General features: G+C 36.8%; 1 pseudogene; it reads left to right on the top strand.

The window, feature by feature from the left end:
- Window positions 1–40,728: 40,728 nt before the first annotated feature.
- Window positions 40,729–44,436, top strand: LOC140498732 (kinetochore protein Nuf2-like; annotated as a pseudogene).
- Window positions 44,437–72,089: the final 27,653 nt, after the last annotated feature.

The following is a 72,089-nucleotide window of genomic DNA, read 5'->3' on the forward strand; positions in this document are numbered from 1 at the left end:
TTAATGTCCCAACTGATGAATACATCTGTTTATGTTGATGTGAAATGGGATTAAATATATTCCAGCAAAAACAGGGAAGATTAAACAATAGACCATGCATATACCCCATGGATCATTAGCATATAGTTAAAGACTTGCGTTTCTGAAAACTCCTTTTAAAAACTATTAAAGCTTCACACTTCTCTTGGGTTTCGATCAAAATTCATACCACATTTACAACATATGCTTTGCTTCAACAAATTCAGTTTACTTCTTTAAAGCTTTGACAATGCTTAGTTATCCAAAGGCTTCTTGTTTCATTTGCAGGTTTACCAGTCTCCTTTCCCTACTTCCTATCTCCCACAGACCAACTTTTAACCTTTTAATCTCCCCCAGAGAGCAAATTGGGGCCCTTTTCCTAAGGCTTGTTATCAGCTCTTGTGAAGACTGAGATGGAAAGAAAGCTGAAACCAGTGATTAGAGTGAAAATTTAAATTAACTATAGATTTTACTTATCTAAGGGATATCTGTCCACCATTCTACCAGTAAAGAGGAGATGAAAGGATTGGAAAGAACATTTGAGGCTGTGCTACAGTAAGAAGTATATTAACAGAGGTGGGGTTTGGGGAATTGCTAAATCTTGAATAATCAGAACTGGAAGAGATCTTGGTCTAGCCACTGAAGCCTGCAGAAAGCAGGAAACTTTCTAAACTACATAGGGCAAGTAGTTATACTTTCTCTTCTTAAAATTCCCAGGGTTTGTAACCTTCCTCAGTGGCCTGTTCCAATTTTTTCTCATATCCAAACAAAAAACTTTCCTGCTTTAAGTCTACTTAAAGTATTTGGTATATGTGTAAAACAACAGACCCATGTTCCCTTGGTAACAATCCTTCATAAACCTGAAGACAGCAATCAACTCAGTTCTTTAGCTCTTCTCTTGTTCTTGTCTCTTCTCTAACCCATCCCCAATTACTTTAGCTTTCCTGCCATACCTTCAATGATTTTTGTCCCTCTTCTCTGGAGCCTCATCAATTATTCTTGTTTCCTCTCTCTCTCTCTCTCTCTCTCTCTCTCTCTCTCTCTCTCTCTCTCTCTCTCTCTCCCCCTCCTTAAGGAAATCTGATGACAAAACATTTAAACAGGCCTACTTAATTCCTACTACTGTAGAAGGGCTGCTCAGCAGCTCTCCACCATCAGACATCTTTTACTATCCACCAATATTGCATTATGCTTTTCTTTTGTCACAGCACTGTGATTTAACCTTAATTGGCTTGTGGACAAGTATTTTGTTGATATTAAGCTTACACTTGGTCAGTTTTTTTCATTCTTGGACTTATATTTGATTTTGTTTCTTAAAATATGCTACATTGACCTTATTTTTCATCAGTTTTATCCTAAGTTGTCAGAAAATTTCCAAAGTTTTTCAAGTCACACTTTTATATTTCTGTTTTCCAGGGTGTTAATAATGCCTCCTACTTTGGAATAATCCACAAATTTGATGATTTTATCAGTTGTGCAGAGATGCTGTGATCTACATTCAACTCCCTAGACCAATGAAATCATAGGTTCAATAAAAATGATTTTTTTTTTTGGTGTCAAACCATATGAGTGTTGTTGTCAAACTATACTTTCTGAGGATTTCAAGGAGAATATAATATGTCAAAGATTCAGAAATCTGGCTAAAATCAAAATACATTATATTCCTATTACTATGGCTCTTGCTACAATATCTTATAAGAAAATCTAATCAATTTGACAGAATAAAACTAATCTGGAAATTTGGGTTCCTCAAGCAAAAGTATCAGAAGTATGCTAACCTTTTTTTTAGTCATCTAATCAATACATCACTTCCTACCCTCTCCACAAATGTAAAGGGATACTGTGGGCTAAGTAAAACTCATGTTTTATTTGTACAGAAAAAACAAACAAACAAACAGGGACCACAAGCTTTGTAGCTGGCAGTGGTGTGGATTGTCTTCCTTCCTCCAGCTATAGTTAACTTTCCATTGTCCTTTGAATTTTATCCACACAGACTTGTACTACCCATGAAAGCACTCCTAAATAAGCTGACTACTAGATCTTTGACCAACACACTTTGACTCTCCCAGTCTCATTTTCCTCAGCTGAAAAAGAAGGGAGATAGACTTGACCTGGTAGGGCCCCATCAGCTCCAAATCTATGATTCTATGATCCTGTGAACTGATTTTCATCATTTTCTAAAAATTATTTAGGTTCGGCCAAAGGTATCATAGATAAATGGAGGGTTTTCAAGAGCCAATGGAGACAGATGATGCTCTATAATCCTCTCTTTTGAATGAACGGCACCTTAAGTAACTCTAGCGCGTCTCTTGGGATCCTTTTCAATCTCTAACTTCCTGAACCTCACCCGGTGACTTGAGGAGTTCACATGCCCATCTAACATTAACATTTTTATTTCTTCACAAACTCATGCTGGTTGCTTTCTTGTATCTTAAGTTCCTCTAGCTGACTGCAAATTGATTATTTGATGATTTGTTCTAGTATCTCCCCAGGTATTGATTTTTAAATGACCAATCTTTAATTGTTATTGAAGTCATCCTTTTTAAGAGATGAGTATACCATTTGCCCTTTGCTAATCCTTGGAGATTTTTTATTATCCTCCATGATTTCTTAAAAGAATGGTTTTGATGTGGATAATGTCATCTGCTAATACCTAAAGTACCCTGGGGTATATGTTATTAAACCATGCTGATTATACAGTCACATTTTCTAAGATCTCCTTAATTATTTCTTTACCTATTTTAGTTTCATTTTCTATCCTTCCATTACAGTGGAACTTTTTAAGTTAATCATTACAGATGATCTATTTAATCAAGATAGTGAAAAAGATGTGATAGGTATTTTCACTTTCCTTTATCATAGGAGAGGGAAAATGTTGATTTTTCACTATTAATTTATTTCAATCGATTCAAGATCTTATGAATGTGGATATCTCCTTCATTTTATAGGTTGTAACTGATACACAACTTCAGATCTTATACTATTTTTTTCTCCGTCCTTCCATAACTTCCGTACGGTTGGCCTTCTTCTAGGTTTTAAAAAAATTCTATCAGCATATTCCAGAACATGGAATAACCATTGATTATCTCTCACTCTTGTTCCATGATCAATCTTTCCTTTTTCTTCTCTATGATTATATGATTATATTTATGATTATATTTAACATTGCTTTTTCACATGTGATTATTGGCAACATGCTACAGCTTTCTTATACTTATTATACATCTCTCCACTGCCCTTTGGTTCACCTGAAATTTTTATTCTTAAGAAATTTTTAAAAATTTATAGTCATAGAATATCAATAGAAGAATATTAAAAAGATAGGTTTTTATGTATCAGGAAACACCTTGGAAATCAAAGAAAATGCAAAACAACCACCTAGAATCAATCAAGTTTTCTCTCTTCCTCTCATTCAATTACAGATCCAGATCATTATCTCTTTTCATTATCTATATAAGATAAATGTGCTGATAAAATAACCCCGTTGGTTGTCCATTCTGTTTTATATTGCATTCTGTACAATGAGCATTTTTATCCATCTGTTTTTTCCTATATGGATTGTTAAGCTGATCATAGATCTCTCTGAAGAGGCTCTGTATTTGGAGGATTGATGAATATATAATCCACAAGCTAGAGGACCTCATCATATTCTAGAGGGAATCTCTCTTCCATTTGGAATTTATTGAGGACATCCTCTAATACGGTGGCAAAATAGCTTTGGTAAGCATACAATTCTTTGTTTATGTGTCCCTTGATGCTGATACTTAGAGATTATTAAATCAAGTTTTCTCTATGACTGAAACTATCAAGGAATCTTGAATGATCATCTTAACATATATATGGGAGATAGAAGGATTCATTTTCTTCTAGCAAATCAAATGCTTTTTAATAATAAAGAAAATACACTTGGTAGGTTTTTGAATTTTACAGTCAATTGTGTGACTAAAGATGTGAAAAGCAATGAGATGTGGCATATAAAGTGCTAGACTTGAAGTCAGGAGAACTGGATTTGAATACTGTCTCAAATAGTTGATATGTGATCATGGACGACTGACTGTCTTAACTTCTTAGATCCTCTGTCTCCTCCTCTGTAAAATGGATTAATATTATTTATCCTAACTATCTCATAGACTTTTTGTGAAGGAAAGTGACTTAAAGTCTTAAAACTGCTATATAAATAGCAATTATTATTATTAAATGAAATGTTAATGAAGACTACTTGTGAAAGCTTACCTGTTTCCTTCTTGTATTTTCATCAAAGATACATTTAATATGGGTGTAGCTCATGTTTTTCATAACACCAACCAATGGAAATTTTTTCTAGAGGGTTAATATCTTATTTTTTAATTCTCATTAAAGGATAAGGGACTAAGGCTGGTCCCTGATCCACTATATGGTATGGCCTATTTTTTTTTTTTTTTGAGAGATGGTCTAATTGTTACTTCTGAGAACTTTCTCCCAAGACTTCATGCAGATTTCTGAGTTTAGCCTCCTTGGTTTCTTGTCAACCTTTCTTGTGCTTTTATTAACTGCTACTATGTAAGATTGCTACAGATCCCATAAATCTGTATTTTTGAACAACTGTCATCCTTCAGTTCCTCCTCCTTCTAGCTTTTACTTTGATTGAGTCCTTACTTCTAATGTCCCAAATCTGACAAAAAGCAAGTATTACTTGCTTTTCTGTATGTTTTGTTTTTGAGTTTTTCTAACTGACTGAGTTTTTCCTCTTTCCCTCAAGCACCTTAAATGCAAACATCCTGTGATTCTGATAACTTCAAGTCACTTACCTTTAAACCTTTAACTAAATCTTCCGTGATGATACTGAAATCAGTGGGAGCAGGCATCTGTTGCATTTCATTTCTCCAGTAGTTTGAAAATGAAAATTGTTTCCAACAAACTCCCTAAACCTCTTGAGTAATTGTGTGGTATGCTGAATTGCTTTTCCAGGAGACACCTTGATAATTTAAGTCCTCATCACCACCAGATAGGATGAAAAGACTCGGTTAACTGATAGAATCAGAAGCATTTTAAGGTTAGGGATAGGAAGGAAACTCTCACAATGTGGTCCTCACTGTTATGTACTTTCACTGGAATACTAGGTGCTAACCTCTTCTTTCCCGAGTCTTTAAGTGTATTACCGTAAGAAGTTTTTGTTCAATGAATCTGGCTTTTCTCTCTTATGAAGCAGTGTGTTTCTGCAAGCAATGACATACAGGGATGAAGGGTAGAAATTTTCTGTCATTTTACAAATGATAAGAGCAACTGAATTACTCATTAATTGGAAGACATTTTTATGTCCAGTGAATTATTCAGAACTGTCTTGTCAGAAAGATTAAAAAAAGGCCAGGTCATTTCTCCATGACAAATAGAGTTTTCTACCCAGATAAAGCATGCAGTCCTTTAAGGGAAGTAAAGATGAGCTACTACAAAAGTAAAGAAAGGCACATCTGTCTGCAAACAGACAGCAATACAAACACATCACCCAGGCAGAAATTAGCAAGTATCACACTTTCAATAGTTATTACTGTGCCTTTTTTCTCACTATTCATATGCCATGGGGCTTAATTACAGTCCATAGCCTAATTTAAATATTTTCTCCTTTAATAAAGGCACTTCAGATAACAAAAACATCTATGCAAAAGTGATTTTCATTTCTGCTTTTAGCAGATTTCTTCCTAACCCTGCATAACGGAACTTTACCAGTTCATTTTTCAATGGGCCTATTGTGCTTCCTAACCTCATCACTTAAGGACTATTAAAAGATGACGGTAAAAGCAGAAGTGGAAATGATCTATACGTAGACAGCTCAGTGGTTGGAACAAAGTGTTTAAGATTCTCTGTTGATAGCACTAAATGACAGCTATTTTTCTCCTCAGGCAGAACATCAGGCAAATATTGAATAAGAAAATACAATGAGAGAGGATAGCACTTTTTGCTTTGTGACATGGAACACAAAATACTGCTTTTTTTGAATTTTGCCAATTTTGAGTTGATTGGAAAGCACTGCTATGTGTGCATCATCATTTAGTTGCCCCAATCTAAATCCCCAATGCATATTACATATATTTAACTTGCACTCTAATAAGCCATAAGCTCTTTGGAATATTGGTTTTATCATTTAAAGACACTACAGAAACAACAGTAACAAAAAGAATTGAATATTTTTCAACTGGACCAACAGGAAAAAATGGTACCCAGAGGAGCAATGGCCTACTGATATCAGCATTGTTATTTTCATCTTAGTGGACAATATTACTGATCTGCTATTAGCAAGGTACATGCTTCGAGTTGACTCTATGCCTCCTCTCCAGCAGCAGTGATAGACCTCTAATAATCCATAAAGTAAGCTGATTTCATCTTAGTTATTAGCATTTATTGAGTGCTTAACACTTCAGGGAAGCCAATCTAAGGCCAGTGTGCTTAGAGGGTTACATTTCAAGAGGAAGAGAAAAAGCAGTTCTAAAAATACCCACCACCACAACCAAAAAAAAGAGTCTTGTCCTTGTATAAATGCTTACAGTAGGAATGCATATTCACATTTCTCTTTAACACACTGGACTCTTATTATGCTACTATGGTAATCAGTTGCCTCGAAAAATAGGACATTGGTAAGCAGGTGAGGGAAAACAGTTTAGTATTCCCTGTGGAGTTTCAAGGAATCAATTACATTTAAAAGAAGAAACACAGCATAAATAAATAGCCTCTAGTATATGCTTGCTTCTTGTACTGCAGTAGTTGGAAGAATTCATGGATATCACCTCAAATTTTCCTCTGTATTTTCTCATATAACATAATTTAATTAAATAAATGCAGTGTCTTTTCAGTGCCAATTAAGGAATTTCTTCAAAGGCAATCTTTGAGGCAAAAGTATTTATTTCCTAATGAGAAAGGAAAACTGAACCTGAAACTTATTCCAAATTTTAAGAAAGGACACACAGATCGGCCAGCTGGATTTGTAGATTTATAGTTTCCTGTGTGCTTGTGGTCATGCTTCAGCCCAGGTCTTCCAAAGCCATGAGGGAAAAGTTTGAATTGCTTGGATCATGACATTGATTCAGTTGTCCATTTGGTAGAGACGTGATCTCCCAAAATTTCCTTCTATATATCTTGAATGTACATTCATAGATTACAAAGGTGATATTGAATATGTATCATTTAGAAGAATCTTTGAAATTCTGGTACATTATGTGATGCTGATGATAACATTTTTCTCCATAGCATTTTATACACATAATGATAAATATGTTTAAAGCTGTTCATTTATGGATAGGATATGGTTGTATCTTCCCATAAAGTCCTAGATAGTTACTGAAACCTATCACTATACCATCTGTCAAAACTGAAATATACTGCCTTTTATAGCATTTTGAGACACCAGATGAAAGGCATTAGAAGTTATAAAATAGTTTTAGTTCTGAGTGGATTCCAACATTTTCCCATTAATTTGGTGGTTTCAAATATCTAAGAGCCAAATCTCATTGCAGACTACAATGTGAAAGGGGTGAAGAGAAAAGAAATGAAGTCTAATAGGAATGTAACCAAAGGGCCACTCAACTCTTGTCCTCTCTCTAGGGAACATCCCATGGAAATAGTTCCCAGCCAGAATGAAGAAAGCCAGTTCTGCACTGACTTCCCTTTTGAGACCATCTAATTTCTTTCTTTTTAAAAACAAAAATAATCTTTTAAAAATGTTATTGATATTTTATTTTACATAGCCTAAATTTCCTCCTCTATCCCTTTTATTGGCCCTCAAAGAGAACCATCCATGTAACAAAGAATGCTTTCTTTGTTATATTGATGGTAGGAAGAAGATAAAAGAGTTAAGACAAAAACAAATAGCAAAACTGATCAATTCATCAAAAATCTGAAAATATATGCAATGTTCCACATTTACAGATATATAGCTGTAGAGTAGACTTCCCACTCTGCAAAAAAAAAAAAAAAATAGAAGAGTGCAAGTATCATTTAATACTTTTTTTAAATGTCTTAATAGTTTTATTTATTTATTTTTAGATTTCAACATTCATTTTCACAAAATTTTGAGTCCCAATTTTTCTCCCCATCTCTCCCCTCCCCCACCCCATAACACTTTGCATTCTGATTACCCCTTCCCTCAATGTACCCTCCTTTATATCACACCCCATCCTTCCCTTATCCCCATCTTCTCTCTTTTCTTGTAGGGCAAGATAAATTTCTATACCCTATTACCTGTATTTCTTATTTCCCAGTTATATGCAATAACAATTCTCAACATTCATTTCCAATACTATAAATTCCAACTTCTCTCCCTCCCTCCCCACCCATCCCCACTGAGAAGGCAAGCAATTCAATACAGGCTATATATGTGCTGTTTTGCAAAAGACTTCTATAATAGTTATGTTGTGTAAGACTAACTATATTGCCCTCCATCCTACCCTGTCCTCTCTTTTTTTTCTATTCTCTTATTTGACCTTGTCCCTTCCCAAAAGTGTTTACTTCTAGTTACTCCCTTCTCCCATTTACCCTTCCTTCTATCATCCCCCTCACCCCACTTGTCTTCTCCCCTACTTTCCTGTAGTGTAAGATAGATTTTCATACCAGATTTAGTGAGTGTGTTAATCCCTCCTTAAGCCAAATGTGAAGAGAGTAAGCTTCACTTTTCCCCTCTCACTTCTCCTTTTCCTCCTCCATGAAAAAGATTTCTCTTATCTCTTTTACGAGTGATAGTCTGCCTCAATCCATTTCTCCCTTTCTCCTCCCAATATTTTCCTTTCTCACCCCTTAATTTTATTTTATTTTTTATGGATATCATCTCTTCTGATTCAACTCAACCTGTACTCTGTGTGTGTGTGTGTGTGTGTTTGTGTGTGTGTGTATAATCCCTCCACCTACCCAAATACTGAGAAAAGTCTCAAGAGTTACAAATATTATATTTCCATGTAGGAATGTAAACAATTCAGTTTTAGAAAGTCCTTTGTGATTTCTCTTTCTTGTTTACCTTTTCATGCTTCTCTCGATTCTTGTGTTTGAAAGTCAAATTTTCTATTCAGTTCTGATCTTTTCATCATGAATGCTTGAAAGTCCTCTATATCATTGAATGGCCATTTTTTCCCTTGAAGTATTATACTCAGTTTTGCTGGGTAGGTGATTCTTGGTTTTAATCCTAGCTCCTTTGACTTCTGGAATATCCTATTCCAAGCCCTTCAATCCCTTAATGTAGAAGCTGCCAGATCCTGTGCCATCCTGATTGTATTTCCACAATACTCAAATTATTTCTTTCTAGCTGCTTACCATATTTCTCCTTGACCTGGAAACTCCGAAATTTAGCCACAATATTCCTAGGAGTTTCTCTTTTCAGGTCTCTTTCAGGATGTGATCGATGGGTTCTTGCAATATTTATTTTGGCCTTTGGTTCTAGAATATCAGGGCAGTTTTCCTTGATAATTTCATGAAAAATAATGTGTAGGCTCTTTTTTTTGATCATTTCAGGTAGTCCCATAATTTTTAAATTTTCTCTCCTGGATCTATTTTCCAGGTCAGTTGTTTTTCCAGTGAGATGCTTCACATTATCTTCTATTTTTTTCAATCTTTTGGTTTTGTTTTGTAACTTCTTGGTTTATTGTATAGTTATTAGCTTCCCTGAACTCCACTCTCATTTTTAAAGAACTATTTTGTTCAATGAACTTTTGAACCTTCTTTTCCATTTGACTAATTCTGCCTTTTAAAGCCGCCTTCTCCTCATTGGCTTTTTGGACCTCTTTTGCCAATTGAGTTAGCCTATTTTTAAGGGTGTTATTTTCCTCAGCATTTTTTTGGTTGTCCTTTAACAAGCTGCTGACTCACTTTTCAAGCTTTTCTTTGGCCTGAGCCCATTTCATATTCATTTTGGAGGTACTGGATGCAAAAGCCTTGACTTCCTCTGACAGTATGCCTTGTTCTTCCTCATCTGGAAGGATGGAAGGAGATGCCTGTTCACCAAGAAAGTAAACTTCTATGGTCTTATTTTTTTCCCCCTTTTTTGGGCATTTTCTCAGCCAGTTACTTGACTTCTGAATCCTTTGTCAAGAGGAGGGTCCTAGTGTTCCTCCTCCCCCCAGGACTGTGTTCAGGGCTGATATTCAGATCAGCTGCTCAATTCCCTCAGGGGCTCTGGGTGGGAGCAGGGCCACCACTCAGGGCTGAGGTTCAGATTCCCTGCTCAATTCCCCCAGAGGCTTTAAATGCTCAGACAATGGACTCAGGCTGCTTCCATGGCCATGGTAGCCACCCACTACCTGCTGCTGTTGCTACTGCTGTTATCACCTCTACTGCCACCTGAGACCAGTGCTGGGGGGAACCCGCTCCCTTCTCATCCAGCTGGGAAAGCCCTCCCACACTGACCTTTGAAGCTTTCTTTGTTGCTTGTGGATTGAGGGATCTGGGACACTCCCTTCTGGGGATTCTGTCCTGGAGGCCTGTTCTGGTCCTCTTCCTCCCCATGCTACATGGCCAGGGCTGGGCTCTGCTCCCCTCAGTGTCCTGTGGGATAGAACTTTCCTGTTGGCCTTCCAGGTTACCGTTGGCTGGAAATCTCTTTTACACTATCGTTCTGTGGCTTCTGCTGCTCTAGAATTTGTAGAGTCATTTTTTACAGGTATTTTGTGGGCTGTGGGGGAAGCGTTAGAGTGTATGCATCTTTCTACTCCACCACCTCCACCATCTTGGCTACACCCCCATCTAGTACTTCTTTAGGGCCGTGCTTGCTCTTTGTAATTTTGGTTTTCATTCTGTTTATATTGCTGTAGACTTTGAATCCATAGTGATGCCATTTTGGTCTTCTTTGAGAATGAACAACAACCAAACAACCAGTGAGCACATTGGATATAGTGTTTTATTTCTCCAAATGAAATCTGTTATTATTTTATCAAATTCTATGAAGTATACTTTAATAGCTTGACTGCTATAGCATTAAAACTATAAATTAGCTTTGCTAGTACAATCATTTTATTATTTTGATATGTTCCAGCAATAAATACTGAATATTCCTTCCACTATTAAAGTTGTTTTTTCATTTCTTTAAGGAATACTTTGCAAGTGAATCTAAACAAATATTTTATTGAGTTTTTCTAGATTCACCTCTAAATATTTTGTGTATTTTGTAGTCATTTTAAATAGAATTTTACTTTCTATTATTACTTCTTAAATTTAATTGTTGTTATTGTATGGAAGTGTTTTCAATTATGAGGGTTTTTTAAGGAAATTGTCACAACATGAGCAAATAGGGATAGTTTTATGTCCTTTTTGACTATCTTTACATCTTTAATTTCTTTCTCTTGTCTTACGGCTCTTGCTAGCATTTTAGAACTGTATTGAATAATAGCAGGGAGAGTGGACATTGTTGCTTTGCTTCTATATTTATTGGAACACCTTCCAGTGAATTTCTATTGCATATAAGACTGATTTATTCATTTGAGATAGATACTTGTTTTGATAAAAACCATCTATGCCTACATGTTGAATTGTTTAATCCATTTACATTTAAAGTTAAGAGAATTCGGTTTATATTTTCTTCCATTTATTTCTCTGATATAGGTTTATATTTTCCTCCATTTATTTCTCTGATATTGTTCTTCTTGAATTAGATTTTTTTTTGTTTCTTTACTCCTTTTCAAACAGTACTTGGTAATTTTTGCTTAATTTAAGGCAATCTCACAGACTTTCTTTCTCTGATTTTCAAAGCATCACCCCTCCCAACCAATTTATTACCCTTTCCTTAGTTTTGGAATTTTATTCAATTTATTGGTCTCTTTTCCTTTTTTCCTTTTTCCTAATTATTTAATCCTTCCTCTCCTTTTTCTCTCAATTAAGCACTTCATTAAAAGTTCTCCCTTTTTTTCACTTTCAATTTGTAGTTTCCAAAAACTCTTTGTCTTTTTTTACTTTCTTCTCTATTTTCTTCTTTCTTCTGTTTTCCTGTTTAGCTTCTCTTCTAATTTTAGCTGCATTGATTTTCTTTGTGTAAATTTTTTTTAATTTTATAAAATCAAATTTGAGCATTTTCTGTGATTCTCTCTAAATCTTCTTTGTGCATGAACTCTTCTCTTATTCATAGATGTGACAAGTAATGTCTTCCTTGCTCTACATTTATAATGTTACCCTCTATGAAATAGGCCAAGTATCCATTTGGAGATTATCTTAATATATGTTGTGAGACATTAATATAGACTTAATTTCTGTCATAATGCTTTTCTTTTTCCTTTTGCCCAACTGTTTTTTTTAATCACTGAGTTTTGCCTCAAAATATGTGATCTTTGGGTTTATAAACCACTAGACCACTGTAATATTGTGTACCTATTCTTTTCCACTAATCTCTCCTTTTTTCTAAAGTAAGATTTCTTTAGCTTCTTCTCTTCATAAATTCTCTTCCCTAAAATTTTTTAAAATATCAATTTTGAATTCTCTCCCTAATTTTTTTTACATTATTTCCTTGTAAATATTATCCCCGCCCACTCCCTTTTCTGTTATGTTTCACTATTGGAAGTATTAATTCCTATGGGAAGTAGTGAGGATAGAAAAATTGCTCCATGGTAGAATTTTACCTTTATCCCTGATTATGCATCCAATTCTATTCCAGGTTGTCTCCAAGGAATCTCCTTTCTATGTTTCCTTCCCTTTCTGGGAGGTTTTAATCCATTTCTCCTAAAGTAAGAAATTATCTATGGAAGTATAACACTCTATTAGAGATATTAGTCTCTGTGTACCAGTACCTTTTCATTATACCCACTGAAAGGTCCCTATCTTCCATTACAGAATATATTTTTCCCTCCATAGGAGTGTTCTTCACTGTAAATGCCTCTCATGATTGTATTGAGATTTCCCCCTTTTTTTCTCCCTGTTTTAGTCCTTCCTTTTTAATTTTCATCATTCTAAAAGTGATATTTTCAAAGTGCTTAGCACAGAGTACATGCTCCTTCCTTTCTTCCTTCCTTCCCCCATAACTCCTCTCCTTGCTGAGAAGCTATGAATGTTATATCTACTTCACTGCTTATAACTGACTTGATTAGGGTATATCAAACATTTCCCTCTATCTTCTAACTCCCCTGTCTCCTCCAATTCAAATAATCCCCAAATATACATTGATTTACCTATGTAGGGAGTTGTAAGGTTTAGTACATGATGTTTCAGGGCTGTTCCTTCATCATCATATCTTTCATTTTCTTAGGTTTCACTTTTATCTTATCCCCTTGTGTGCTTTTAGTAAAAAAAAAATCTATTTTTATTTTTTTAAATCCCTATAGGTGTGTTTTGCTTTCCAATTTGTTTTTCCTTTCAATGCTCCCCAGAGGTGGAATAATTTATTTCATTACTGTTTGTTTCTTTGGTAGTTGTATTTATTTATTTATTTACCTTACTTGAGTTTCTGATATTTGAGGTATTTGCAAATTGAACAACTTGCTTATATTTGCTTTTTGTTTGTAGGAATGCTTCAAATGCTTCTATTTATTGAAAGTACATCTTTTTAAAATTGATGGTTAACCTCCAGTTCAAAGAATATGTTATTTTGGGTTACATCTTGAGATACTTTGCTTTTTGAATATGTCAATCCACCCCCTTCTGTAGTTTCTTGTGGATGCAGAATAATCTTATGTTACTTGAATTTTCATTCCTTAATATATAAAAGTCTTTCTTCTGGTTGCTTGCAGAATTCATTGTGTGTCACTGGAATTGTTCAATTTAATCACATGCTTTGGAAATCTCAGCATTAGTTTTGTGTGTGTGTGTGTGTGTGTGTTTCTACAGACAATCTGTGGAGTCTTTCAAGTGCTGCTTTGTTTTATGCATTCAGAAGTTTGGGGTATTACAGTGTTCAGGATTTTTTTCCTTTAATTTCATGTTCTTTTAGAAGGCCTATCATTCTTAAATTGTTTCTAAACATCCTTGTCTTCAAGATCAATGTGTTTTGCTTGTTTAGAGAGCATGCATTCTTTTTTTTTTTAATTTTTAACATTTATTTTCACACAATTTTGGGTTACAAATTTTCTCCCCTTTTCTCCCCTCCCCCCCCCCAAACCCAAGCTTTCTAATTGCCCCTGTGACCTATCTGCTCTCTCCTCTATCCTCCCTCCCTGCCCTTGTCTCCATCTTCTCTTTTGTCCTGTAGGACCAGATAGCTTTCTTGACCCCTTAACCTGTATTTCTTGTTACCCAGTGGTAAGAACATTACATTTGGTCCTAACACTTTGAGTTCTAACCTCCTTAGCTCCCTCCCTCTCCCCTTCCCCTTGAAAGACAGGCAATTCAATATAGGCCATATCTGTTTAGTTTTGCAAATGATTTCCATACTAGTTGTGTTGTATAGGACTAATTATATTTCCCTCCATCCTATCCTGTCCCCCTTTACTTCTATTTTCTTATGGTCCTTTCCCTCCCCATGAGTGTCGACCTTGTATTGCATTCTCCTCCCCATGCCCTCCCCTCCATCCTCCCCCCCACCCTGCTTGTGCCCCTGTCCCCCACTCTCCTGTATTATGAGATAGGTTTTCCTATCAAAATGAGTGTGCATTATATTCTTTCCTTTAGTGGAATGTGATGAGAGTAGACCTCATGTTTTTCTCTTGCCTCCCCTCTTTATCCCACCACTAATAAGTCTTTTGCTTGCCTCTTTTATGAGAGATAATTTGCCCCATATAACTTCTCCCTTTCTCCTCCCAATATTTCTCTCTCACTGCTTGATTTCATATTTTTTTTAATATATGATCCCATCCTCTTCAATTCACTCTGTGCACTCTGTCTCTATGTATGTGTGCGTGTGTGCATGTGTGTGTGTGTGTGTACTCCCACCCAGTGCCCAGATACTGAAATGTTTCAAGAGTTATAAATATTGTCTTTCCATGTAGGAATGTAAACAGTTCAACTTTAGTAAGTCCCTTATGATTTCTCTTTGCTATTCGCCTTTTCATGGTTCTCTTCATTCTTGTGTTAGAAAGTCAAATTTTCTTTCCAGCTCTGGTCTTTTCATCAGGAAAATTTGAAAGTCTTCTATTTCATTGAAAGACCATTTTTTCTCCTGAAGTATTATACTCAGTTTTGCTGGATAGGTGATTCTTGGCTTCAGTCCTAGTTCCTTTGACTTCTGGAATATCCTATTCCATTCCCTTCTATCCCTCAATGTAGAGGGTGCCAGATCTTGTGCTATCCTGATTGTATTTCCACAATACTTGAATTGTTTCTTTCTAGCTGCTTGCAGTATTTTCTCTTTCACCTGGGAATTCTGGAATTTGGCCACAATGCTCCTAGGAGTTTCTCTTTTTGGATCTCTTTCATGCGGTGTTCTGCGGATTCCTTGAATATTTATTTTGCCTTCTGGTTCTAGAATCTCAGGGCAGTTTTCCTTGATAATTTCATGGAAGATGATGTCTAGGCTCTTCTTTTGATCATGGTTTTCAGGTAGTCCCAGAATTTTTACATTGTCTCTCCTGATTCTATTTTCCAGGTCAGTTGTTTTTCCAATAAGATATTTCACATTATCTTCCATTTTTCGAATCTGCACGGTATGTTCTGAGATATCTGTCTTTCTCGAAAAGTCCTTAGCGTCCATCCGTACCATTCCAGTTTTGAAAGATCTATTTTCTTCAGTGAGCTTTTGAATCTCCTTTTCCATTTGGTTAATTCTGCTTTTGAAAGCATTCTTCTCCTCATTGGCCCCTTGCACCTCCCTTGCCAGCTGAGTTAGGCTAGTTCTCAAGGTGCCAATTTCTTCAAGATTTTTTTGGTTCTCCTTTAGCAGGGAGCTGATCTGCTTTTCATGCTTCTCCCTCATCCCTCTCATTTCCCTTCCCAGTCTTTCCTCCACCTCTCTAACTTGATTTTCAAAATTCCTCTTGAGCTCTTCCATGGCCCGAGCCCATTGGGTGGGCTGGGACACAGAATCCTCGATTTCTGTGTCTTTGCCTGATGGCAAGCATTGTTCCTCCCCATCAGAAAGGAAGGGAGGAAGTGTCTTTTCTCCAGTAAAGTACCCTTCAATAGTTTTATTTCTTTTCCCTTTTCTTGGCATTTTCTCCAACCAGTGGCCTGACCTCTGAATGTTCTCCTCACACCCACCTCGCCTCCTGGTCCTCCCAGCCAGCGTTTGGGGACTGAGATTCAAATGCTGCTTCCCGCCTTAGGATTTTTGGTGGGGGCAGGGCTGCTATTCAGTGTGAGAATTAAGTTCAGGTGGTCAGGGGCAGGGCCACCTCTCAGGCATAGTTCCCTCTGGGGGTTTATGCACAGACCTTCCACAATGGATCCAGGCTCCTGCCCGTTTGGGGATCTGCCGTCCGCAGCCGCCTCTCAGCCCCCACCTCCCAGGGGGGCCCGAGCCTTGGGGGCACCCCACTCCCCTCTTAACTCGCCAAAGAGACTCTCTCACCCACCCCCATCAGTCACCTGTTGGTGGGGGGGCCTGTGCCACTGCTGAAGATCCCGCCTCCGGAGCCCTCTCAGATCTGTGCCTCTCGGAGCCGTGGCTGCTGCCACCGCCGCAGGTCCAGGCTGGGCTCCGCGTCTGCAGCGCGACGGACCTTTTGCAAGAGGTTTGCAGGTCCCTCTGTGGGTGGGGGGACCCGCATGGCCCCTGGAGATCCCATCCCCGTAGCCCTCTCGGATCTCCTCCCCTTGGTGTCGCGGCCACGGCAGGGCCGCATTCCGCTCCCCGTCCCAGAGCCCAGTCCGCGGTGCGAAGGACCCCCCGCGAGAGGTCTGCAGGTCTCTCCGGAGCAGGAATCTCCCTCGCTCCATTACTCCGTGGTCTCTGGGTGCAGAATTCGCCCTGGCTTGGTCCCCTCTAGCCGTTCTGTTGTTTGTGTGTTCGGAGCTATGTGTATGTGCGTCTTTCTACTTCGCCATCTTGGCTCCGGCCCCCGAGCTTGCATTCTTTTAACATTATTTGGGTTTTTTTCTTCTCTTCTTTCAGATTGTCCTTCACTTTAGTATATTAGGGGCTGCTAATAGTGGATAGTATGCCAAGTCTGGAGTCAGGAGACCTAAGTTCAAAACTGACTTCAGAAATTTACTAGCTATGTGACCCTGGGCAAATCACTTACCTTCTTTCTGCTCAATTTCCTCATCTGTAAAATGAGGAAGATAATAATAACATCTACCTCCCAGGAATGTTGTGAGGATCCCATAAGATAATAATTGTAAAGTGCTTAGCATAGTGTCAGGCACATAGTAAGCACCGTAGAAATGTTGTTGTTGTTATTACTATTATCCCCAATCAATTGGTCTCTCTTTTGTTTCTTTAGAGTAATCTACCACCAAAAATTCTCATTTTTTGACCATTTATCAGATGGGGAATGGATATTTTTATAAATTCCATTCAGTTCCCTGTATGTTTGAGAAATGAAATCTTTATCAGAGAAATTTGCTATAAAATTTTCCTCTAGTTTCTTGTGATATTTACTAGAATAATTACAATTTTTGTATGTCTCTGGTCATTTTCCTTTCTTTTTAAATGATATCTCTATTGATTTCTTGTACTCTAGGTTTTTATCTTAGTTGTCTTTCCTATGAGGTCTCTGATGGTTTTAGACTTTTCTGCTTTCTGACTTCTTTCCCTTTGATAGCAAGTCCGTAGGAGCTGTTGGACCTTAAAACGTTCTCAGCTTCCTGTTGTTGAGTGTTGGGTAATTCATTTTCAGTGACTGTAGTCCCTGTCCCAGGAGGTTTCTAGATCAACAGAATCAGTCTCAGCTGGCTATCAGTCCCCTTCACTTTAGACCTGCTGTAGCTCCACATTCGAGCTGGTACTTTGATTTTCCTCTAATCATTAATTCTCTAGATGAGCACTATAGCTTAAATAGAGTGAGTTGCTGCCTCAAAAAGAGCATTCTTGTGCTTTCCTATACATTTCCTTATTATGCAAGTGGGGGTGGGTACAGTTGGGGTCAGCTGGTTGTTGCTACAGAGTGGTGGTATAAGAGTAATAGCATGGTCATCTGACAGACTAAAGCAGTAGTAAAGAAGTTTCTAAGGAGATCTTGGAGAAGTCCAGTGGGTCAGGCTATGGACTCTGTTATATTGTGGTGGCTTTTAGGAGGAGTGCAGAGTGAATGAGTTAGAAATGAGTATTCTCTGCTATTAATTCATAAGGCTGTTATTGAGGGGGGCGGGCTGTTGAGATGGATGCAATTGCTTTTTCCTTTGATGATAATTCTTTTTTAGGGGTAATTTTTTAGAATTACTGAGGACTGATGAAAAGATATCTAGTCCTCCATTTTGCTGGCCTCGTGACATAGAAGCCAATTTGATCTATTTCTTATTTTCCTTTTAGTTGCAAGAAGGTCATGAGAATGCACAGAATAAGAAACTAAGTCCCTCAGACAACATCCAGCTTAACAATATATAATTAAGATGAGAAAAACAAATGTTCTACATTTCTAAGTGGTGAGGAGTGAGGAAACATTGTGTAAATCAGGTCAGTACTTGAGAGACCCTCACTTTCATTTGCCTGAATTTTCCATTTTCTTCAGACTTCTCCTCAACCTAGACGTTCTTAAACCTGTTAACAGTTGAGCTAAAAAGACACAGCTGCTAGCTTGCAGGTTATGATAATCTAAAACATATGACACTGATATGGACAAGATGTGCAGAAAATTCAACTGTAAACAAAAATATAAATTAAAGAAAACAATGCCACCCCATACAAGACAAATGCATTTTGTGTTGTTGATGAAAGATGAAACATGATCACTGGCTCCATGCACAAGCTGGACAGGGGAAATGCACATTTACTTTATCCATTTGTTATTCAAGGTGTCATTCAGGAAGGGGATTTTTAGAAACTAAGGAAAAAAGAAAGGCAGCATGGGGTGGTGGATAGCAAGCTGGCTTTAAAGCCAAGCAGAGGTTCACATTTTACCTGTGATGCATACTGCCTCTATTGCCCTGGTGTGTCACATCATATTTCAGTGCTTTAGGAAATTCCCTAAGATTATACATAACAGAAAACATGCCACTCTACACTGGTAGGAGTTTGCTCCCCTGAGAGTTCCCTATACTAATGAAATCTCAGGTCCCATCCCTAACCCCTACTTAAAAGATTTGTAAGACTATGGGAGGAGCATACTCCTTCGTTAGAAAAAGATCCCAACAATATGATATAGCTTGAAAAGTAAAGAAGGAATGAAGGATGATTGACAGAATTAGAGGACGAGTAATTTGTTTGGAATGTGCAGGGAAGACAAACTATATAGTCGGAGACAAAAGAAATGATTCAGATGCTCTGGGAAGCCAAGAGCGAAAATCTTGGCCCTAATCTGTAAAGCAATGGAAAGCAGAGCTCTGAAATGAGAGGTGCCACTGTCAAAATGATAAATAATGATGACTTTGGCAGTAGTTATTGGTTGATTTAGGAGGGAGTGGTGCTAGAAGGAGAGAACTGGCAAACATAAGATTCTATCTAAACCATAGGATCTTAGAGCTGAAAGGACCTTCGGAACTCATTAGTCCACTCCAGCACTTTTTACAGATGAGGAAACTGTGGATTTCACTAAGTGAAGTGATTTGTTCAAAGTTGCAAAAGTTCAAAAAATGCAGGTCCTTGCCTAAGCAGGTGATTTTAAGGATAAAAAGAATGGGAAAAGGAGAAAAAAGAAGGAAGGAAAGAAATAAGAAAGAAAAGGAAACCAAGAAACAATGGGAAAGTCTGGAACATGTAAATGAAAAATGAGGAGCGTATTCAGCTGTAGACTAGACATGCAGATTAAAGGAAAGTGAGAAGTTTAAAATCCTCCTTTGTTTGAGTTGCCCACTGTGATAGAAAGATAGATTTGAGAGTGCCATGGAGGAAAGCTCTTTCTTTATCATATATATTATTAATTAATCAACAATAAATTATTAATTAATTAATAATGGCACATTACATCCTTAATAGGCTCTGAAAGATAAATGTTATTGTCAGTTCAGCACAAAGTTGATCAGTTTGTGCACCAATAGTAGTTTGATGACTTTTTGACATGGCTTTATAATCATCTAATAAAAACCTCTTCTGATGTATTGTCATCAGGCTGTGGAGGCAGTTGTGAGCTCTTGAATGCTATACCCTTAAATGTAAACTCTGGCAGGTTTTACCAAGGCATACAGCTTTGAGTGTGGAGCCTGCAAAGGAACCGCATGTCTGTCACTGAACGATAGCCAAGCCAAGTTCAAAGAAGTACATTACTAAGAGGTAGGACATAAAGTGATAAGTTGTTTGGGCTACAGTTTCACAGTGATTCATGAAGACAGTCTACTAAGACATGGATGGGCTTTTTGACTAGAGGCAAGACCCACCTCTGACAAAATCTGAAGTAATGAAATATGGAAAAAATATTGTAAAAATATTATTTGTCTGAAGGAAAACTACTGGAGACAGAAAGGATCTGGTTTAGGATAGCATAGGATCCATTTCCAAGCCATTACTGAGCAAATTGCTGGCAACCTGCTTTGGTGACATTGGTGTCTTTTGGTGTGGGGAAGAGTGTTGGGTTTGGAGTCAGAAGAGTGGATTTAAATACTGACCCTTCCACTTAGTTATGGCCTCAGATTTAATTTCTGTGGGACCTAGTTTCCTTGTCTGAATGAAACTCTGGGTTGCTAAGATCCAGAATCTGAGACTCAAAGATTATAGAGACTATGATAGGGAATAACGGAGTTTGCTAATTGACCTTCCGAGGAGGAAGAATTCTGGGTTTATGGTATTTTATAATATTCTGCGGAAAATATCAGGAGAACTGGGTTTAATAATCCTGAGATATGGATTCCCCCTCCCAATTATTGCCTTTCTCCATAAGCAATACATGTGGACTAGAGAGTGAGAGGAGATCATTTCATTGAGGGGAGACTAGGATGACAGCAGTTGTCACAGAGCAAAATTCAGTCAACACTTCATTTTTTCTACAATGTGAGACAACCTTACCTGTGAACTAAGTTTGATAATACTGATGAATTACATGACCATTAATAGTGATTTAGGACTTCCAGTGCCAAGATGGCAGAGTGAGGAAGGAACCCTCTGAAACCCTCACAAATTCCCCTCCAAAAAACTAGAAAACCACTTCAGAATTGATCTAGGAGCAGGGAAGCAGCTTGCCAGCCTAGAAGGAAAGATCTGTCTCACAGGGGTGGGGATGGGGGCAAGGTCCAAGAGTAGCAGCTACAGCCAGCCTCACAGCAGGGAACATGCAGCAAGGTTCTAAACCTGGGCCAATATACCAGTGAGGTTGGCCCTTCTGCAAGCCAGCAGCCACCTAGGAAAATGAGCAGTCTATGCAGCAGAGCAAGACCCCACCACCAGCATAAACCACAACAAGGTCTTGACCCCATTGCTAATCAGTAGTGAAGCCCCACCCCAGGGCTGGTCAATAGCAAGACTCCTTGGGCTTACCAGCAGAGGGATCCTGTCTCCTTAGGAACCCAGCAGCAAGGCCCTACTCCTGGGGCAGACCAGCAATCAGATTCCTCCTCCTGGGCCAGCCACCAGAAAGACTCTGTTACCATAGCAACCCAGCAGTAAGGCCCCATCCTTGGAGCAGGCCAGCAATTAAACCCTATACCCTGGGAGGCAAACAGGGAGCCCCAAACCTCAGTACAAGCCAGAAGGGAAGCCTACCCTCCAGAAAGAGCAAGTAGCTAAGCTATGAAGTCCAGTGAAAGAATAAAACCCAGAGCCCCAGCACAAAAAAGTTGGGACAGTGCAGGATCAGAGCCCAAATTTCATATAAAAACATCAAATTATAAAAAAAGTCAGACAAAAATGATCAAAAAACAAACAAAAAAGACCTTGACTATAGAAAGTTAATATGGTGATAGGGAGAATCAAGGCCTAAATTTGGAAGAAGACAATGGTGTCAAAATGGCTACATGTGAAGCTTCAAAGAAAAGTGTAATTTGGTCTAAGACCCAAAAAGAATTCCTTAAAGATGTTTAAAAGGATTTTAAAAAGCAAATTAGAAAATTAGAAGAAAAATTGGGGGGAAATGAGAGTAATGCAAGAGAATAATGAAAAGAATCAATAACATGGGAAAAGATATACAAAAATTTACTGAGGAAAATAACTCCCTGTAAAATACAATTGGTGAAATGGAAAATGAAGTACTAAAGCTCACTGAAGAAAACAATTCCTTAAAAATTAGAATTGAACAAGTGGAAACTAGTGACTCTGAGACATCAAGATACATAAGTCAAAATTAAAATGTGAAATTTCCCAACATGGGAAAACAACTGACCTAGAAAATAGATCCAGGAGAGATAATATAAGAATATTGGACTACCTGATAAAAAAAAAGCCTGGACAACATCTTTCAAGAACTTTTCAAAGAAAACTGCTCTGATATGTTAAAACCAGAGGGCAAAATAGAAATTGAAAGAATCCACTGAAAGAGACCCCAAAATGAAAACTCCCAGAAACATCATAGCCAAATTCCAGGGCTCACAGACCAAGGAAAAGGTATTGTAAGCAGTCAAAAAGAAACAATTCTGACATCATGGAGTGATGATTTGGCAGCTTTTACATTAAAGAACCGGAGGGCTTGGAAAATGAAGGCAAAGGAATTAGATTTACAACCATTAATCACTAACCCAGCAAAATTGAATATAATCTTTCTGGAGGAAAATAGACATTTAACAAAATAGAGGACTTTCAAGCAATTCTAATTAAAAGACCAGAGCTGAATAAAAAAAAAACAACTTGACCTTCAAATACAAGATTCTAGGGAAACACAGAAAGGTAAAAAAAAGAAACAAGAAGGAGAAAACTTTAAAAATTCAACAAGGTGAAACAGTGAAATGTATTTCTATATGGCAAGATAATATTTGTAACTCTTAACACTTTTATTATTACAAGAGTAATTTGAAGGTGTAAATGTAGATAGAGAGTGTGGAGTAAGATAACTTTGAAGGGATGATATCCAAAAAAAATAGAGGGGTGAGAAAAAAATTGTGCTGGAAGGAGGAGGGAGATTGAATGGGGTAAAATTATCCCACATAAAAGAGGCATGAAAGAACTATTATAATGGAGGGGAAGAAGAGGGAATGGCAGGCAAAGCTTAAACCTTATTCTCATCAAAATTGACTCAAAGAGGGAATAACATACATACTCAGTTGGATATAGAAATCTATCTTGCCCTATAAGAAAGTAAACATATATAAGCATAATAGAAGGGGTTGGGAGGACTGATAAAGGGAGGGTATATTGGGGAAGGTGGTGATCAGAAATAAAACAATTTTGAGGAGGGAAAGGGTATTGTGTGAGGGAGGGGAATAAACAGGCAAAAAATAGCATGGAGGGAAATACACAGTTATCATAATTATAAATGTGAATGGGACAAACACACCCACAAAAGAGAAGTGAATAGCAGAATAGATTGAAAACCAGATTCCTACAATATGTTGTTTACAAGAAACACATTTGAAGCAGAGAGACCTACACAAGGTAAAGGTAAACAGTCTGAGTAGAATCTATTATGCTTCAGCTGAAGCAAAGAAAGCTGGGGTAACAGTATGATCTCAGAAATAGTAGAGGCAAAAATAAATCTAATTAAAAGAGAGAAAGAAGGAAAATATATATAAAGTTACCATAGACAGTGAAGTCATATCAATACTAAACATATATACACCAAATGATATAGTACCTACATTTTTGAAAGGAGTAAATAGTTACAGGAGTAAATAGATAATAAAACTATACTAGTGGAAGACCTCAACTTTCCCTTCTCATAACTAGATAAATCTAACAAAAAAAAACACAAAAGAAGTTAAGGAGGTGAAAAAAATTCTGGAGAAGTTAGATGTGATAGATCTGTGGAGAAAACTGAATGGGAATAGAAATGAATATACCTTTTCCTCAGCAATACATATCACCTACATAAAAATGAAATATATACTGAGACATAAAAACCTCACAACCAAATCCAGAGAAGCAGAAATAGTAAACACATCCTTTTCAAATTATATTGCAATAAAAATTACATTCAACATTGGATAGTGAAAAGAGATTAAAGTTAATTGGAAATTAAATAATCTAATCCTAAAAAACAAGTGGATCAAATAACAAATAACAGAAACAATAGATAATTTCATTAAAGAAAATGACAATGAGGCAGCATACCAAAATTTATGGGATGCAGCCAAAGTGGTACAGAAAATTTATGTCTCTAATTGCTTATATAAGTAATGTAGAGAAAAAGCAGAGAAACTAGAAAAAATAACAAATTAAAAATCCCCAATTAAACACCAAATTGGAAATCCTAAAAATCAAAGGACAAACTGATAAAATTGAAAGTAAGAAAACCATTGAACTAATAAATAAAACTAAAAGCTGGTTTTATGAAAAAAAGTCAATGCAGTAGACAAACCAATAAAATAGATAAGCTATAGGTTAATGTAGTTAAAAAACAGAAGGAAGAAAACCAAATTTTAGTACCCAAATTAACAGAAAAAGAAATAAAATATTGAAGTAAACTAATCTTAGAAAAAGAAATTGAACAAGCCATCATTGAACTTCCTAAGAAAAAATACCCAGGATTCCCAAACTAATTCTACCAAATATTTAAGGAACTGGCCGAGAAGGAATTCTATGAAATTTCTTTTACAACACAAATATGGTACTGATACCCAAACCAGGAAGAGCCAAAATAAAGAAAGAAAATTATAGACCAGTTTCTCTAATGAATATTGATTTAAAATTTTTAAATAAAATACTAGCAAAGAGATTATAACAATGTATCACAAGACACACACTATGACCATGTGGAATTTGTACCAGTAATGAAGGGCTGGTTCAATGTTAGGAAAACTATCCGCATAACCAATAACAAAACCAACAGAAATTGCACTATTATTTCAACAGAGAAAGAAAAAAACCTTTGAGAAAATGCAACACTCATTCCTATTAAAAACACTAGAAAATATAGGAATAAATGGAGCTTACCTTAAAATGATAAATAATATTTATCTAAAACTATCAGCAGGCATTATCTGTAATGGGGATAAGCTAGAAGCATTTCCAATACAATCAGAGGTATAGCAAGGATACCCATTAACACCTGTTATTTAATATTGTGCTAGAAATGTTAGTTATACAAATAAGAGAAGAAAAAGAAGCGAAAGGAATTCAAAGAGGCAGTGAGGAAATAAAACTGTCACTCTTTGCAGATGATATGATATTATACTTAGAAAATCCAAGAGAATCAACTAAAAAACTACCTGACATTATTAACAACTTTAGCAAATGTTGCAGGATACAAAATAAACTCATACAAATCAACAACAATTCTATATATTACCAACAAAGTTCAACAGCAAAAGATAGAACGAGAAATTCCATTTAAAATAATTGTTGGCAACATAAAACACTTCAGTCTATCAGCCAGGATAAACTCAGGAATTATATGAAAAGAACTATAAAGCACTTTCACACCAATAAAATCATATCTAAACATATAACTGCTCACGGGTAGGCCGAGTCAATATAACAAAAATGATAATTCTGCCTAAATTAATCTATTTATTCAGTGCTATATCAGACTGTAAAAATTATTTTATATAGCTAGAAAAACTGGAAAAAATAACAGAATTCATCTGGAAGAACAAAAAGCCAGGATATCAAGGGAATAAATGAAAGGAAACGCAAAAGAAGGTGGTCCAACCATACCAGATCTCAAACTGTATTATAAAATTATCAAAAAACAATCTAGAACTAGGTAAGAAATAGAGTGGTGTATCAGTGGAATACATTAAGTTCAAATTGCATTATAGTAAATGACCTCAGTAATCTAGCATATGATCAATCTGAGTATCTAAGCTTTGGAACACAAATATTATTTGACAAAAACTATTGGGAAAACTGGAAACACAATGGCAGAAACCAGGTATAGACCAACATCTCACACTGTAAGCCAATATAAGGTTGAAATGGTGCATGATTTACACATAAGGGGTGATACCATAAGCAAATTAAGAGAGAATGGAATAGTTTATCTTTCAGATTTATGGATAAGGGAAAAATTAGGAACAAAAAGGATATAGAGAGAATTACAAAATGTAAAACAGATAATTTTGATTATATAAAATTAAAAAGTTTTTGGACAAACAAAATCAGTGCAACCAAAATTACAAGGGAAATAGAAAATTGGGGGAAAATTTTGCAACAAGTCTGATAAAGATCTCATTTCTCAAATATATAGAGAACTGAGTTAAATTTATAAAAATATAAGTAATTCCCCAATTGATAACTGTTCAAAGGATATGAACAGGCAGTTTTCGAATAAATCAAAGCTATCTATAGTCATATGAAGAAATGCTCTAAATCATTATTGATAGAAGAAATGCAAATTAAAACAGCTCTGAAGTATCACCTCACACCTATCAGAGTAGCTAATTTGACAAAATAGAGAAAATATTGAGTGTTGGAGGGGATGTGGGATAACTGGGACACTAACACACCATTGGTGAAACTGTGAGCTGATCCAACCATTCTAGAGAACAATTTGGAATGATGTCCAAAGAGCTATAAAACTGTATAGCCTTTGATCCAACAATACCTCTGTTAGGCCTATATCCCAAAGACACTTAAAAAAATGAAAAAGGACCTATTTGTACAAAAGTAGTTATAGCAGTTCTTTTTTGTGGTGGCTAAGAATTGGAAATCAAAAGGATACTCATCAACTGGAGAGCAGCTTAAAAATCTGTGGTATACAATTATAATGGAATATTATTGTGCTATAAGAAATGACAAGAAGGATGATTTCAGAACAACCTAGAAAGATTTATATGAACTGATGTATAATGAAGTGAACAGAACCAGTAGAGTGTTATACACAATAACAGCAATATTGTTCAATGAAGATTAGTTGTTCTCTGCAATACAATGATGCAAGACAATCCCAAAGGATTAATGATGACGTATGCTAGAGATAGAACTGATATTGACTGAATACAGATTAAGGCATGCTGTTTTTCACTTTCTTTTTTCTCTTTTATTCAAGTCTTCTTATACAAAATAACCAACATGGAAATGTTTTACATACTTGCAGATATATAACCTATATCTTATTGCTTGCCATCTCAGGGACGGGGAGGGATACAATTTTGAGATCAAAATTTTATTTTTTTTGTTTTTTTGTTTGTTTTTTAAAATTTATTTATTTTCGGTTTTCTACAGTCACTTCCATAAGTCTTAGATTTTCTCCTCCTCCCTCTCTCCATCCTCCCTGAGACAGCATGCAATCTTGTATGGGTTCTACACATACATTCTTATTAAACACATTTTCACATTAGTAATGTTGCATGGGAGAATTAAAATGAATGGGAGAAACCATGAAAAAACCCAAACAAAACAAAACATAACACAAGAGAAAATATTCTGCTTCATTATGCTTTCCAATTCCATAGTTCTTTCTCTGGATATAGATGGCATTTCACCTCAAGAGTCCTCTGAGAACATATTAGGTCCTAACATTGCTATGAAGGGCTAAGTCTACCAGAAAAATGCCTCACACACTCTGGTTTTTACCGTATACAATGATCTCCTGGATCTGCTCCTTTCACTCTGCATCAGTTCTTATAAGTCCTTCCAGGACTCTCTGAAGTCTTCCTGTTTGTCATTTCTTATAGTACAATTGTATTCCATTACATTCATATACCACAACTTGTTGAATCATTCCCCAATTGATGGGCATCCCCTCGATTTCCAGTTCTTGGCCACCACAAAGAGAGCTGGTATAAATATTTTTGTACAAGTGGGACCCTTTCCCATTTTCATGATTTCTTTGGGATATAGTCCTAGAAGGGATATTGCTGGGTCAAAGGGTATGCACATTTTTGTAGCCCTTTGGGCATAGTTCTAAATTCTCTCCAGAATGGTTGGAGAGCTCAAAATTTTAAATGAAAATGTAAAAAAAAAATTGGAAAAAAATAATGATTTTGCCTACATCTAGAAGATCCAGGTTTGCAAATGATATATGGAAAGCTAATTCATAGGAAAAGAGATTTTGGTGATTTTACTCCTGGATGGGATATGAACTGATTAGAAAATTTTATAATTTTTGTAATTTCTGATATTATTTCAAGGCATTACTCATTATAATAGACTACCTTTGAATCTGGTAAAATAGAGAATTTATAAGATAACTCACTAGCAAATCAGATTTTGGTAAAGGCACTGTTTACAGTCTAGCATCATATACTCATACCTCACAGAATTTCCTTCTTTCAGTTAAATAAGGAGAATGGATTATACAATCTCTGAAGTTGTTTCCAACCCTAAGTCTATGATCCTCCCAACGTTCCTGGTAACCTATAGTTTTTCAACAGTGAAGAATCATTGACTTGAAAAGAGAAACCTGGTTTGGGGAAATAGATTGTGTTATAATTCGATCTTAGTCACTTTGAGACAGTTTTTTAGGTATCCATTCATTTGAAATAGCTTAAAGCATTTTTAACAAATTCTGTCTCCTGATCAATCAAAACTTGACTCTTACTTGTTTTATTTTTCTCAGACTCACTAATTTGCTATTTTCCATTTTTAAGTCTGATATCCTATGATCGTATCTTTATTTTTCATAGGTCATTTCTATTTCTACCTTCTATTACTGTGAGCACAGGGCCTGAACTGGGTCCTGTCATTGTATACTAAGGCAAGAAGTCCTGAATGCAGTAATGTGCCTGATGCTTTGCAGGGAACAGATTCATTGCTTGGACCCCATAGGTGGTCACTGATCTAGTGAAGTCGAAGGAGAAGACAAGTAGACTAGGACAAGGGAAGTCCATGGAATGGCCACACCTCAAGCTATATAGTGGGCAAGAAGCAGAAGCAGGCAAAAGCTGTGTGGCTTTGACTCTGGAGCAGGGCCTCAGCTCCAGTTCCTAGTCTGATTGAAGCTTATAGCTGAATAATCAGGACAGAGAGTTCAGATTAAGGGTGATCTTGAAATTGTCACTTTGAACTTGCTGATGATGTCTAGGACAAGCAGCAGTCTATCGGGGCTCCAAGGAGCAGCAAGCCCAAAATGCCTAGACCTAAGACCAGGTCAGGAACTTGAAAAGTTCAGACCAGAAGGATATCAATCAGACTTTGCCCTATATCAGACAGTTTTGGATACACTAAAAGCTGGAAGCCTGCCTAGGCTATCCTTGAGATTCTTGATGAACGCAGCACTCAGTTTTTTGAGAAAGTAGCAGTAGGACCCAAGAGAAGGTCCAGACCTCCCATTCAGAAATGCAAAGAGCCTGATGCCAAAACAGAGACCCAACTCCAGGAGGAAGATTCAATGAATGAGTAAAAAAAAAAAAAAAAAAAAAAAAAAAGAATCCCATCATAAATAAAGGAATTAAGGTGATGCGGACAAAAATACACAAAATCAGAAGGGTATGGTTTCAAAACACTTACAAACCTTCAAAGAAAAATAAAGCTTAGGTACAATTTTAGGGTTAAAATTCTTAAAAGAAACAAAAGTGAGAATTAAGACTTGATTTTATAAATTAGATGAGAGTACAAGAGGACAGAATTGGAAAACAAATGAGAAAGGATCCATGATAAAAAATGCTATATCCACCTCCAGAAAGAGAACTGATGAACTTTAATACAGACTGAAACATACTTTTGAAAAACTTTAGTTTTCTTGTTTTATTTTTTTTCTGTTTTCTTTTGCAACATGGCTAATACGGAAACATTTTGCATGACTTCACATGTATAAAATTGCTTGTCTGCTCAAGGAATGGGGTGGGGCAGGAAGAAGAGAGAGAAGAAGAAACTCAAAAATTTTAAAAAACAATCGTTAAAATTTTTCATATAATTGGGAAATATTTAATGAAATAAATAAAATACATTTAAAAAGAAAAAATATGAGAGTTTTGAATGAAAGACTTGGAAGGAGAATTAATAGCTTAGCAAAAGAGGTACAAAACTTTATCCCAGCAACAAATTCCTTGAAATTTAGAATAGATCAAAAAAGTTAATAACTACATGAAACAAGAAATATTTTTAAAAGTCAAAAGACTGAAAAAAGAAGAAAATATAAGATTACAATTGAAGAAAATAAAGGAAACAGAAGATAATAGAAGAAAACTTTTTTAATTGACCTGGGAAAAGGTATTAAAGAGAAATAAATTTTAATACCAATTTCATTTTATTTCTACCTTTGAATTCTCTGCTTCCCAACTCAATCTCTCCTCACCTTGAGAAAAACAAAACTTGCCACAAACATGTATAGTCAAGCAAAACAAATTCCCATGTTAGCTACATCCAAAAGATACATATCCCTCAATTTGCACTCTGAGTCCCCTGTCTCTTTTTCTGAAGATGTGCACCATCATGTTTCATCATGAGTCCTCTGAAATTGTGGTTGGTCATTGTATTGATCAGAGTTTGTCTATTTATTGTTGTCTAATTTGTTGGAGGAGAAATAATATAAGAATTATTTTCATTACACAAAAACCATGATCAAAAGAAGAGCTTGGACATCATATTTCAAGAAATCATGAAAGAAAACTATCTAAACCTATTAAAAACCAAAGAGCAAATTGAAAACATAAAGATTCTACTGGTCAACTCCTGAAACAAATTCCAAATTAAAAACTCCAATCAAAATCTCCAACTTCTAGGTCAAAGAAAAAATACAATTGCTGCAATCCAAGTATTCAGAAATAGAGGAGCCTTAAGCATGTCATCACTTTCTCCCTTTGCCTCCCGATTGAGATGTTTTTTAATAAAAAAGAAAACAAACTCTTTCATAATGAATATTTATAGTCCATCGAAATAATGTCTATATTGGCCATATCCAAAAAATGCCTGTCTCAGTCTGAATTTCAAGTCCATCATCTCTCTGGCAAGAGGTAAATGGTATGTTTTTTCAGTCCTCTGGATTTGTAATTTATCATTACACTCATCAGAGTTCTAGTCTTTCAAAGCTGTGTTTCTTTATAATATAGTTGCAACTGTATAAATTGTCCTCCAAGTTCTGTTCACTTCGTTTTGCATCAGTTTCCTTAGAAGCTACTTCATCATCTTATAGTAAAATAATATTCCATTATATTCATATGCTATGGTTTATTTAGTCAGTCTTCAATAGGTGGCCATTCCCTTCATTTTCAGTTCTTTGCCACCACAAAAAGAGATGCTATAAATATCTTTGAGTATGTAAGTCCTTTTCTTCTTTCTGTGATCTCTTTGGGGGTCTAGATCTAATAGTGGTATAGCTAGGTCACAGGAATACGTACAGTTTAGTCACTTTTTTGGCCATAGTTCCAAACTGCTTTCTGGAATGGCTGGACTAATTCACAACTTCACCAACAATGAATTAGTGTGTTTTCCCCAAACCCTTTCAATATGTCATACCTCTATTATCATCTTTGCCAGTCAGATGAGTATGAGGTGGAACCTCAGAGTTGCTTCAACTTTCATTTCTCTATTTACTGGTAATTTGAACCATTTTTCAAATGATTGTTGATAGCTTCAATTTCTTTCTTCAAACAGTTAGGCTTATCATTTCGATAGTCTTTGTTTTCCAGAGTGTCAGTTTCTTCCCTAATTTTAAGATTTTTCTTTTGTCCCTTTAAGTTTTTAAACTTGCTGGTTTTCTAAGTTTCTTTTTGAACTGCGCACCTAGTTCATTAATCCTCTCTCTCTCTATTTTATTAATTTTTAGATATAAATGGGGTAATGGTATTGTTTCATTGTTTATGGAATCTTTAAACATAACACAAGTGATGCAAGTAATTTTAATTCCTCAAGAGCAACAGACAATGACTAAGTAATCACTGCAAACTACATCTTCTATTAGAGTACATTTTCACATAGTAGGTACTTAGTAAGTATCTGGGAGGTGAATGAGTTATTGTAATCCACACAAGGTCATACAGTTCATACAAATGGGCAATACTGGAATGGAATCCAATACTACCATAGTCTTCATTTGTAATCCAAGTCCTACACCAGGGTCTAAGTTATTGATACCAAAGGACACCAAAATGATGCTCTCACATATTCTATCTCAGTGGAACCATTGATGCTGGTTTCATTGCCACTAGTGTTAATAGTGCTGATTTTTATACTTTTCCTCTGATTAACCACTAGATGTTTAATTATAAATAAATATGTCCAAACTGGTGATAGGTCTTTCCCTGTACTAGAAAAACTTGCTTTCTCTTACTGCCAATTCCCCTTTGACACTACGCTAGTAGTAACAGTGAAGCAAAAGTGGCTGTAGCAGAGGTCAAGGTAATGCTAATAATGATAACATTAATAATGGCTAACCTTTATATAGCATTTACTATGTGCTAGGCACTGCACTAAGCCTTTTATGATTCTTTTTTCATGTATTTTTCACAAAAACTCTGCTATTATTACCCTAATTTCAGAATTGAGGAAACTGAGGCAAACAGAGGTTAAATGACTTCAGATGTATCCAATAATTACTTCAAAGAAGCTGCTGCTAACCAAGGTCAACCATAACAGATCAGACAGGGAGCAGGGAACCCAAAGGGTCAAAACCAAGAGAGAGGACAAGTAGATGACATGTACTGAATTGGTTTAACTGAAATAAGAAACTGAGAGAGAAATGGATGTCTGAGTGGGTTAGATGCAAAGAGAAAACATGAACCAAGACTTGTTTTTTTAAAATAATGTACATGGAGTTAGGAGATCACAGTGGAGGCTAAGTCTGAACTGGGAAGGTGTTCCACTATATTTAATTGGACATGCTTTTGAGGTGGCCATATTCAACCCAGAATTGTAAAGAGGTCTAGGATTATGGATTATGGAATACTTTCTAACCATTTCCTCACCCAGTTTATAGAGCACTATATATAGTATGCTGAAGGAGTGCATTTAAATCTGCTGCCTTGGATTGAAAAGTGCTTGGGGAGGAAATGCCTCTTAAACATGTCCCTGTTAATAGGTACACAGTTGCTGGTACCTGACAGGAAGGAATCATTATAACAACAATTCATTTTATAACACTTTACCTTGTATAATGTCCTTTTCTCACAGTGACTTTCTGAGTTAGAGAAGTAATGGAATGATTAGTAATTTTGGTACATGGGGCAAGCACTATAAAATGCAGGTGGGGAAGGGAAAGAGATCTTGGGGAGAGATTTCAGACTGTAGCTGCTAGAGATGTCACTCTTAGGAAATGGGATGGTACAGGACAGGGCTAGAGGGAGGAACTAGAAAGAAATCAGGGTACTGAAAGTGGATGGTGGGGCTAGATTATACAACCTTATAGTAGCTTCCTATTTTAATTACTTATTCTGGATAATGAGGCTCTGAGAGCATTGCTTGTTTGTTGAGGGAGTACGTTGTCATTATATATTGCATTTTGGCATCCCAGAGCAAAATCCAAAGTAGCCTGCCCTAATCTGGAGGAGTAAGTATTTTTATCCCTAGTTTTCAGAAAAGGAAATAGGCTGGAACAGATGAAATAATCTGCTCATGGACAAACAGCTAGTAAATACATGAGCTGAGTCTTCTGACTCTATGTCCTACCTTCTTTCCACTAAGATTCACAGAAAAGATTAATGAATTCACTTTTCTTCTTCCATAAGTCAATATGTATATAAATAATCTGGGCAGCTAGCTCACACAGTGGATAGAGTGCTGGGCCTAGAGTCAGGAAGATTCATCTTGTAAGATTCATCAAATCTGGCCTCAGCCACTTACTAGCTATGGGACCTTGAACAAGTCGCTTAACCATGTGTAAAATGGAGAAGGAAAATGGCAAAGCACTCCAGTATCTTTGCCAAAAAAACTTCAAATAGGGTAATTTAGAGTCAGACACAACTGAAATGACTAAATAACCACATATATTCTCTTTTATGTTCTACAATAAACTTTGTATAAAGCAGGAAAGAGAAACAACTCAAAGGAGCCTTTTTGAGTTTCTGGAATAACAGAAGGCTCAGCTGAAGAAAAGCACATCCTATCACAATTATTATTCATCTATGCAGCATAATTTTTCTTGTTTGGTTCCATTTATAATTTGATCAGATAAATAATTGTTAAGTGCCTATTTACTATGTATAAATCATCATGATTATTTTGAATATAAATTTATGGAATTCTCCATTCCTCAATGTCTGCTTTATAATAATTTCCCAAAATTAGTAATTTTAAAATGAACAAACAAAGGCAGCAACTGCTGGCTAAATGACCAAAGAACAAGGAAGATAAAAACAAAAGTACTTTATAAATGACATTCTTCTTATAATAAATAATAATGGAAATAGCTCCAAGATGAATTTATTTTGGATGCTAGTAAACGATATTGTGTTTTTATTTTCAAAATGTTTTGACATTATTTGGATTTATCTTAACTCTATATTTACAGATTCATGTGAGTAACTGAAGATAAGGGGGAAATCTTTTTTGGAGGTAACACTAACTTGATAGAATTGAAAGTTAAGATCTGAAATGTCTGTATTTCTTACATCTTTGTTTTTCAGAAAGACAGTACAAACTGAGCTTATGTGCCCCTTTCCACGATTAGTCTAAAATAATGCATTGTTTCAAAACTTTAATAAGTTATTATATATACTTATATTAAAGAAAATTAAAGGAACCAGGCAAAAGGACAACTCTCTGTGCTTTGTAAAAAACAGCCCATGTAGAACCCTTTATGTCTGAACATGGTCATACCATGAATTAACTTGTCTATAAGGTACACCAAAAGGCATGGCTAAACTTTTTTTTAAAAAGAACAATTGTAACTCAGAATCCAAGTCAGCATTTGTGAAATGCGTACTCCATGCAGGATACTGTGATAGGCAATTGTACAAAGATGAAAATGGTGGGAGTTAGATGGTACAGTGGATGGAGCACTAAGGCTGAAGTCAGGAAGACCTGAGTTCAAACCAACCTCAGATACATACCTACCAGCCCTGCCCCCTTCCACATAACTCTTTTTACTCTAGGCAGAGTAATCAACATTACCACTTCTTCCAGAAAAGGTATGTTAATAATTGACTATCACATGGATTAACTCATCATCTCTGACTTCCCAGATACTGCCTTCCCTATCCATCCCTTTCCTATATATGTTGTCTTCAATCAGAATGAAAGCTTCTTGAGGACAAGGTCTATTTCACTTTTATATCTGGACACACTGAAGATGAAACACTTACGGGATGTCCAGTTGGAAGTGTTTATCAGGCAGTTGTACATATGAAACTGAAGTTCAGGAAAAAGATGAGGTCAAGACACATAGATGTGGAGGTCATCTGCATAGAGATAATAGTTGAAACTATGGGAGTTGATAAGCTCACCAAAAGAGAAAGTATGGTGAATTAATAGGGGAGACCTTAGGACAGAGCCTTGGGGTATGCTCACACATACTGGCAGGACAAAGATGACTATCTGATAAAGGAAACTGAGGGGAAGAGAACCAGAAGGCAGTAGGATTATAAAAACCAGAAATAAGAGTCGGTCATTGGAGTCATACACTAGAGAGAAGTCAAGAAAAATTGAGAACTGAGAAAAGGTTATTGGCTATAATAATACAGGGATCTTTTGGTGACTTTAGACATAATAGTTTCACTTGAATGGTGAGAACAGAAACTAGACCAAGGGGTTGAGAAATGAATGGAAATTTAAAAAATAGAGGCGAGGTATTTGAATAACTTTTTCAAAGAGTTTGTTTGTGAAAGACAAGAAAGGTAAAAGACAATAATAGAGTTAAGCTAAGTTAATTTCTTTTATTAATAGGGGAGATATGGACAGAAGCAAGGGCAACAGAAAAGAAGCTATTGAATAAGAAGAGGTTGGAAGTTAAGGAGAGAGGATTTGATTTAAGAGGCAAGCTGGAAAAGATGGGAGGAAATTAGGACATTAATAGAGAAGTTGTCCTTGGCAAGAAGAAGGACCAGCTCTTCCTCTGAGATTAGAACTAAAGGAGAAAGAGTGGATTTGAGGTGATTTGAAGTATGGAATTGTGAAAAAGAATGATAGTCTTCAACCTAGGAAACTAGGATGTCATCCAAAGTCACTAGGAATAGCAGCTGAGGTGACAGTACCATGGAACTGAATAATTTAATCCAAGTTGAACTAACACTGTAAATCTTTAGGATCAGGAAATGGTGAATCTACAAATTAGGAAAATTTCATATAGATGACTTCCTAGTTGCACAATCCAATGGCTTGTTTTTAGTTATATTCCTCTTTAACTTTTCTAAAGATTTTGACCCTATTGGACCTCTTGCTCTTCACCTCTGTCACTCATGACCTTCTCCTTTGCTTTTTATGATATCACTCTCTTTTCTCTTGATTCCCCTCTATGCTCTCCAACAACTCTTTTACCACTTTCTCTTCCTTTACCTACTTCCCAGGGCTCTGTAGTTACTACTATTTTCTTTTCCTTGACACTGTCTACCATGGCAATGTCCTTTACTCCCATGGATTCAATTATCATCTCTATGCAGATGTCTAGAAATCTACATATCTAACCTTAAGCACAATACTTAACTCCAGAATGCCATCTTAAATTGCTTGCTGAACACCTGTACTAAAATAAATCATCAGGATCTTAAACTCAACTTGTCCAATAGAGAATTCCACCATCTTCCCCTCACCCCAAAATATTCTCCTTTCACTTTTCTATTTTTATTGGTCACACCAGCATTCTCCCTGTCACCAAGCTTTAAACCTCAGAGTCCTCTTGTAAATTGCCCTTTCCCTTAACTGTCATATCCAATAAGTTATCAAATACTGTTGATTCTATTTCCACAACATTGCTTAAATTCTTCCCATGCACTGCTATTATCACTACCCTAGGTCAGGTTCTCATTTTCTTCTGCTAGAATTATTGCAATAGCTTCCTTTTTAGTTTCTCTCTTCTCTGATCCATCCTTAACTCTGCTTCCAAAGTAATCTAATTCTCAAGTCTAATCATATCACTAACTACTCTGTTTAAAAAACTTTAATGGCTCTTCGTCACCTACTAAATAAAATACAAATTCCTCTTCTTGGAAAAAGTGGTAGATGCAGTGACAGGAGAGACCTGAAATCAAATACTACCTCTAAAACTTAGTAGATATTTGAGCCTCAGTTTTCTAATCTCTAAAAATGGTGACAATAGGGGGGAAAATGGGAAAGTCGTACCTACTTCATATAGATTATTGTGGGATCAAATGAGACACAGTCTAGAAAATCCTTTGTAAAATTCAAAGCAGGACATGATTATCAGACGTCATCATTAAAAATCCTCAAAATTTAATTTGAATGTACATTTCCAGCTTTTTCCTTTTTTTATTTCCTATTTTTTATTTTAGCCATTTCCTGATATTCCTGATATCCTAGTAATTTCTGTCCCCCAAAGACTCATTCTTGTAACAAAGAAAAAAAAATGAGCAAGACCAGCTAATGTAACCACATCTGATGGCATATGCAACATCCTGTTCCTACAGTCCACTCCATCTCTACCTAAAGACGAGAAGAAATTTTTCATCATTTGTCCTCTGAGCTCTGTATTTTATCTCCAATCGGTTTCCTTTTAGTAATGTTTTCATTTACATTATACTGTTGTAATCACAGTGTTTCTTGGTTTCACTTTGCTCCCCCTCAGTTCAAACAAGTCTTCCCATGTTTCTCTGGTTTCCTCCTCTGTCATTTTGTATGGAGTAACAATACTCTTTCATGTTAACATAAAAAAAAACTTACATGCCTTAGAAAAGACTTGGGGAAATGGGAGAATGATATTTATTTCCAAATATTTGAGGGACTGGCACATGGAAGAACTTGTTCTCTTTTGCCCCAGAAGGAGCAATGACTGGAAGTACAGAGAAACAAATTTAGGTTTGATGTTGGAGGAAAATACTCATCTTTCTAACAATCAGAACTCTCTAAACGTGGAATGGAGGTATGAGTGGGATGCCACTCCTTAGGAATCTTTAAACAAGGGCTGGATAGCCAGTTGTGTAAGTGTGTTACAGTGACTATTCCTTTTCAGTCTGGGTTACAGTAGCTGATCACTGAAATGCCTTCCAATGCTAAATTCTTGAATTCTGTGAACATCATCCCTCACATCTGTAACACAGTTCCCCTATGCCTCTGCTTGTTGAAATCCTTTTCTTCCCTGAAGAAAGTGACTTGGGAAAATAAAACTACATGGAATAGTAGGAATACTTGGAGTCAGAAGACTTGAGTTTAAATCCTGCCTCCAATATTTACAAACTGTGTGACTTTGAAGGAATCAATCTCCATTTCCTCCTCCACAAAAGGAGGATAACAATACCCTCATTTAGAGGATTTATATAGAAATCTATTTATTAGAAATATAAAGATCACAGGAGGTAATATACATAAAAGATCACATAGTGTCTTGAAATTCTTAAAGTTCTACGTCAACTACAGCAATACCCTTAAATGAGGAAATTCAAGAACAAGAGAAGGAAAATGTGGTGGAGATTATTTGGAGATTAACTGAGGAAAAATGGGAGAAATACTGTTATGAGACTATATTATAAGCTGTTCCCCAAAACTAGTTCCAGTGCTTCAGTATCATGTTGGAAGGAATCTTAACTTAGTCAGTTACTGTTTAACATTTTTGTCAAGGATATCAATCTGGGAAGGCTAGCCAGTTACATCCTATAACAACAGGTTTAAAAAATATCCTGACAAACTAGAACACTGAGCCTAATTTAACAAGAAGAAACAGGTATAAATATCAAGTATTACACCTAAGATAAAAAACTTAACAATATATATCCAAGATGGGGAGATGTATATAGAAGGACATGTAGAAAAGATCCAGGGATTCTTTTGGATGGTATACTCATTTTGAGGCAATAGCATGGTATGGCAACTAGGAAAGCTCATGCATTCTTAGACTGTATTAGGAATGGAATCATGTCCGGGGTTAGAAAGGTGATAACTTTGCTGCAATAACCTGCTCTACTGTGTTCAGTTCTAGGCACCACGTTTTAGGAAGGACTTTGATATAGAGCATAGAGAAAGCATTGAATGTTGAATAAAATGCTGGGCTTAAAGTCATTAAGACCTGGGTTCAAATTCTGCTTCTTGTACTTGCTCGTTGTATGCTCCTAGGTAAGTTACGTAATATCTGCATTCCTCAGGCAATGCTATAGGACTTATCTACAAAGTCAAGATGAGTTACAAACTGCTACAGCAGAGAAAATATTCACACTGAGAATTTTCTCATAGTCACAAAATCATAGATACTTTGTATGTTGATAAATTGGAAATTTTCTATAGGAGGGCAACCAGAATTGTGTGAAAAACCTTGAGGCTATGTCATATAGGGACTGGTTAAAAGAACCAGGGATGTTTAATCTGAAGAGAAACCTTAATAGAGATGCTGGTTGTTGCTACATGCAAGAAAGAAGACATTTAGTTCTGCTTGGCTACAGAGGCAGAACCAAGAGAAATGGGTAGAGGCTGGAAAAATGCCAATGTAGGAGGGCAAATTGGGGAAGTGGTAAAAAAAGAATGCACACTGTCTTGGGGTGGGCAGAGGGGAGAGATGGGGGAGAAAATTTGGAACTCAAAATTTTGTGGAAGTGTCTGTTGAAAACTAAAAATAAATAAATATTTTAAAAATGCCAATGTAGGCTTAATGTAAGGAGGTAGGAAAAACCCTTTCTAACAACTTGAGCTATTCACACATAAAATGGACTGCCTCAGGATCTAATAGATTCTCTCTCACTGGAGGTTTTAAAAGAAAGGCTACCTGATTATTTCTTGGGATGTTGTACAGGGGGTGCTTCCATAGTCATGGGATGGACCAGAGGTATGCACCTCTGAGATCTTAAACAGTTGGAGGAAATGGGGAAAAGTTGGAGAAATACATCACAAACCTATCATGTTACAGGAATCATGGGGAACTTCAATTATATTCAGAAATTCTCAATATAATTCAGTAACAACATTCATTATTTTTTACTTATCTAAGGATAACTTCATCTTTCTAGAAGTGGAAAAAACAAGGAAGAAAATAACTATATTGGACCTGATTTTGAAAAATAAGAAAGACATGGGCACCAAAGTAAATAGTAGGAACATTGTGGGAAAACAAACACTCTATTTTAGAATGTTAATAAAGAAGAATAGAGGTAGGGATAGTCCAACATATACTTTAAATTTTCAGAGAGTAGATTTGAAAGGATTCAGAGAAATGTTGGATAAGATTCCATGGCCTAATAATCTATAGGAGAATTCTGACACATAGTAAATATTTAATAAAATATTCTTCCCTCCCTTTTTCCTTCCTTCCTTCTTTTTTTCCCTTATTCCTTCCTTCCTTCCTGCCTTCCCTCCCCTCATTCCTATCATTATCTAGTCTAAGAGGAATGGTAGTTCTTAAGAATGAAATTCTAAAGATCTAAACGGAAAATCAATACATGAGGAAGATGTGGGGAGAGTATCTAAAGCAGAAGTTCTTAATCTGGGACCCATTAACCACTTAAAATTTTACTTTTGTTAACTGTATTTCAATAAACTTTTATATCTTTTAAAAATTATTTTGCAAAGTTTCACAAAGTCCTTTTATGATGCCTCATCATGGAATGAAGGAAACCTTAGGTTCTTTCAGGTTACACCAGTGGAGTACAGGCTCTGGCAGGTTCTACTACACTGAAAAGGCTTAAATTTCTGCGCAACAATAGACTATGTCTGCTTTTGACTTACTAGCCAAATTATGGAAAGATTTGTCCCCAGAAGATGACTTTGTTGTGAATTCTTCCCCTATGGCAACCAAACAACAATAACTGCAAAAAAAGATAAAAATGGCCATTAGCTCTGTGAAATTCTCTTCTGAAATTCTACAGTTACAACCAGTAGGTCAATGAATGATTAAGTACCTTCTATGTGCCTGGCACTGAGTTAAGTACTGGGCATATAAAGAAAGATAAAAGGCAGCCCTAGCTCTCAAGAAACTCCCAGTGGCACAGCAGCAGAATTGAGAATTGACTCTGCTGAGAATCACAGTTTAGCTGTTAGTATGCTAAGTGTAGGATCCTTGTCCAGTGACTGAATAAAATACAACTGGAGGAACCTGTATCAGTCTTAACATTCTAACCGCTTTGAATGAAACCAGAAAACATCAGAGTTCATGGGACATTTGGTGACCTTGTATTTTGAGGCTTATGATAAATATTAGCAGAAGGATGACCACATAAATTATTGCACTATAAATTATACACTAGCATATGATGCAGACATTGGAGTTTTGGAGAAATTTTATTAAGAACTTGGTAAGACCCTCCAAAGTAAATCAATATGTGCATTAATATTTGGTGACTTCAGTGCAAAGGTGGAGGAGGAAAGATGGTTAAAAAAGTTGGAAAATAAGGTTCCTAAGTAAGAAAAAAAGAGGTCAAAACTTCATAGATGACATATTAGTCCTGTATCTATGTAGCCTGCATACTTTCTTCCAGAACATAGTTCACAGGCTTTGGACATAAGGAACAGTAAATAATCATGACAAAAAGTGAAACTGATTATATTTCAGCATAAAGGAAATTATAGGTTACTGATGTGAGTGATTTCTGAAATCTCTGGATAGCCTCACTGGACACTGACATTGAAGTAAAAATTAATACCAAACTAGAAGGAAGAATAAAAATGTGTTGATGGGGTGTAAAATTGAAGGACTTCAACCTGGCCTATTTAAACAAATTATTGACATGGAAAAAGAGAAAGAGAGAAAAGATGAAACATCAACACAATTATCATTGCCCAAGAAATTTTAGAGTAAATCAGTTAACACAATGGGAATACTAAAAGTGCCTAGAAACCATCTCTGTCAGAAAATATTTAATTTCCTAGAAAAATGGAGAGTTGTGGCTGCCAAAATGAAGTCAGTTTAGAATATAAACTCATTTGTAAGATGTGACAGAGGAGGTGGTAGAAGTTATATTCAGTCATATCTAATAAACAAGAAGTAGAAGGCAGGACCAGGAAGGGAACCAAGTTTGTAGAAAACCTGATGATAGATTCAACTACTTTAAATCACCACAGGTGCACTTTTTTTTTGGATGGAAAGGGGAAGAGAAAAAAAAGACATAAAACCCTTTCTATTTTTTTTTTTTTGCAAACTTTTTTCCATCAACTATAATAGAGTCGTTGATATTTGACCTCTGATGTGATATTGGTCATTGCTTTAAGTGGAAATGGAAATAAAGTAAAAATAGGAAAAATAATTTGGACCAGACGAAAGATAAAGAGAACAAATCAGTGCTTGAGGCAACACAGTTTGGGGATCAAAATTTTCAGAGAATAATTATCAAGGTTATCAATAATTATCAAGCAATCAAATATGATTGCTTCCATTAAAAGGTTACTAAGAATATTAATAATCATCAACTTATATGCCTACTTTCCCATCTATTCAACATTTTAATGAGAAATAGCTACAAATAAATATAGAGCATCCTTAAAAAAGGAATGAGACAGGAAAAGGCACACTTTAGCAAATGTTATTCTATAGCCAACATCTTTACAGTGACACAGGTGGCTAAAAGGTCTAGAAAATGGAAGATCCTATCATGTTTATTATTCATTGACTTTTAAAAAAGCATTAGAATCAGTAGTACAAATCATATAAGATTCTATGAAAGATAATAGAAGGAAAAAATTTCTGAGTCTGTAGAGAAAGAAGCTACTTGGTCTTGGAAGGACAGAGGAGCTGATGGCAAAAATCTTTCTAAGAAGGATATTTTTCCAAATCCAAAGGCTGAAGATTTTCTTGCACAAGATTTCCTTGTATGTTGGGGTGTAAACTCAGTTCTCATGTGAACGGTTTCGGGCAGGTAAAAATGAGGGCTTCTTGATTGCGAGCTCTCATGAGGCCCCCCAGGGAACAGCTGGGAATTGAGGAGTGAGACTCGACCTTTCTTGTTTCTCCACCTCTTCTCAGTGGAAACTTGCTGGGGAGAGCATCCCACCCTTGAGATTGGTCCGTGGTCTGAGCACACCTTTTTGTTGATTAGCTAGGGGCTGAGAGCATGCACAGTATCCATGTGCGGACTATGGGGCTTGGAGAGCTTAAGTGGGGACGGAAAGCCTGAGAGTGGTCCCTCCCCTCTTCCACCCCCATCCTCTCGCTGTGTGATCCTTGCTCCTTGAGAAGGAAGGGGGTTCCTTTCTCCTGGGGAAGAACTCGCCTGCATATGGACATGTAACCAAGATCCTGAATAAAGCCTAACCCTTGTTTGACTCTGTAAAGTCTCTTCTCTCGATATGTTTATCCGGCTCGCCACCAAAGACCTGGACTAAGGTAAGAAGACTCGGGTAGCCCACGGCAATTAGGCCAGGACACTTGTATACTCTACAAATTGTGTACAGGATTCCACTGGATCATTGTTACCAGTAAATGAAGTTATGAACTCACAGATAATAGAAGGCTTCTTAATTATTATGTAACTTGTTTATTTATATAGAATCTTCACATCTGGGGAGTGAATGATTTTGAGTTTGCTGATATTCTGTATCGAAAAGGAAGACACACATGTCGTTTTGTAAGTACCATTATCAACTTCATTCTCTTCAGAAAATCACATCAAGAAATGTGTATTTAACATTTATGGCAATACAAATCTTCTAGGGACAAAATGCAGAAGCTACATGTAACAAAACAGGAAGCACTGATGAAATTGGATAAACTTGACTCTGTACCAGTGGAAGAGCAAACAAAGTTCAAGGAGCTGACATTCAGGAGTTGCAGCAAACACTGAATGGGTTTAAGCAAAAAAGCAGTAACTATGTAAGAAGGAATTTCCCAGAAGTTAGACTTTAATGAGACCCCTAAACATTTGAATGAGTTAAAATTATCACTGGTTACTTTGAAAGAAGAACAGGAGTATAAAAATAAAAATTATGGACTCTCCAAAAAAGTTAAAAATTGATTAAGAGAAAATGAAAAAGACAGTGCAGAAACTCAAAACCTCTAAGTTTGAAGTGACTGAGAAACAGAAGACAAGATTGAGGATATATGTCTTCATTCCAAATGGAGTTACGGTTATATCAAAAGAAAATGCAAGAACTTGCAGAGAGTATGGACAAAGTAATGAGCATTTTGAAAGAGGACCAATACTTGGAAGATCAGATTGAAAGTGCTTAGACAGAATCAAAGAAACTGATGACAGAGGAAACCCCGTTGAAAAGACAAGTCATTCTTGAGAAAGAGAAACTTGTCACAACCCAACTGAAGATAAAAAAGTAAGCATGAGGATGTCAAGCAACATAAAGGCTTAGTACTTGAGGAATGTCATAAACTGTATGTGAACAGGTTACAACAATTAATTGCAATGTCCAAAGAACCAGAACAGAAATAGAATAGCTCAAAGATGTCACTGAAAGTGAGAAACTAAAATTCCAGGAAATCTTCCTTACCTTGAAAAGTGCTACGGGGAAATACCATGAAGAAAAAGACAGCAGAGGAGGGCAAAGGTAGAATGGGTGAAAAAGCTGCTCAGCTAAAGAAAGAGGTTTAGAATGTAAACTATCCCAAATGGCTTCATTTTATTTGTTCACCACTTATATAAGTGTGTGAAATTTCATAGTTCTGAGAAAGAGAATAATCAAGTAAGGCAGTTTGATTATTAGGATAAATAGAATGGACTTCTATGGGTGGAAATTAAAACATGCTTTGATACATAATGATCTTCTAAAATCATAATATGCTTTAAAACTTTTTGAAAAAAAAATCCTGTCAATAAAAACAATTTTCCTTGGCCTAAAAAAGGAAGATAATGGAGATAACTTTGTTCAGCTGCCCTCTGATTAATACAAAACAGGGAGATATATCTAACAAAGGTGTTTGCCACTCTCCAGGTGGATATCCATCTGAGCAATCAAATCAAAGAAGGAATCCTGAGAAGATGTTTAGGTCCTACAATTGCAGCTATTTTCTTATGACATTGTGCTGCTTTCATTAAGTCCCAGAGCACTAAAGAACTTCCAAAATGAGATGCATAGTCACTCAAGAGAAACTTACACAACACATACACAAACAAATTGATGCAAAAAAATGCTTATTGTCTATACTATGACATGGAGTTGGTTAGGCAAAACTTAGAATTGATCTACCGCTAAATATATCTTGGATAGACACTGAGAATAGGCAGTGAGCTTGGCTAAGAACTGAATAAGTTGAAGACAGTGATTGCTCTTTATGACCTTAGGCTTATCCCTGAAACAAACGCCTGTACTTCTTTTTAATCAGTATATTCTGATGGGGTGGAGCCAAGATGGAGGAATGAAAGTAGGAACTCACTTGAGCTCTTCCACAAATTCCTTCAGATACTTCTAAAAAGTGAAACTGAATAAATTTCAATACGGCAGAATCCACTAAGAGACAGAGTGTGGCAGACTTCCAACCCAGGAGAGTCCAACACCAGGCTGGGAGAGCACAGAGTACACTGGCTGCACCAGTGCAGACTTGGCCATAACAGAGTAGGAACCCCCAGGCTGTCTGAATTACCAGCAGCAGTGGAGATTCCCAAACCTCTCAGCACAGAACAGGAATTTGGTGGAGCTGGGTGAAAGAGAAGGAAGGAACCTGCAACAATAACAGTGGCTGCCCCTGGGGCTATCAACCCACAGACTAAATGTTTAAAAGCCACCTACTTGAACTTCCAGGAGCCAAGATGGCGGAATGAATTGTAAGTGCTCTCACTCTCCCTTGTTGAACTTGAAAAATCCAGAGAATATTGCCCCAGGAGAAATCCAAGAATAGTGGAACCAGAAGAAGGGCTACAGCAGTCTTTTAGCTCAGGAGGCTGGGGAGATTGACAGGAAAGGTCCCTCTTGCTGTGGTTGAAGGAGACCAGTGCAGGACTAGAGGCCCCCACCAAATCCCACCTCAGTGAACCAACAGGAGATCCTGAGTCCTAGGGAGGTAGAACTGGTAAGCTCCAACACCAGGACCCAAGGCATGTCATAGCACAGTCATTAGAATTAGGAAGACATGAGTGCATCCAGGTTCACCAGCTGCTGAGTTTGCCCATGCTCTAATGCAGTCCTAGGGAAGGAGGAGAAATCCAGTAGTCAGATCACCCCTCCCCCTCATACTTCACTCCGGGAACTTCAGTGTAACCCCAGGGAAATTCAAATAGTGTTCACCTGGCCTTGACTTTGGCACATACCAGCTAACTCAGCACTAAGTATCCACAGCATGCAAAAACCAGTAACCAGACCCCTAGTTCCCAGGACAAGAAACATGGGACAGAGCCCTCTGTTCCCCGAAAAAGGCAATCACCATGAGCAAGAAGCAAATTAGAAAAGCAAAACCATAGAATCTTATTACAAGGACAGGGAAGATCAAAATATGAATTCAGAAGAGGACAGTACTGACATACTCACATCCAAAAACCTCAAAAAAGAATATGAATTGGTGTCAAGCTCAAAAAACATTCTTGGAAGCCCTCAGAAAGGATTTCAAAAGACAAATAAGAGAGATAGAAGAAAAATCCACCAATGATTTTAAAAATACAATCAGCTCCTTAAAAAGTAAAATTGGCCAAACAGATGAGGAGGAGGTACAAAAACCTAAGTGGAAAAAAAACTCCTTAAAAGGAACAATTGGACAAATGGAAAAGGAGGTGCAAAAGCTAACTGAAGAAAACAATTTGTTAAAAATTAAAATTAGGCAAGGAGAAGCTCATGATTCTATGAGGCACCAAGAATCAGTCAAACAAAATCTAAAGAATGAAAAAAATGGAAGAAAATGTAAAATATCTCATTGGAAAAACAACTGACCTGGAAAACAGATCCAGGAGAGAAAAATCTAAGAATTATTGCTCTATGGGAAAGCCATGATCAAAAAATAGGCTGAAAAGTATCTTTCAATAAATCATCAGGGAAAACTGGCCTGAAGTCCTAATACAGAGGGCAAAATAGTCATCTAAAGAATACACCAATCACCTCCTGAAAGAGATCCCAAATTGCAAATGCCAAGGAATATTGTTGCAAATTCCAGAAGGAGAAAATACTGCAAGCAGTCAGAAAGAATCAATTCAAATATCAAGAAACTACAGTTAGGATCACACATGACCTTGCAGCTTTCACATTAAAAGACTGGAGGGATTGGTATATTCCCTAAGACAAAGGAGCTTGGACTACAACCAAGGACCAATAATGCAGCAAAATTGAGCATCATCTTTCAGGCAAGGAGATGGACATTCAATGAAATAAGGGATTTCCAGACCTTCCAGATGAAAAGGCCAAAACTCAATAGAAAATTTGATCTTCAAATATAAGACTCAAGTGAGGCATAAAAAGGTAAATAGAAAAAAAAAAGAAAAAACTTATTTAATATGGGCAAACAGTTTACATCCTTATATGGAAGGACACTTGTTAATCGTGAGAATGGTATATTTTTATGACATTTAAAAGGGATATTCATAGAAGGTGTGGATACAAATTAACAGATGTGATGATAAAAACCTAATTAAGGGGTATAAAGGGAGAAAAGGAAAGGAGGTAAGAAAGGGTAAATTACATCACATGAAGAAGTACAAAGACATATATAGTAGAGGGGGAAAACGGAGGGAGATGAGCATTGTTTGAGCTTTACTCTCATCGGATTTGGTTCAAGGAGGGAATAACATACTCAATAAAGTATAGATATCTAACTTGCCCTACAGGGAGTAGGAGGGTAAAGGGGAAAAGGGAGGGGGGCTGAAAGAAGGGAGACAGCAGTCAAAAGCAAAATCATTTTGAGGAGAGGAAAGGAGAAATAAAAGCATAAACAAGGCATAGAGGGGGGAATAGGATGGAGAGAAAGACACAGATAGTAGTTATAACTGTGAATGTGAATGGGATGAATCCTGCCATAAAAGAAAGCAGATAGCAAGCAGAATGCATTAAAAACCATAATCCAACAATATGTTATTTACAAGAAACACATTTGAAACAGGGGGATGGATACACACAGGGTAAAGGTAAAAGATGGAGTAGAATATATTATGCTTCAGCTGAAATAAAAAAAAAAAAGCAGTGGTAGAAATCCAAATCTCAGATAAAACAAAAGCAGAAATAGACCTAATCAAAAGAGATATGGAAAGAAACTATATCCTGCTAAAAGGCATCATAGACAATGAAGTAATATCATTACTAAACATATATGCACCAAGTGACATAGTATCCAGATTCTTAGAGGAGAAGTTAAGGGAAGAAATAGATAGCAAAACTATACTAGTGAGGGACCTCAATCTTTCCCTCCTGAACTTGATAAATCTAACCTCAAAATAGACAAGAAAGAATTTCAGGAGGTGAATAGAATTCTGGAAAAGGTAGATATGATAGACCTCTGAAGAAAACTGAATAGGTATAGAAAGAAATATACCGTTTTCTCAGTGGTGCATGGAACATTCACAAAAATTGATCATAGGGGAGCAGAGCCAAGATGGCAGAGTAGAAAGACATGCATATGCTGGCTCTCCCCCCACAGCCCATAAAATACCTGTAGAGAGGGACTCTCAACAAATTCTGGAGCAGCAAAAGTGGAGAACAACAGAGTGGAGGAGATTTCCAGCCTAGGGTGACCTGAAAGACCAATGGGAAATGTCTGATCTATTGCATCAAACATGGAGCAGAGCCCAGCCCAGCCTTGGCCATGTGCGCTCTGGGAGGAGGATGACTCTGGGTCAGAATCTCCAGTCGTGGTAGCAGTGGTCCGCAGATCCCTCAGCCCACAGGTGCCAAAGGTCAGTGAGATTTTTTTTCAGCTGGCCAGGAAGGGAGAAGGGCCTTCCCATACCTCCAGCCTTAGGCAGCAGCCACAAAGGCCAAATCAGGCAGGTGGCAGCAGTTCCCACAGCAGCCGCATCCATTGTTGAATTGCAAAACCCCTGGGGGCACTGAGCAGCTGATTCTTACTTCAGTCCTGTGTAGAGGCCCTCCAGCAGCTGATCTTTATCTCACACTGAATGGCAGCCCTGCCCCTGCAGCTTATCTGAATCTCAGCCCCCAGTGCTGGCTTGGCAGAATTGGAGTCCAGGTGGTTGTGGAGAGGAAACTGCTAAGATTCTGGGCACAAAAATCTCATGCTTGATTGTGCCACCGTGGAGGAACTGAGATCTTACAGAGTCCCAGAGTATACCCTACTCTTGACAAAAGACCCCAAAGTCCAATAACTGGTGGGGAAAATGCCCAAAAAAGGGGAAAAAAAAAAGACTATAGAAGGTTACCTTCTTGGTGGACAGATATCTTCTCCCATCCTTCTGGATGAGGAACAACAATGCTTACCATCAGGGAAAGACATAAAAGTCAAGATTTCTGTATCCCAAACATCCAAAATAAATATTCAGTGGTCTCAGGCCATGGAAGAGCTCAAAAAGGATTTTGAAAATCAAGTACGAGAGGTGGAGGAAAAATTGAGAAGAGAAATGAGAGAGATGCAAGACAAATATGAAAAGCGGGTCAACATCTTGCTAAAGGAGAACCAAAAAATAGTGAAGAAAATTACACTTTTAAAAATAGGCTAACTCAATTGGCAAAAGAGGTTCAAAAAGCCAATAAGGAGAAGAATGCTTTAAAAAGCAGAATTAGCTAAATGGAAAAGAAGGTTCAAAAGCTCACTGAAGAAAATGGTTCTTTAAAAATTAGAATGGAACAGATGGAGGCTAATGACTTTATGAGAAACCAAGAAATCACAAAACAGAACCAAAAGAATGAAAAAATGGAAGATAATGTGAAATATCTCACTGGAAAAACAACTGACCTGGAAAATAGATTCAGGAGAGACAATTTAACAATCATGGGATTATCTGAAAGCCATGACCAAAAAAAAAGAGCCTAGATATCATCTTTCATGAAATTATCAAGGAAAACTGCCCTGATATTCTAGAACCAGGGGGCAAAGTAAATATTGAAAGAATCCACCAAACACCTCCTGAAAGAGATCCAAAAAAATAAACTCCTAGGAACATTGTGGCCAAATTCCAGAGTTCCCAGGTCAAGGGGAAAATATTGTAAGCAGCTAGAAAGAAACAGTTCAAGTACTGTGGAAATACAATCAGGATAACACAAGATCTAGCAGTTTCTACATTAAAGGATCGAAGGGCATGGAATAGGATATTCCAGAAGTCAAAGGAACTAGGACTAAAACCAAGAATCATCTACCCAGCAAAACTGAGTATAATACTTCAGGGGAAAAATGGTTTTTCAATGAAATAGAGGGCTTTCAAGCATTCTTGATGAAAAGACCAGAACTGAAAAGAAAATTTGACTTTCAAACACAAGAATCAAGGGAAGCATGAAAAGGTAAACAGCAAAGAGAAATCATAAGGGACTTACTAAAGTTGAACTGTTTACATTCCTACATGGAAAGACAATATTTGTAACTCTTGGAACTTTTTTCAGCATCTGGGTAGTTGGTGGGATTATATACACATACACACACACACACACACACACGCACACACAGGCAGAGAGCACAAGGTGAATTGAATAGGATGAGATAATAACTTAAAAAAATGAAATTAAGGTGTGAGAGAGAAATATATTGGGAGGAGAAAGGGAGAAATGGAATGGGGCAAATTATCTCTCATAGAGGCAAGTAAAAGACTTTTCAGTGGAGGAAAAAAGGGGGGACGTGAGAGAAAAAACATGAAGCTTACTCTCATCACGTTTGACTAAAGGAAGGAATAAAATGCACCCTCATTTTGGTATGGAAACCTATCTTACAATACAGGAAAGTGGGGGAGAAGGAGATGAGCAGAGTGGAGGGGATGATGGAAGGAAGGGAAATGGGAGGAGGAAGCAATTAGTACTCAACACTCTTGGGGAGGGACAGGATCAAAAGAGAGAAGAGAAGAAATGGGTGGCAGGATAGGATGGAGGGAAATATAGTTAGTCTTACACAACACGACTATTATGGAAGTCATTTGCAAAACTACACAGATATGGCCTATATTGAATTGCTTGCCTTTCCAAAGGGGATGGGTGAGGAGGGAGGGAGGAAGAGAAGTTGGAATTCAAAGTTTTGGGAACAACTGTTGAGTTTTGTTCTTGTATGCAACTAGGAAATAAGAAATACAGGTAATGGGGTATAGAAATTTATCTTACCCTAAAGGACAAAAGAGAAGATGGGGATAAGGGAAGGGAGAGATGTTAGAAGGGAGGGCAGATTGGTGATAGGGGTAATTAGAATGCTCAGTGTTTTGGGGTGGGGGAGGGGAGAAATGGGGAGAAAATTTGGAACTCAAAATTTTGTGGAAATGAATTTTGAAAACTTAAATAAATTTAAATACAAAAAAAAAATTGACCATGAAAAATCTCACAATCCAGTGCAGAAAAACAGAAATAGTTAATGCATCCTTTTCAGATCATGATGCAATAAAACTTATATGTAAGAAAGGGCCATGGAAAGATAAACCAAAAATTAATTGGAAACTAAATAATCTAATCCTAAAAAAGGAGTGGGTCAAACAACAAATCATAGAAACAATCAATAATTTCCAAATTTTATGAGATGCAGTGAAAGTAATTCTTAGGGGAAGTTTTATATCTCTGAATCTCTGAAGATACTCTTACATGAGTAAAACAGAGAAAGAAGAGATCAATGAATTGGGCATACAACTGAAAAAGCTAGAAAAAGAACAAATTGAAAATTCCCAATTAATTTCAATTTTATTAATCTCTCCTTTGTTTTTTCAGTATTTCTGGTTTGGTATTTAAGAAAACGATTGAACTAATAAATAAAACTAAGAGCTGGTTTTATGAAAAAAATGATACAACTGATAAACCTTTGGTCAATTTTATTTTAAAAAAGAAAGAAGAAAACCAAATTATCAGTATCAAAAAATAAAAAGAGTGAATTCACCTCCAAGGAAGAGGAAATTAAAACAATAATTAGAAATTATTTTGCCCAACTGTATGCCCATAAATTTGACCATCTTAGTGAAATAGATGAATATTTACAAAAATATAAATTACTCAGATTAACAGAAAAGGAAGTAAAATACTTAAATAACCTCACCTCAGAAAAAGAAATTGAACAAGCCATCAATGAACTTCATAGGAAAAAATCTCCAGGACCAGACGAATTTACAAGCTAATTCTATCAAACATTTAAATAACAGTTAATTCCAATACTACATAGACCATTTGGGAAAACTGATGAAGAAAGAGTTCTACCAAATTCTTTTTATGATACAAATATAGTTCAGAAACCTAAACTGTGAAGAGCCAATACAGAGAAAAAAAAATTACAGGCCAATTTCCCTAATGAATATAGATGCAAAAAATTTAAATAAGATGTTATCAAAAAGATTACAGCAACTTATCACCAGAATAATACACTTTGATCAGGTAGGATTTATACCAAGAATGCAGGACTGGTTGAATATTAGGAAAACCATCAGCATAATTGATCAGATCAACAACAAAATTAATAGAAACCATATGATTATCTCAATAGCTGCAGAAAAGCTTTTGACAAAATACAGCACCCATTCCTATTGAAAACATGGGAAAGCACAGGAATAAATGGAAACTTCCTTAATGCTATGGTAACGGCATAACACACCGAGAGGAGCAAGTCTTATGCCTGGCCAGCAGGCTGCTCATCCTCCTGTGGAGCTCGCGAGTAAAAGAATGAGGCAGGAGAGCAGGTCATGAAGCAACTCCGATTTATTCAAGCAAGCACTCTGGTTATATAGTCTCTACCAGTCAGCCCAACGAACCATGGTAACACACACAAACAAACCCGAAACTATAGTTACAAACACAAGCCAGAACTATAGTAACAAACACAAACCAGGGGTGGGGCCGTCCCTTCCAGCGCCATCTTGTTCACCCTTCCCTGCTCTGGACTCAGTTTACCTGATGTCCGTCAGTGTGGCATCCCAGATGGTGTGGTGGTCAGCACCCCTTACACCTTAAAATAATAAGCAGCATTTACCTAAAATCATCAGTAAGTATTATATGTAATGGAGATAAGCTTTATGAATTTCCAATAAGATGGGGGTGATAGAACAAGGATATCCATTATCACCACTGTTATTCAATATGGCACTAGAAATGTTAGTTTTAGCAATAAGAGTAGAAAAAGAAATAGAAGGAATTAGAATAGGCAAAGAAGAAACTAAGTTATCACTCTTTGTAGATGACATGATCGTATACTTAGACAATCAAGTAAAAAACTACTTGAAATAATAAACGACTTCAGAAAAGTTGCACTATACAAAATAAATCCATATAAATCATCTGTATTTTTATATATTATTAACAAAGCTCAACAGTAAAGGATAGAAAGAGAAATCTCATTAAAGTTACTGTAGACACTATGAAATATTGGGGAATCTACCTGCCAAAACAAACCCAGGTACTATATGAACATAATTACAAAACACTTTTCACACATATAAAGTCAGATTTAAATAATTTGAAAAATATCATTTGCTCATGGGTAGGCTGAGCTAATATAATAAAAATGATAATTCTACATAAATTAATTTACTTATGCAGTGCCATACAAATCAAACTACCAAAAAACTATTTTATAGAGCTAGAAAAAATAATATCAAAATTCATCAGGAAGAACAAAAAGTCAGAATATCTTGGGAATTAATGGAAATAAACACTAGGGAAAGTGGCCTAGCCATACCAGATCTTAAATTGTATTGTAAAGCTATAATCATCAAAACCACTTGGTACTGGCTAAGAAATAGAGGGGTAGATCAGTGGAAATAAGTTAGATACACAAGAGACAGTAGTCAATGACCATAGCAGTCTACTGTTTAATAAACTCAAGGACCCCAGCTTCTGGGATAAGAACTCATTGTTTGACAAAAACTGCTGGGAAAACTGGAAAATAGTGTGGCTAAAACTGGGCATAGGCCAATGCCTGACACCATACACAAGAATAAAGTCCAAATGGGTACACAATCTAAATATGAAGGCTGATACTATCCAGCAAAATTGAGTATAATACTTCAGGGGAAAAAATGGTCTTTAAAGAAATAGAGGACTTTCAAGCATTCTTGATGAAATGACCAGAATTGAATAGAAAATTTGACTTTCAAACACGAGAAACATGAAAAGGTAAACAGGAAAGAGAAATCATAAAGAACTTTCTAAAGTTGAACTGTTTACATTCCTACATGGAAAGATAACATTTGCAACTCTTGAGATTTTTCTCAGTATTTGGGTAGTTGAAGGGATTACACACACACACACACACACACACACACACACACACACACAGATAGAGAATACAGGGTGAGTTGAATAAGAAGGCATGATACCTAAAAAATAAAATTGAGGGGTGAGAGAGGAATATATTGTGAGGAGAAAGGGAGAAATGGAATGGGGCAAATTATCACTCACAGAGGAGGCAAGAAAAAGCTTTTTCAGTGGAGAAGAAAAAAGAGGAGGTGAGAGGGAAAATGAGAATCTCATTCTCTTCACATTTGGTTTAAGGAGGGAATGACATGCTCACTCAGTTTGGTATGAAAGTATATCCTGCACTACAGAAAGGTAGGGGAGAAGGGGACAAGTGTGGTGAGGGGGATGATAGAAGGGAGGACAAATGGGAGAAGGGAGTAATCAGAAGTAAACACTTTTGGGAAGGGACAAAGTAAAAAGAGAGAATAGAATAAATGGGCAGGACAGGATGGAGAGAAATACAGTCTTACACAACATGACTTATGGAAATCTTTTGCAAGACTACACATATGCAGCCTATATTGAATTGCCTGCCTTCTCAGTGGGAATGGCTGGGGAGAGAGGAAGGCAGAGAAGTGGGAACTCAAAGTGTTAGGAAGGAATGTTGAGAATTGTTTTTGCATATAACTGGGAAATAAGAAATACAGGTAATGGGGTATAGAAATCTATCTTGTCCTACAAGGAAAGAGAGAAGAAGGGGATAAGGGAAGGGAGGTGTGTGATAAAAGGGAGGGCATATTGAGGGAAGGGGTAATCAGAATACAAGGCATTATGGAGTGGGGGGAGGGGAGAGATGGGGAGAAAATTTGGAACTCAAAATATTGTGGAAATGAATGTTGAAAACCAAAAATAAATACCTAAACATAAAAAATAAATTAAGGCTGATACTATAAACAAACTAGGAGAGCATGGAATAGTTTGTCAGATTCATGAAGAATGGAGGAATTTATGACCAAACAAGAGATAGAAAATATTATGAAATGCAAAATGGATAACTTTGTTTACATTAAATTGAAAAGTTTTTGCACAAACAAAGCCAATGCAACTAAGATTAAGAGGAAAGCAGAAAACTGGGAAAGAATTTTTATCAGTAGTGTCTGTGCTACAGGCCTCATTTCTAAAATATGTGGCGAACTGAGTCAAATTTACCAAAATACATTCCATTTCCCAGGTGATAAATGGTCAACAGATATGAACAGAGAGTTTTCAGAGGAAGAAATTAAAGCTATCTACAGTCATATGAAAAAATGCTCCAAATCACTAGTGATTAGAGAGAAACAAATCAAAACAACTCTGAGGTACCACATCACATCTATCAGATTGGCTAACATGACAAAACAGGAAAATGATAAATGTCGGAGAAGATGTGGGAAAGTTGGAACACTAAATCATTCTTGATAGAGCTATGAGCTGATCTAACCATTCTGGAGAGCAACTTGGAACTATGCCCAAAGGGCTATGAAAATGTGCATACCCTTTGACCCAGTAATACCACTTCTAGAACTGTATCCCAAAGAGACCATAAAAATGGGAAAAGGACTCACATATACAAAAATATTTATAGCAGCTCTTTTTGTGGTGGCCAAGAACTAGAAACTGAGGGGATGCCCACCAATTGTGGAATGGCTGAACACGTCATGGTATATGAATGTAATGGGATATAATTTGTGTTATAAGAAATGATGAAGAGGAAGACTTCAGAAAAACCTGAAAAGGCTTATATGAACTGATGCTGGGTGGAGTGAGCAGAGTCAGCAGAATATTATTCACAGTAAGAGTCACCATGTTTCAGGATTGTTTTTCATAGACTTAGCCCTTAACAGCAATGCAAGGACCCAAAACATTTCCAAAGGACTCATAATACAAACTGCCATTCACATCCAGAGAAAGAACTATGGAGTTGGAATGCAGAATGAAGACAATTTTCTCCTTATGTTTTGTCTTCTTTTTCTCATGGTTTCTCCTGTTCGTTTTAATTCTTCTATGCAACATGAGTAATGTGAAAATGTGTTTAATAGGAATCTATATGAAGAACCCATGTAAGATTGCGTGCTATCTTGGGAAGGGAGGAGGAAAGGGGGAGGGATGGAAGATGGGAAGAAAATTTGGAACTTATGGACGTGATTGTTGAAAAGTGAAAACAAATAAATTAATAAATTTGGGAGGAAAATATATTTCAGTGATACTGTAAAGCTGCAAATCATGGAATATTATAGTCACTGAAGAATTAAACTTGTAAGGTGATCAAAGAGCTAAGAAGAGATGCATGGTAGGCAATGAGTAATCTATAAAATATTACAGTGAAGAATTGTTAAGGGATGGCATAAATGACTTCATGAGAGAGATGAATAACAAAACAGAAGATGTAGGAAAGGGAAGGAAAACCAGTTGATAGCCCATGTGCTCCAGTCATCTCCACAGTATCAAGAAACAGATAGACACTCTCTATAGAGGACTTATAGGAGGATAGGTACAAAGTAGTAAAGGATAAAAGATGGAACAGAAATGCCTAATAGGGTCCTCCAATACATGACTAGAGAGATAGTAAGATAGTACCTAGGTACATGCCCTCTATGAATTTAAAACACCTGCTACAGATGCTAAAACTGATGAAGAAAGTAGAGACTGAGAGATGTAGAAAAGAACTGAAAGATATAATTGCTGAACCTGTGTTAGCAATCCTTGTAATTGATAGGATAAAAGATTTAGAGTTGGAAGGGACCTTAAGGACTATTTAATTCATTTATTTTATGGATAAGAAAACTAAAGAGACCCAGAGAGATTAAGGGTTTTCCATGGTTACATAAGGAATAAGCTACAAATGTAATATTTGAACCCAGGTTCTATGACTCCATATCTGGTGCTCTTTACATCGATTTTGGAATAAAGAGGTGCTGCTGAACTAGAGAAGGGTAAATAGTAAGATTTTTTTTTAAAGGAAGAGAAGTAGTCTGCAAACTACAAGCCAGTGAGTTTGTCTTTGTTTCCTAGTGTAGTCTCCCTCTCCTATCTCCTCGCTCTCTTCTCTGTTCTTTTTCCCTCCCCTCTCCTCCCTACCTCCCCATTATTTCCATGCTCTTTTGTCTTCTCATTTCTGTGTCTTTGTCTCTTTCTGTGTATCTCTGTCTATCTCCTCTCTGTTTCTCTTTCTCTCTCTCTCCTTCCCCCCTTCCTCTCTATATTTTAGCTTTCCCTTCCCCTTAGGATGAAAGTATCCCTTTAGATAACAATCACAGCTCCTTCTGTCCTTGAATCAGGGCATATAGATTTCCATCCCGACCCACATTCATCCATTTCCAGTGTCCACTTCAACTCATTTTTTACCTTTAAAGGAGGTACTACAGCAGCAAAATTCTACTATTAATGGCATAGTTTGGGAAAACTTACATCTAGAAAGGGAAGCAAAGGAAAGTCTGCAGAGTTTCATCAAAAACAAGTCGTACCAAACTAATCTTATTTCCCCCTTTTTTTTTTTTGGACAGTTACCATACTGGTAGGTCAGAGAAAGGCTGTATATACAGTTTGCCTAGTTTTTAGCAAAGGATTTGACAATCTCTCATGCTGTCCTTTAGAACAAGATGGAGAGATGTGTTAGATGATGACAATTGTTATAGCAGGAATTTCTCTTGTGCTTTTAATTTCACAAACCACTTTTACATAAATTATCTCATATGATCCCCATGACAACCAGTATGACAAAGTCACTAGAGTATTGGGTAGAGCAGGGAGACTTAGCTTGGAATCTCACCTTGGAGACTTACTAACTGTAAGACTTTGGGGTATTTGAGCCTATTTCCTCATCTATAAAATGGATATTTTTACTGTTGATGTGAAAAAAACACTTTACAAACCTTATAGCAACATGAGAAATATGTTATTTTGAAATATAGAATTGCCCTTTTATAGATAAAGGAAATGAAAAATCAGCCAGGTTGACTTGACCATGGTCACATAGGAAGCGTGAGACATAGGTCTCTCCTGATTCTATAACTTTATACCAGATCACGCTTCCTCCTTACAGTTAGGTAGGTTAGCAACTAAGAGAATGACTAAATCCAAGCTGTGTGAGGAGGGTGGGTGGCATAGCAGCTATCTTCAAGTAGTTGAAGAGCTGTCTGTCCCTTGAGAAAAGGATTGAGTGTGTTCTGCTTGACTCCAGAGGGCAGATTTAGGAAGAATTGGTAGAAGCTACTCAGAGGCCAAATTGGGTTTGATATAAGGAAAAACTTATCAATAATGAAATGAGGACTCACCTATACAAAAATATTCACAACATCCCCTTTCACTGTAGTAAATGACAGGAAACAAAGTGGGTGCCCATCAATTAGTGAATACTGGCTAAACATATTGTGATACATAATTTTAATAGAATGCTATTGGCCAGTATATAAAGACAAATATGAAGGATTCAGGGAAACTTGAGAAAATTTTCATGAACTGATGTAGAGAAAGTGAAGAACCAAGAGAATACTTTCTATGATTAACACAGTAATGTAAAAACAAACAAACAAAAAACAACCAATTTGAAAGACATTATATCTCTGATCAATACAGAGACCAATCACGACTTTACAGGACCAATAATTAAATATGCCCATTTCTTCTTGGCATATAGGTGATAAACTAGAGATACAGAAAAAGGCACATATTTTAAAATGTGGCCAGTTTTTTGTTTTTGTTTTTTTGCTTGACTAAACTTACTTGTTCAGGGAGGAGTGATAGTATTCTATTGGAGGGAATAAGTCAGTAGGTAGTGATAGAGATTTAGAAAAAAAGAAGAAAAGAACCTCAATAAAACATTAAAAATACAAAGAAGAAAAAAGTTTACACTTTTGTTACTACTTTGTTAAATTTGTTCACTTTAATAAACTGTAAATACTAGGTTCACAGATCCATATACAATCTTTCTTTTTTATTCTTTGAATATTGAAAAGTTTGCATTTGTTAATGATTAAGTTCATAATTTTTTTAAAAGATTTTTTTAAAAAAGGATTAGCTATCTTAGAAAGTAGTGGCTTTCTCCCCCAAGCTAAAAGCCTGGTAACCACTTATTAAAGATATTGCAGAGGAGGTAGAAAAAGATTGTAAATTTCTTGAGAGCAAAGACTATATCATTTTAGTCTTTATGTCCTCAGTACCTACCACAGCTTGTGGCATACAGTAGGTGCTTAATAAATGCTTGTTTATTGATTGATCAATTCTAGTTCAAGTATGTTTTATGAGTTTCCTTCCAACTGAGATATTCTGTGATTTTGTGAATGACTGCCTACATAAATTCTCATTCCCTCTCCAAAAGGTTTTAATGTTTTCTTCAATTAATGAACAGTATTTATTAAGCACTTAATATCTGCCATGAACTTTGCTAGGTCCTGGGAATAAAAAATGTAATGGAAGTCTAGTGCATGAAAAGATTCCAACAGTTTATTCAGATGACATCTCTACATATGGCATACACAAGGGATATGACTTCTGAAGAATTGTGAGGAAAGTGCCTTGGAGAAATTGGGAACATGATTGGAAATTCAGTAACTGCATCTAATTGTCTGGCCATTTGGTTAAGAGCAGCCTTTTTCAATTGGTTGCATAATTGGAACTGTCAGAGCTTTTTTAAAAACGCGTAAGTTTTGGTTGTTTCATTACTGCATTCCTGTCTGGAGGAGAAAGGAGACCACCTCATTCATGGCATCTGATGAAAGACTATGCCTTAAGTTTTATAAAAGCTATGAGGCCTTCTTCCCTCTCTAAGGCCATATGGCTTCCAAAAAAGGGGGCATTCTTGGACTTTTCATTCCTTCTTTTCTGTTCTAGGTGCACAGAGTGGAGATTCCAATGTGGTTGGAGGAGCAAGCCTCAGGAATTTGGGAGTTGGAATTCAGGTCAGGTGTTAGAGCCAGCCCAGTATTAATGCCACAAGAAATAAGGAGTGATCTTTGGGACTTCTGCCCATCAGAAGACCTCATCAAGCATTTGAACTTGAACGTGGTGAGACCAATGATATGTGAGAACTGAGCTAAATCAAGATGTGTAGCTTCCTCCCGTCTAGAGAGAAACCATGAAGTGGCTTATAGGTGGGGATGTTTCTGCTTCTACTGCCTGGCAGGTGGAGGACAGGGAGTTCCTGATTCGGTTCACAGAATGTTCCAGAATTTGAGAATTAGAGGTCCAATTCATACCTGGAAAGAATCCTCTATAACATCCTGGACAAGTGGTCTTCTGACCTTTGCATAAAGATCTGTAATGAGCAGGAAAGCCCAGTACCTCCCCAGATAGCACATTCTACTTTGATATAACTCATAATTAGGAAGCTTTTCCCCATACAGTGCTTAGAGTTCCCTCTTACAATTTCCATTCATTCCTCCTATTCCTGCTCTTGGGCCAAAATGATGCATTCCTGGCATCCTGTTAGTTGCAGTGTTTTGGTGGGAAAATGCACTTTGAGTTCCAAGCAACCAATTAACAAATTAACTTTTGGAACATTAAAAACAGAATTGAACTTGAAATCAAAAGACCATAGATTTAGACCTTTAAAAAGAACCTCAGAGGCAAACTGGATTTAAATTTTGAATCTGCTACCAATGTTTCATCTCTCCAGCCCTCAGTTTCCTCATGTATAAAATGAAGCGTTCACATTAGATAACCTCTAAGGTGTCCTTCCGTTCTGAGTCTATGATATTATGATCTCTACAAGTTCTATTGTGATACTATAGGCCTGTTATTAAGTTAACCTGAACAGCCAAATACAGACGTCCCTAAACCATTCTGGAGTACCTGTATAGTGTGATGATCACTCAACAAGAACTTTATCTCATCCAAACAGTTTGCAAGCAGGTACTTGTTTTCAAAGCAGGCTGGAAGGAAGAGAAAGGTGAGAATTGTTTGCTCACTACCAAATAGCGGCAGATTATTATCACCCTAGGAAATGTTACTGCTCTATAAAAGCAAAGTACAGAAACACTTGAACTCCAGACCCTTAAAAGGTGCTATTCTAGGCTACACATCTGACCCCTTAAAGGGAAAATATTTTGGAAAAGTGCTAAAGCAAACCACGTTAGAGATCCAAAACCTCCATGGGGAAGAAAGAAACTCTGGCTCCATCTCTCAACAAGTCTTTAAAAGCAAACCAGCCTGTCCTCCAGCAAATCATTGATCCCAAATGGCTAGGAGAGTTCTTCCTAGGGAGTGGAGAAACTCTGTGAAATTCTGCAAATCCTTTAATCCATTCAGAAACCCCACCCCCCAATCAAATTAGAAGAAATGAATTTTTGTCACGAAAATTGCAGCCCAGCCCTTGCTGCCTAGGTGTAGTCTCAAAAGGAGAGAATCCAAGAATCCTGGGATACTCTTTAGAAAACACAACATCTAAAAAGCCAACTTTGCTAGCTAGGATCTCTCCTCAAATTATCACCCTCCCACTCCCATGCAAAGGGAGCATCCTTAAATAGTAATTTAGACTAGATGGTATATCTTCCCTATCCATTCTATCCCATCCACAGTACCTTTGCTCTTCAGTACATTCTTCCATTTTCTTTTAAAAACTACAATCACCAACCTACTAGAGTAGTTTTTATAACTTTTTCCCCCAATGGCCCATCCTTCAGCCTAATATAGACATTTACCAACTTATTTGAAAATTTTCTAGTATTAAAAGCAAATAGCCTGCAAACCACTTCCTATACGTTGTCTACCTCAGAAGATAGGTCCTATACATGGAATAATACAGGTATTATTCCAGATTTAGAGATGGGGGAACAAGTTAAGTAACATGTCTAGGTTTACACTTTGAGCACGTGTCAGCAATGCAATTCAAACCCATATCTTTTCTGATTCCAAGCCCAGAATTCTTTCCACTCACCCACAACTCCAAGTCACAATTTTAAGAAATTAAATGTAAATGATTAACAACCTACTTTTATCCAGTTCCAAATGTGAAACCTATTTTGATGGGAAAACAATGAATTAACTTCACTATTTCTTAATGTCTTTTAATAAACATTACAGTTTAAATGACTATTACAAATACTCCAGCAAATAAAGAAAAACCCACATTGACTCACTGAGAACAGTGTAATCACAGACAAAAATAGCATGAGAACACTGTCCTACTGATTTATGGACAGACACCCACGTAGTTACATTATTCTGAGGGAACTAGTTCTGAATTTGAATTTTATTTCACAGCCTAATATAAAAGTTCAAAGATCTGCTTTTATAAATCCCAATAAGTTTAGAAGTTTTCATCATGCAATTTGGAAGAAAAAGAAGAGGCAGGATATTATTTTCTCTCTAGTAAGAAATCTAATGGAAAGCAGGAAGTGGATCTCTTTACATTCCTTTTTTTTTTTTAATTTTAGGAAGAAATCCTTTAGAACGGTTCCAACTGTCACTTCACAGCCTGTTTAGTCACATAAATAATTTGGTAAGGAAACTGAGTCACAGAAGAATTGTGTGATTGGCCCACAGTAACACAGCGAAGTCAGCAACAGACTCAGAGGATAGTCTTACCGATTTGCTGGTGCCTAGTTGACAGTGTAGCTCCAGCCTTTAGCGTGAGACAGAAATTAGAGAGTGATTGGGGGAAAAAAAATAATGTAAATCAAATTACAACTTTGTCTGTGCATCATTAAAGACAGACATTTACTATGTTTCTTTATATACTCTAAATGTGAATTCTTGTTCTCAAGATGACTGGTGTACTTTGTTCCTCTGAAAAAGAAAAAGCTTTATGCACCCCCATCCCCCACCCCCAAATGGGGCTTTCACCTGCTACTAATTTTCTTCCTGGTTACAAAGGCTTTTGTTTGTTTGAACAAAGAGAAATAGGAGCTATTAGTAGCTGTTTACATTATAGGAATGAGGGCACAGATGGGGGAGGGAAAGAAACCTACATTAATGAGCAAGGGAACGTTGATTATTGTGGAATTGCAACCACTTAAAAAAGATGGATGAATTTTGATTATCTTCGCATACAACCAGAGCTACTATTATTTCTCATCAATTCCAAAAACGCTATCACATACCTGAAGCTGGTATAGCTCACTCACTCAGAAAGAAAAAAGTCCCTGCCCTGCATCATAATATTTAGGTTAGATGTGGGTGCCATGTTAAGTTAGCTATTAAACACTCCCGAAATTCTAGAACAGGCCATCCAATAGTGCTATTATCTTATACTAAATCTCTTGATCTGAATTAAATATACGCTACCATGTTCTTCCATTTTCAGGACTCTGGCCTCATGGTAGAAAGTATCATTGGAAGGTATGTATTTTTGCGGTATGTAAATAGAGTAGGAACTCTATTAGCTGCACAGATAAGGCGCTCGATAATATTTGTCGAATGAACAAATAAATGAATGGATTTTGCTTCTCCTAAGCATGGTTCCAATGGGTTTCCGAAAATAACTCTTTTTTCACCTCAGTGACCCCGAAAACTGGTGTAAGTACAGTCTGTATGACCTGGAGCTGAAAAGTTTGCAGCCCTGGTAGATTTTTTCTTCATCCCCTTCCTTTCTTAAGAAGCCAAAGAATTAAGTAGGATAGTCACAGTCTAGAACATTTGTTGATTACGGAAAATAAAGCAAACGGTATGAATAGAAAAACACTAAATCATGTGACAGGCTTTCCACTGCTTCTCAGATCGGCTTCTACTTGCTGCCACACTAATTTGTCGATAGATTGCATCATGTGCCTGTTTCAAACCCAGAGGACAAGTTACACTAGTAAGACTATTTTTTTTACTCGTTAGAGCTCAAGAAAGGAAAATGAGGTTAATACAGACATACATACATACATACAAAACATATGTATGTATCAGACATACTCTGGTTTTTAATGTTTTAAACTTAACATATTATGATAGTGCTAAAGGAAGACATAATTTGTTAGCCAAAGGTTATTTATATGGTTCATTGAAACAGCAAAGGGGAGGGGGAGGAGAGGCTTGTTAGACTAATTCAGCTCACGTGGGAATCGGTGTTTACCATCTTACAGCTCTCGTGGAAATGCACAAAATTTTCAAAGTAGAAAAAATAATAACGAACATTGAACTAAAGAAGCAGCTCTTTTCTGTACTCTCTTGAATAGAGGGGAAAAAATCTACATTTCAAAGGAATATTTTCTTACATATGGAAATACTTATTTTCTAGCTACTGAAGATCTGCCAGGGAGTATTAAGGAATATCATGTTTAGAGCTTCAGAAGCAAATTGCTTCTGCATACATTGGGTTGAGTTCATGGGCTCTGTGGTGCTCTTTACGGATCTGGTAGTTGGTTCAGGGGTGTTTTGTTCTGTTTTTTAATCACCTTCCAAACTCCAGAATGGCAGCATATCTGTCTGTTCTGGGGTACTGATATTTAATATTGAATATTTATTGTTTAATTATTGAGTCTCTACAATCAACCAGGTACTGGAGCAAGGCAGGGGGGAAAAAAGATGTGGCAGCAATCCATTTCCATCCTATTAAAGCCTGCAGGAAACAGGTTTGAGAGATTAGGTGTAAAATGACCAGGGTGAGAAGGCGCCTTTAAGAATGAGCTTCACAAGTAGTGGATTAGTTTAAGACCTTCTGCTGCACTGAACTGGGCAACACCTTGAAACTGAAAGGGACTTGGCTTTTCCTTTTACAAAAACTACTTAAATTTCTCGGCACTTGGAAATCACCTCCCCTTGAGTCCAGTGGTCTATATTCCCAAGCAGAAGAGAGGGAAAGCGCCTATGTTCAACTAGCTATAAGGACTTAAGTGTCTCTCTCTCGTTCTTAATCTTGATTAATCAAACTCTTTTGCTATAGTGACCTTTAAAAAAAAACAACTTTAAACTGCCACAAATGTGCATCCTTGAATAACTACTCCTGGGAAGGCTGAAGCCATTTTCTAAAGTTTTTGTCTACAGAAGCTCTAGAGTTAAGTCACCACCCTGGTGAGCGGAGAGGTTATCACAAGGTAACCCCCCCTTGCGTTTTATTGCTAAATAACTCCTTGCCACAGGGTTTTGGGGAGGTGTCTGCGAACGCAAGGTTAAACGTACTTGCATTTAATTAAAGGCGAGTAAAGGAAGAGAAAGCTGCTACTGCTTTTGCCACATGCCTTCCAGGAAATCTTAGCAAGATAAGGAAACGCAAAGGCAGGGTCCGTGACCAGCCGGCAAGGGGCGCTCCAGCTCCCGCAGCAAAGAGGAAGCAGCTACTAGCAATTCTGTTTCAGCTGTAGTTGTTAGGGTGGAAAAGGAGGAGGGCTGGGGGAGAAGGGAGGGACTGCGGCTTGGAAGAGAGAGAAGTCTGAGTTATGGGGATTGATGGGGAGAAGATGGTGCAAATGCTTTGGGGGAAATGGGCCTCAGAGACTAAAACAACATATAAAGGCTGACAGTTGAAAGCCCAAAGTTCTCCTTTGTCAGGTCTTTTCAAAGACTGCAACTTCTGGTGCGTACAGAAGAACATTTTCAGTGAGTAACTCTGCCCAAATTCACAACATTTCCCCATTGATTAGGATTTTTCACCAACAGGGTATGAAATGGGTTGTAGGCAGAAATCAAACATAAGAACTTGGTGAATTTCACACCAGGCAAACATATTTAGTTTGCTTCTTTTTTTTTTAAGAGTAGGGAAGAGGACAAACCAGAAGGCCCGATGGAAAAGCACCTTACAGTTCTAGCTGAAATCCCAGTTTCTTTGTTCAGGCTTCCTCTCCACTCCCCCAAATGCATAGCCACTAGCGAGTTGGTGACCTCATTCGAACTGCTCTAAAGTGAGTAGGTGAAACTGTAGCCAGAGGCAGACAAGAAAACAGACACTTCCTTCTGCATGGAGGAATTTGCGTGCACACAAAGAAAATATTGAGGCTTTGCATGCTGTTTAGTTTTATTTTTTCCTGAGAAATACCATCAAAGATTTTTGTTATCCCAGGATACGATATCACACTCAAATGAAAGTGGCTTTTTTTTTTTTAAAGAAAGATTTGGGAAAGATCTGTCACATTAACATCTGGGTATTCTCTCCCAACAGCACCATGCAAAACCAAAAACCCCTCTGAGAGCTACACAGAAATACAAAGTAGCCTACAAATAAATCTCTGCCTTTTCTGCCACTCTGCAAATATCTTGACTGAGCTGCTTATATATTATAAGACTGGTATAAATAATTAAGCAAAAGTTTGGTCAGAGACATGAACAGATCTGCTGATTTTAGATAACTGATTAATCTAAAGAAAGTACTAAACTAGCTCAAAAGGATATTGAGCAATACTTAACACCAGACCAGAGAAGACAGAGGGAAAACAGAAAAAAGCCTGTGATCCCATTCTGCTCTGAACTGAAAATTCACAAATTGAAAATAAGCTTCTTGGGAAGTTAGTTAAAGACACAAATCTAAATTGGCATAATCATAATCTTGGAGATATTGTTCTTATCTGGGCAGAATTACTGAGAGTAGATTGTTTCTGGAAGCTGAGATACAGTAACCCCTGGCCCCACCCCCACCCCAGGATATCACTGTTAAGTCCAGAAATTCAAAGTGGAAGGGAACTTTATAACTCACCCACCATCTAGACTAGCACAGATGAAGAAACTGTTTGTGGATTAAGTTCATAATTAGAAGAAGAAGTAGAAAGAAGCCTAAGAGGTTGAAAGAACAAGACTGGTTGAACATTTGTAACCTATCTCGATAAGAAATTCAGCTCCTTTGTATTTTTTCCTCAGTGCCCCAGTGAACCAGAGATTTCTTCCTCTTTCTCAACATGACTGGGGAAGATCTGAATGCAATGATTATGACATATTTGATGCATATTTTTTTAGATAAAAGTTTTATTTTTAGATGGTAGCACAAAGCTGTAAGTGTTACTAATGAACAGGGGCTTTTGAGAGAAGTAGGGATCTTGGAAAAAGAAATAAACATTTATTATTTAGATTCAGAGAAGTATTAGGGATAACTAGATTTTCCCAAGGGCCTAAATCATACCCTGGCAGTATTTATTGCAACTTAGTGCTTAGATTTCTTTAGGCCACTGGGGTAACAGGTAGAGAGGTTCACTAAAGTAATGCATAACTAAGCAGAAAACCATCCTGGGGCCTCCTACAGGAAATGTCCTAAGCAGGGATACTATTGTGATATAAACACTACCCTCCTTTCAATTGACAACTTCTCAGAAAAAATTAGGCATTACCTGAAAAGATGTCCTAGACATTAAACATTTCATTTTATGCTTCTAGGTAAAAAGGGTTTTTGGTTTGACATAGGATCAGAGTTTTAAAGCTGAAAGGAACCTTAGAGATCATTAACCATCTTGTTTTACATTTGTACAATTCTGCTTTGCCCAGACATTGTACCTCCCCAAGGTCACCTAGGTAGAAAACAACAACTATGATTTCACTTCATATCCTCTGGCTCCATATGTAGCCCTCTTTTTATTATACTACACTTTCTCCTTGTATTTAACAGCTGCATGTGTTTACACAGCTACATATGTATACATGGAAAGAGAGGTGGCCTTCAGCCTGCCAGTCAGGAAGACCCGGGTTCAGATTCTGATTCTGGCACATAAAGACCCTGTGCAAGTTACTTAACCTCATCCTGGAAATTCTCTAAGATTGTAAATTTCAAGGCGTGTTTCCTCACTGGGAATTCCCCAAACCAAGGAAAGCACAGTCCATATACAAAAACAAATCAAAAATGTTTTCACAATCAGCAGTAGCCCTCCCATGCTATCCCTAGTCGTCATCTTCTGAGGCTCAGTTTAAATTCCAGGTCTTTCACAAACCACTCCCTAATCACTACCAACAGAAACTATTTCTTCTTTAATGAATCTTATAGTACTTTGTACTCTTATGTCATTATATTCTAATATGTATTATAATTACATGATGGGGTGGATCACCTTTTCCTGTTTGCTGATGATGCATTGATTTCATTAAAATACTAGAAGGAGTTCAGAAATGGCTGTTCAAAAGAGATCAGCTCAACAAACCAAACAGGAAAACCAAATGACTAAAGCACAACTATTGCCCAGAATATGGCATGTAGTTGGATGGGCAATGTAATTAGCTCGAAAAGTACCTACAGATTTTGAATGGATTGGGTCCAGAACTGAGTAAGATTAAAAAGAGCAGGTTGAATTGCATTTGGTTCACTGGGTAGTATTTTCAAGGATCTTAAATCTGTTCTTTCATATAAAATTTTTTTTATCAATATTCTAATGATACAGTATGTCTATAAATCATAATCCCTGAAGAATCAAAATGGTAGGTCATCCAAAAGGCAACAATTAGACCAAGAATGTTAGGAGGGGGCAGTTTATTACCAGTGATGACCTTGTTGTGGGAAGTATCATAAAATACAATTATCAAGGAAAAGTATAATTGCAAAAAGATGTGGGCCCATCACATAAGAATGAAGAGGAGCAAATGATTCAGCCAGTGGGCTTCACTGGCAGATATAGAATGTTAAAAGACATAGCAGTGGTGCTTAATCTTTTTTTTTGTATCATGGACTCCATTATGTACCCTTTCATAGAATCATGTTTAAATGTATCACATATGATACATAAGACTACAAAGGAAATATAAATTTTTTTCCCCATCCAAGGCCAAGGACCCTTTAAAATCTATCCTCAGAACTCTTCAGGAGGGCCATGGATCCCAAGTTAAGAACCTTGAACCTAGAAGAGGACATCGAGCATATTGAATGAATGAATGAAAGAAAAATAAAAACAATTTATTGAACACTATGAGCCAAGCACATAATAATACAGGTAAGTATTAGGTATACAAACAGAAGAACAAGGCAGTATCTGCTCTGAAGGAGTTTATACTTTAATTGCATGAGACAACACATAAAAGAAAGTTCATATGCAGGGTGATGGAATGGTTCAGAAATCCTATAAGTGAAGGTGCTGGATGAATGGTAACATATCAGGGTCCTTGAGTTGCATCACTGGGTCAGATGACAGAGCTGGGAGTCTAAAGATATAGAGGCTAGGCAAATGGCAAGGCCTGGAACACGTTAGGAGGCAGTGGCAGGTCAGATGGTTGGGCCTAGTGGGCTTCCATTTCACCACAAGGAATAGAATTGGTGACTCCCATTTTAGTTGAGTCCGATGAGTCAAGCAGCTAGATGGACTCTGTGGAGAGGGTGCTGCAGGTGGTGGTATGTCTTATCTCTTGACTGTTCTGGATTGGGCAAATCCTCCATGCATTTGCACTAGTAGGGAGGGTACCATATAAATAAGGTAAAAGATCTGTTAAAGTATCTGATCCCAAATAAAGAATTTACAGAAAGGCAGGACTAAGAATTACATGAGACAAGAGAGCATGAAAAAATTTTTTTAATCTATACCAGTTGAGATCATGGAGCAGTCAAGATATTAAAATATGAGTATTTTATGTCCTCTACTAGACATAAGCTCATCATGAGGGCAGAGACTATGTCTCATTAATATAAAGCTCTCCTAGTATCTAGCATGATACATATACTACATATATAGTAGGCATCTAATCTTTTTTTTTTTGTAGAATAGATGAAAGAAACTAACTTGTGCACATATTAATAGTAGATGTCTAATAAATGCTAGTTAATTTTAATTTAGTTTAACAAAAAGCATTGGTTATTAAGCACCTACTATTTTCCAGGCATGATGCCAAGCTCTGGGGATACAAAGAAAGGCAAAAACACAGTCCCTGCTCTGGAGGAGCTCACCATTTTAATGAAGGAGATGAAATGCAAATAAATTTAACTAAAACTAGAACTATAGATATACACATACATATAACATACATAGAAAGTAGAAGGATTTAATGAGTTAAGTGGGGCTCATTATCTTCCAAGATGGGCCATTTCACTTTTGGATAGTTCTTGTGGGAAATTTTTAAGTTCTTGGAGGCTAGGCTATCATTTATCCTTTGCATTGTTAGAACTTAGCACAGTGCTTTGCACATTTGAGGTGGGATGCTGAGCCTGACTTGTGATTCTATTCATATAGTTAATCTTTTGAAGTTTATCATCTTAGAGAATAGTCTAGAGCATTGAGAAGTTAAATACTTTGTCCAGGGTTAAGCAGCCAGAATGAGTCAGGAGGCAGGACATGTACTTAGGTCTTCTTTTTTCCAAAACCTTTTATCAATTACATGATATTCTTTCTCAGCTTTGCACACAACTGATGTTTAATAACTGCTTGGTAAATTGGATTGTCTCAAATCTAAAAAGTCTTTTTGTACCTTCTACACTTTGTTTCTAATTCTGCCATCTGGGACTAAGCAGAATGAATGTCTGATCCTTTAAGTACTTCAAGATAGCTATGGTATGCCCCTTAAATCTTGTCTTCTCCTGATTTTTCCTTTTTTAAGCAAAACATACTCAATTCTTTCAAATAACCCTCATATAGCATTATTTTGAGATTATTTAGTTAGTTTCCATTGATATTCCTAAATTTAACGAAGTTCTCCATCAAATGTGGTGACCAGAACTAAGTATGAGGCCCCTAATGTGGCCTGTTAGAGCAGTGTCTTGCTGAATTCTCACATTCCTGGAAGCTATGCCTCTCAAAGACCACATCAGCTTTCTTGGTTGCTGTTGATTCATTCTGTTCACATTATTGATTCATACTATTGGTGCATATTCAGTCCATTAGAATTCTGAGATCTGTTCTGTACGAACTGCCATTTTGCCATGTCTGCCTCATTTTATATTTGGGAAGTTGCTTTTTAAACCCAAGGGTAAGACTTTACATTTATCACTATTAAATTTCAGTAAATTTGATACAGTATTCTAGGCTGAGATCTTTTAGTATTGGAAACCACTGTGCCAGCTGGCTATTCCAATCTCTATAAGAATCGGACTGCTTTTCCTTAAGTTCCAATAGTTCCATGGGCTTCCCATTACCTCTTCTCAGACGTCTCTAATGTTATCCACCTAAGTATTCTTTGGTTACCTGTCACTTGGAGACCTATCACTTACCTAACCTTTTGCTACTTAACAGAAATTATGAATCTCAGGTTCAGTTTGGAATTTTGGCAAATGATACTTGCAGCCTTTCCAGCTGATTTCAGATCAGTTTTCAGGTTTGTAAGGGAGAAGAGTGGTGTAGTAGGGGAAATCCTGACTTTGAAGGCAAAGAACCTAGATTGGAATCATGGCTTTGCTATTTATTCTATGACTTGGGGCAAGTCATTTAACTTTGCTAGATTTCAGTTTTCTTGTCTATAAAATGAGGGGGTTGCACAAGGTGATTTCTGAGGTCTTTTGCATCTCTATATCTTTAATTCTGTGAGCCTATGTTGCTGTTTTCCTGCCCTTCAAAGAGCCAATCTCTGGCCTGGTTCCTACGTTCTTACAACAGGTCTTTATCCATTCTTGCAGGTATGTCTGGATTCCTGGTCCTTGATTCCCAAGCTCTAGCTGATTTCAATGACAACCAAGCACAAATTATAACTAATTCTATCTCTCAATAGCTTCTTAAAGAGCTTGGATGTCATGGAGAGACACCTTGGAAACCAATAATTAAGCAGCTGAACCTCTAAGGATGGATATGTTAAAATGAGTTTTGACTTATAGAGTATTATCCACTTGGAAGATCATGGCAGTGACTTACTTATTATTAGTGTTAGCTATTATTGTTATTATTATTTAGAAAAAAGTAAAATGCAATGAAAACACTCATATTGATGCCAGTTGCTTATTTCCTTGCTTATTTTTGGTCAAGAAATGAATGTGGCACCCAACTAATGTATTGAACAACCAGCTGAATTTCTTCCGCTTCAGAGTAGATTAAAGAATAGATAGCATACTAGTCTAATTAATTCCTAGACAACTATGAGAACAAAAGTAACTGCAATGGTTTAGGGTAATGAGCATATAGAGTTAGAGGACCTGTGTTCAAATTATGGCCCTGATACACTTAGTAATGGTGTAACTTCTTTATCAATTGTGTGACCAGAATTCCTCTTGCATCTCCATGCTCCATTTTCTTAAACTATGAGAGGCTTTGACTAA

Source organism: Notamacropus eugenii, chromosome 4, assembly GCF_028372415.1.
Source record: "Notamacropus eugenii isolate mMacEug1 chromosome 4, mMacEug1.pri_v2, whole genome shotgun sequence".
NCBI lineage: Eukaryota > Metazoa > Chordata > Mammalia > Diprotodontia > Macropodidae > Notamacropus > Notamacropus eugenii.